The sequence below is a fragment of the Gymnoscopelus microlampas genome (genome assembly GCF_963454915.1).
Source record: "Gymnoscopelus microlampas genome assembly, chromosome: 21".
NCBI classification, from domain to species: Eukaryota; Metazoa; Chordata; class Actinopteri; order Myctophiformes; family Myctophidae; genus Gymnoscopelus; species Gymnoscopelus microlampas.
Genome location: NC_139958.1, coordinates 34,915,122 through 34,983,073, shown reverse-complemented (window position 1 = coordinate 34,983,073; position 67,952 = coordinate 34,915,122). Strand labels below are relative to the sequence as shown.

Here is a 67,952-nt window from a genome sequence, read left to right as displayed (position 1 = left end):
AGAAATAAACCTTCCCACTGCTTCTCTTTGGAAGGAACCGCACACTCCACTTTTTATATAATATATATATATATTAAATTTTTCAAACATTTCATAAAATGGAGTTTGAAGTTACAATACGTTTATGTAGGAAGGGGGCATGTCTGATCAAATGACTGTCAAATATTTAAATATTGAAAATGAATTTTTGAGAAAAATTACATTTAAAAGAGTGTTAAACCTACTGTCCAAACTACGAGTACAGTATAATTTATAAATCATAGCAAACTCTAACATCTGCTCAATTGAAATTGAAACTGTGCTAACTGTGAGCCTGTCATCTGTCCCAGGGGACTCAAACTAAGATTTGTATCTAGTTTCTGCTCATCTCCTGTGAGCAGAATAGATCCACAAGAGACTTCATGATGATCAAGACACTTTTCGGAACTCCTGAGCAGACAATGGTTCTGGAATAATGGATAGAAATTCTATTCCCCTTTAAAAAGTGATTTCCATCATAAAGGCATATTCATTTCTCCTGTAAAAAGAATAGATAGGCTTGCTGAATCACGTATAAATCACGTATAAATGATGCAGTATTTCCCCTTTAGTCTTTGATTTACATAAAGTCATGGTACAGTGATTTGATTTACATAGTCATCATGGTACAGTGGTTTGAGCTGCTGAGTCTGACCAGAATGGAACATCACTGTTCCCAGATGTTCACCTGTCTCTCAGAGACTCACACTGCATTTGCAAACACAGGAAACATCCTATTAATACTGTATGGCAGTGGTTTTCAACCTTTTTCGTGTCAAGGACCCCCAAATTGACACATATTAGCCCACGGACCCCCATTTAAAAAGATATGCCAGGGTGTCAACCATTTAGATTTCTTGGGGGTCCCAATCTACAATGTGTCATCATCATTAGTGTTCATTTAACTCTGAGACACGGGTCCATTTGGTTCCATTTGTACACTCTCAGAGTTACAGACACATAAGGGTCAATTTGGTTCCTAACTATTAATTTGGCTGGGGACCCCCTGGAACCCCCTCGAGGACCACTGGTGGTCCCCGGACCACTGGTTGAGAACCACTGCTGTATGGGACAGATAATGTTCTGATATGTACATGTCAATGTTTTTTTGGTTTTGTTTTTTAATCACCCTGTGTGGGTTGGGACCCAGAAGTGGGTCACACCATGTTCTGACAGGTTCACAGACAAAGAACTACTTTAATACAGGACTATTGTGTGTATTTAATATATTGTGCCTTGAATGTGTGGTATAGGAAATCTAGTATTCCCATAAGATTATGTTTATCTACCTGGAATGAGATTACTGCTTTGTCAATCCCATTAGAATAAAAGGTAATTTACAACCCACTACATTTGTTATATGACTGAATGTGATTCAAATAATGCACATGATGTATTCCATATAAACCCTGACATTATTTAACCACATTAACCCTGGAATCCCTAATTTATTGTGAAAATTGCAGATCTACGAATATAGCTGATCTACAAGCTCACAACGGCGATGTGAGATGTTCTTCTGAGCTTGTAGCTAGATCGGCTATTTTCGTCATCCCACTGTGAGTGCATTAATGACAAACATGCTCGCTTAACATGTTTATCATTTTATTTTTCTTCTATAAACCCATGGCATACATCTTTAGGTCAGATGAAGTATCTCTATACATACCAGAGTAAATATGACTTACAAAAAGCTGATTTCATCAACATTTCTTTTTATTTGATTTTTATCTATAAAGGCCATTCATTTTCATAAGCATTGAGCAAAGCCAGTAGTCAGAGCATCTCTCTACAGCCCACACTGTAAGTGTACGTTAATGACAAACAATTACTTCGTTTTTATTCATTTCTAAACAATGGAGACAGTCTATTGAGTGTCGTTGGTTTCCTAAAGCTGACCGTACATCTACAATCTTTGCTTCTGACACTGTGAAAGTACTAATGACAAACAAACAATGACATTACTTAACATCATATGATTTGATTCGATTTTTCTTTCTTTCTATAAAGCTATACATTTTCAGAAACACCGTATGAACGTCTATCTACTTCCCACACTGTGTCCTGGTGATTTCAGTGGGCTGTGTGTTTCCTTCATGGGTCACCTTGCAGGTGAACACCTCCCCCTGCTCCCAGAGTGCCTTGCTCAGGGTCAGGGTGCTGCTGCGGCCGTAACGGCCGTTCTTCTCCACCTCCTCTGAGGTCAGGATCCCGGCCGTCACCTCCTTCCCGTCCACCTCCCAGCTCACCTGGGTACCTTGGGGGTTGTAGCCACTAAGCAGGCATGCCAGGGTGGCTGAGTCCCCAGCAGAGAGCTGCTCAGATGACGGAGGATGCAGAGAGACGGAAGGCCTGACCAAGGCACCAGCTGTGCAGACAAAAACTCCATCCATTTTTATCAACTTCAATTGACTTTGTGCGTCAAACTAGCATAGAATCACATACATTAATACAGTACACAAAGTGAGAAGAGACAAATGAAGTTGTCTCTTTTCTATCTGTACTATATATTATAGAGTACAGATAGAAAGAGACAATGAATTCAAGTTTGTTTCTTTGTATGCACAAATCGTTTAGAATAATAACTAGTATAGAACCATACAACACACAGACACTGTGACTGAAGTTCGTTATTAGTACCCAGAACTAAGACTTTGAGAGCATAATGTTGAACATGAACAGATACAGTTTAATTCAACATGGTATCTATCTACTGTAACACATGCATCTACTGAACATGACTGTACTCTGCTATATAATGACAGACCAGTAAATAGTAAAAAGAAAGAGAGACAGACAATTGTATGAACAGTACAACTAGTAGATTAGAGCCAGAGAAAGACTGTTAACTATACAGTAACTAGTTAACTTTCTTGGCTTTGTAATACTTTACTACTTACTGAGCATGTTATTACTGATTAATTACTTAACTCATAGTATTTTAAATTCAAACTATTTTAGTTTTGTAGGCTATAGATTATGGATTTTATATTAAATTAAGTAATGTAAGAAATTCAATATAACTATTTCCTTAACTATGATACTACCATTATAATAGAACATGCAATACAGAAATAATATACTATTTCAAATCATATATATATATATATACAAAAAAATCTTCACAAACAATATATTAATAGAATAACTTTTGGAGCAAATTCCTTCAGTCACACTTTTGGAACAAAGCCTAACACAGGTCACATCAAGAAACTATGAAGTTAAATGGAACAAAATAAATCCGTTCTTACTTTTGATGATGAGTCTGGTGCCTCCACCGAAAGTCCACCACAGTGATCCATTCTGGTTAAACCATCGTACAAAAACCTCCTTTCCACATGAATGACTTCACTCACTCTCAATGTAGTGAACGGCCCACAGTACTAGTAAGAAATGACTTACTAACACAGGAACCATACCTGTTATTTATATTACTTATGATCTATTACTTTGTAAATACATATGACTGTTCACATAGTCAGTGAAATACTTCATAATGTAAAAGGTCATGACTTGAGCACCAGGATTTCCTTGTGATGTTCATTGAGAATATTGTTCTAATGAATGTGTGTAAAAACGTTGATGATAAATTCAAGGAGCTCAGGCCTCAGAAACACAAAACTGCTTTAGGGTTCCTCAACTGTTTTATCCAGACATCCAAATTCAGTCTCATCCAGGAACACAGACTGGTTAGAACACCTCAGCACTCTCAACATCAGCAACCAAATGGCAAACATCTGGGTTCCTGGTCCATTCTCCATCTTGAATAAACGTTCTTATGGACAGGCAGCTCTAAAGAAGCTGGCTCCATGGCTATTATGAACAAACTCCATCCATATTGGCTCCTATAGTCAGGTTCAATACCATCCCAAACCCTCTGCTGATCCATGCCTGGTGCGTTAGCAAAGAGAACTGAGTCCTGGTTCCTTGTACAGTAAGTAGCTTTGGTAAATCCAGTGTAGAATCCAATCCAAGGTTCAGATAAACACCTTTCCTTCAGCTCTCCATCAAAATGAAATCTGTAAAACCACATCATCCTTATTTTACCTGTTGCGGTTGGTCTTAAAAAGGTTGGTTGTGATGTTGACTGTCAAACATGCTGTTACGTTCCCCGTTGTTGAGCTGTTCCTCTTTTAATGAGAGAGGTTTTTGTACGACTCTGTATCACTGTGTGAACACTACTGATGGGCTAGTGTGATGACTCATACAGTAGTAAACACCTTTGTCTTCAGCCTGGACTCCACTGATGGTCAGGGTGTAGTCAGTCCCAGATCCACTACCACTAAACCTGGATGGAGTTCCTGACTGACGATTCATATATCGATCAATGATGAATTTAGGAGCTTCTCCAGGTTTCTGTTGGTACCAGGACAAACAAGGTGGGCTGCAGGCAGGAGTTGTACTCGTTCTGCATGCTAGACTCACTGAGTCTCCTACATTAACAGATTTCACTGAAGGAGTCTGAGTCACAGTAACCTGGCCCCATATGTCTGCAAGCAAGCAAAAAAACAAACAAACAAACAAATATATATATAAGCACGAAGTATGGAAATGTCTTCTGGCTAAAGCCAAAACATTTAGATCAGGGTAAGAGATGTATAAATGTGTCAGCGTTACCTGGAATGCAGACAGCACATGTGAAGATGAAGATGATAGTCAAAGACATGATTTTGATAGGTATTGTCACGAGGAACAAGCTTCAGTCATGAAGGACTCAACTTACATGCAGAACTATAAACCCTCCCTGAGCACTGAAGTGTGTCCTTCAAACATAAAGTCTCCTCTCTATGCAAATCGTCTTCCAGAAGAACCTCATCTGCTATTACCTCCATTACTACTAGCTGTCTTTAATGGTCTTTGAGAAAACAGTTTATTACATGAGGTATATGTTCAACTATACTTACATTACTCATAGTAAGCTTTTCTGTTTCTTCTACATACATTTAGCAGCAGTAAGTGTTCATAACACGGAAAATTCAACAGCTTTAAAATAAAACAAACAAGATAAACCATCGTCTTTCAAGGCTCTGGATAACTTATCTTTTCTACCTCTCCCACCTCCCCCACTTCCCCCAGCAGCCTCCCTCATCTTCATCTGTTGAGATTAATTTAAGTAATTAATTTGTACTCATCATATAGTCACCCATGTAAAGCAAATGTGAAAAAGCGCTGCATAACTTTCCTGTGTTTCCATATGTCCCGTATGATTTGTTACAACACCTACGGTATTATAGCACTTCAGTGATACCCTCTCTCTATCTGTCCACCCATCTTGTATCAGTCTAATAATGTGGGATTACATTTTGGTCATTGTGTTTTTCCAATATATTATCAATGTTATGAGAAGACATGTAAATAAAACTGAAAACCTCAAGGTTTTGAAATGTATTGCATTAGGTCAATTTGTTTCTAAAATTAACATAACTTCCATTTCAATCTAATTAGACAACATATTTTATTCTCCTTTCAGTCAAAGACATAGGTGTAAGGTCGCAGGCAGCTGACCACGTACACATTGTAAAATAGCAGTTGAGTTTCTTCAGGAAGATGTTTTGCATAAAGGAGACCTAATGTTTGAAGGACATACTTCAGTGCTCAGGGATAGTTTATAGTCCTGCAAGTTGAATTCCTCTAGCCTGGTTCCAGACCCTAGACCCTGGCTAGGTCATTGTTTGATTTTAGATTTAGATTAACTAGTCACTATTATTCACTCAGTGCAGTGACCGGAAGGAATAAAGAATTTGGGTTTTCCTTTTCCTCGAAGAACAGCATCATCACCACACCTTACTGTGGCCCTGGAACCAAGACTGTTAGCTCTCATCATGGACCAGTCCAGAGCTACACTGTCTGTCTGACTGACTGATATTTCTTTGATGGATTCTGACATTTGTGTCAGAGATACACAAATGTCACACTCGATAAAAGACATTTCTGACAGTCTTGGCGCAAGGCTATACCTTACTAACACCCTAAATGCATAATCACACACACCATGAATGAGATGATTTAGTAGGGCTGTTGCACCTACTATGACACAAGGCTTTCTTGTATGTTCACCAGTTTATAATAAACTGAATATTGCATGTACCCAAACTGTAATACAAACTATTATGGCATACTACTACTCCTGAGCTTAAAATGTTAGAATTGATTGTTAATACCCACATTGATATACAAGTGTGTGTGTGTGTGTGTGTGTGTGTGTGTGTGCGCGCGCGCGCGAGCGCGACTGCGTACATGCATGTTTGTGTGTGTGTGTGTGTGTGTGTGTGTGTGTGTGTGTGTGTGTGTGCGTGTGTGTAATGAAAATAGATAGTTGCGACCGTAGGTCGCATTTACTATAGAAACCTGCTCCAGGTGTCCGTGCGTCCCTCCGTCACACACGTGCGTCCCTCCGTCACACACGTCCCGTCACACTTTTGCCCTGCTCATATCTCCGCACCCGTTGCCCCGATCCATGCCAGATTTTGCACACACACTCCTTACCTGCCAAACTACACCCTGCAAGGACCCCCGGAGCTCCAGGGACCCCCAGCTGCCTCGGGGACCCCCAAGTGTAAAAAATGAGCACATGTGGACAAATTACCAAATGACCACCCCAACGGGGCTGCTCACGGGGCATTCCCGGGGACCACCCACTCCTGGTGCTCCAGAACGGATGCAAAAGTGGTGGCGCCCCCAGTGGAGGACCCCCTGCCACTGCAGCTCACATAAAATGCCGTAACTCGGGCTAGGAGCGTCCGGGAGAGCCGCGGCCGGTACCTATTCGTCCGCCAAGGCAACGCGGACACCCCACCCCTAATTTCTCACATGGCCCTCTTCTAGCGCCACCTTCAGGCCGCTTTTCACAACACATTTTTGCCCACTACTCCTACAGTTTTGCCCCTAAAAACACGCAAATTGCTACACACTACACAGTATGTGTACACTCATGTCATCAACATGCCTGCCACCACATTTCTTAGACCACCAAACAAAACTATACATTGCCCACACAACTAGGAACCAATCGCCGTTACAGCCCTCTTCTGTATACATGTGACCTACGGTCGCTTATCTCCCGATTAGGGAGTCTTACTGGTTATAAACCTTAGCAGGTTTGGTGTAGGCCTAAGTGGAACTTTTCTTGTCTCTATTGCAGATGACACGAGGAGTGTTCAGGTTTGCTGCATCATAGCTCTGGCCCTCTGAGGCAGGAGGAAACAGGCTGAAGCAAAAGTGTCATGATGTATGTGAAGTAGGCAAGTAGCCTAACTAACTCTATGGAAGTAGCCCAGTGGTCCAGAGCCTTAGTGAGATCCACCAGATGGAAATTATTGTATTTACTCCACTGCGCCCTCTACAGATCTGGACAATATAAATTACCATTGGCCATGATCTGTAGAGGGTGCAGTGGAGTAATACAATAATTTCCATCTGGCGGACATATTTTATTTTCTGCCCAAAACGTGTATTATACAGAGAAGTTGGGGTGCTGAAAGGCTTCCCACCGCACCCTGGAGAATAGACTTTCAACAACACAAAACAGCCTTTGTTTCGGTGAGTAGCGAAGTAGAACTACAGCCCATAACAGCCCGCTTTGCGGCTAGATGCAGCAAGGCGGCATGTAGTTCCAAACATTGGAACTTCCTCATTGAGATATAATGAAAACTCCGCATTCCATTCTTACAACTTCCGCATTCCATTCTTACAATGGGAGTCTATTCTAGTGACGTAACTCTCTATATATATCGCTGCCCACCCTCACAGACACAGTCCCGCCCTCCTCACGTTCTCCAGTCCAATCAGGAAAGCTGCCTGTTTCTGAGGGAGAGCCATAGAGGTATAATGGGGAGAGCCCGCCCTCCAGAACGGTCAACAGTCTCTCTCCAGCCAATCACAAAACTCGCATTTGCAACTGAACTGATCTTTTCCGGAAGTGCCCTAGTTCATTGTTGCAAGCGGAACACACATCTCTAGTTCAACAACAACATTAACCGAGTCAACAACTTAACAGCAACAATGTCCTCGTTTTGAACGTATTTCTGTCATTCCCACCGATAGCAAACACAACGCTAAAATATATTTGAGTATCTTGTATGATTTACTAACATTTAATGTTACGTTAAAATCTGAAACAAAACATGTTTAGCCACGAGACTTTCCAGAGGCAGATGTGTGCTGTTATGGAGGCGCTGGTAGAAGCAGCTGTGATGGAGATGAGGAGACTCCTGATCCTGGATAAGTGTTCAAAATGCTCTTCATGTTCAGCTCTCCTCAACACGCGTGGGAAGAGCAGAGAAGAGGAGAAGGACATGACTCTGCTAGAGGGAACTCAAGAGATGACTGTAGAGGTAACACACACACACACACACACACACACACACACACACACACACACACACACACACACACACACACACACACACACACAAACGTGGTGAGATTTGCAAATAGACTTTATTTTTGATATTGTATGATTACATGTTTACCTTAGTTTAATAGTATATTAAAACTTAATGAAACGTCACTTTAATAGCAGGAACATGTAAAGTTTGTTAAGAATGCGGGCGGCCATGACACTTTTCTACGGACCAATCAGAGTCCACTAGCTAAACTAAACTAAACATTGGAACTTCTTCATTGAGAAAGAGAATTTCCGCATTCCATTCTTACAATGGGAGTCTATGCTAGTGACGCAACTCTCCCTCTCTACGGGTCTGGTTCAGACCAGACATTAATTAAGATTTCTTCTGAATACATCATTACATATTATGTCATGGCAGGATGGAGGGTGTCATGGAGCGTGCTAATTATGAAATATAAGCAAGTTATATCTCTAGAGTAGACTTATATAGACTTAATAATACAATACAATCATTGCCCCTTTCTGGAGTTATACTTTGGAAATATGTTTAAAGCCTCTCTGTCATTTGGCCCAGATGTAACCCCCTTTCCCCATATCAGTAACTAACCACCCATGAGCACAATCTGTTGTACAGTACGAAAAGTCACAATTCATGTAAAAATGAATATTCTACCTGGAAATGTAAATTCTGTCATATCTATTCACCATCATGGCAGTCAAAACACTGATGAAGTGTCTTTGTCCACTCCACACACAAGGAGTTTGCCAGCAAAGATAAGCTTCATATCGGCTTGAAACAACTGAAATCAATGTGGTGACCAGGTTTTAGAGCACAAATAATGACCAATGACTCCATGCAGCTTTTGCTGCATAATCTAAGTCGAGGCCAAAGGATCACACTATGGCTGCACGTATTAATTAACTAGTCGTTATTTTCAAAAACATTCATTCATGTTTGCAATCACCCAGGAGTGACATACTGGTAGACTTCTGTGTTGAAGTGTAAACCTGTGGGGGAGAGTTTTTAGGCAAACTCCTTGTGTGTGGTGTGGACTTTAAAACATTATCTGTGTTTTCATTGTTTGGGTGAACTATTACTTTAAATAAGTAAAATGTAAAATGTAAAACGTAGGCTGCTTATGGAATTGTGACCTTTAGAGTGAACAAACACAGACACCGCATTGGCCAATACAAACGCAGCAGTACACAGAGATGAGCTTTTGGAGTTTGAGTGGCTCTTAAAGTATTTTTAATGTATTTTTTATTATCAACATGCTTTTAACCCATTAAGACCTGGAACGCATCTGTGTCACTTTAGATTTCTTTGTCTATTCAAAAATAGCAGATATACAAGCTCATAGCACAGCACCGAGTGCCTTGTAGAGCTTGTAGATCTGCTATTTTTTCCAAAAAACTGTTAGGATTTAAAAAACATTTTTAAGAATCGCCTCAGGTATTAATGGGTGAATATGTAGCAGGTTTGTTCACTTAATTTCCAGGATTATCTATTTACCTTTTGAAATGTTTGATTGGACACATTGAGATGTGAACTGACCACAGACCTCGACACCACGGCTCATTTATCATTCCTTGTTGACTTTTCTTGCCACATGAATGCATGTTCAGCCATGAGACTGAAGAGCAGAGCAGATATTATTGCTTGTGTATCGATTTGGGGCAAATGCACCCTAGGCCTCTTTTCTCTTTTTGGTGATATTAGCAACATTTATTTCCACAAAAATGTATTCACTGCCTTGGATTATTTGTTTATTACTTATTTCATGATGCCCATTGATTGTACTAATTTGGTGCACAAAGACTTCTCATTCTATCTGGTTGTATAATATGTTTTTTCTAACAATAACTTTTCAGAGACAATTTGCATCCCTCATGGAAACATTGACCAAAGGTGCGGTGGAGAAAATGACACGGCTGTTGAAAGTATCTATGTCTGGAGATGAGGGAACAATGGATGGAGACGGCAACAACCGTAAGTGCTGTTGTCTAACACCGTTTCCCAAACACTGGGTCAGCACCCATGTTTTTTGGGTCGCGACTAATATCTCCCTTTTTTTGTTTCCTACATAAAATTGAGAGGTGGATTGAGAAACTCCAGTGGTTCTGGCAACATATTTTAGCTAAATATGCTTCAGTTTACAAATGTGTACAGAAACTCTTCCACTCTTCATTTCATTTCATTGATAAGATAGGCCTACAAATCAGCACGACTCACTGTTGTAATTTCATTTTTCATATTCATATATAAGGCCAGCAATGTATGCTTTTATTTTAAGATATTCTTTATTTCAACTTTGAAAATAAAGTGTGGGGTCGCCAAAAAAAATTGTGGTATGAAAAATTAGTTAACGTGGTTAAACGCTTTTTTGTTTGTTTGTTTCTTTACAGGTGAGGGTCCTGATGTCACGCGAGAAGAAGAAGAAGATGATGATTCTCCGCCTCGTCATTTTGTGTTTGTAATACCTGTGTGGCCTGAAGGAGAAAAACAAGAAGATGCTGCTGCTTCCGTGACTCCAACTGAAAAAGAGGAACTTCGGGCCACACAACCCGTCTCAGAATTGAACGACAAGGATGTCGCTGACTTGGACACTGACTTGACTTGCACAACCCAAGAATTAACTGCAAACGCAGACAAGAGCAAGAAGAAGAAGAAAAAAAAGAAGAAAGAAAAAAAGAAGAAAGAGCTTATCAAGTGTCACTATCAAGGTTGTGAACGAACCTTTGCCCTAAAGGGTTTATTTGACAGACACTTTTTGTATCACTCTAAACCCCACTCGTGTTCCCAGTGTGACAAGAGTTTCGCCAGGCCAGAGGGGCTGGTCGCACATGCACGGAAACACACCGGAGAAAAACTGTTCAGATGCTCTGAATGTGGGACGGGGTTTGCCTATAAAAGTACATTTAACAGACACATGCATCAGCACCAATGCAAGAAAACTCAATTGTGCACTCAGACATGCACATTTTGTGAGGCTGAGTTTTCGGGGAAATTTGAATTTCAGCGGCATAAGTGTTCAGCGTTGGAGAAGACGTTCCGCTGTTCTCTTTGCGCCAAGACCTTTGAGTGTAGACAGAGCCTGGCTGATCACGAGAATCTCCATACAGGAGAAAGAGATTATGTTTGTGAAATGTGTGGTGAAAGTTTCTTCTCCTCCTCATCGTTGTCCACACACAGGGTAACTCATCTTCAGCAGGATCACCTGAGCAAGCTCACAGAAAAGAAGCTGTTTACTTGTGATGTATGCGGCAAGGGCTGTAGTCATCAAAGTGCTCTCAATCAACACATGCTCACCCACACCGGGGAGAGGCCTTATGTTTGTGGGACTTGTGGCAAAAGGTGTGCTCACGCGAGTGCACTTCAGAACCATATGAGAATCCACACCGGACAGAAGCCAGGGCAACGCCCGGTTTGTGACGTGTGCGGCAAAACCCTCAAAAGCATGACGACGCTTAAATATCACATGAGCGTACACACGGGGGACAAACCCTACAGTTGCGACGTGTGTGGCAAAAAGTTCAGGAACCCGAGCAATCTCAAAACACACCGCAGGACGCACACGGGTGAGAAATTGTTCGGCTGCAACATTTGCGGTCGAAGGTTCACCGCGGCTAACGGCCTGAAGGGTCACAGTTTTCTCCATACAGGAGAATGGCCGTATCACTGTCTCATTTGTGGTAAGAAATATCACCAGCCTGGTGAATTCAAGAAACACCAAAAGGTTCACCTCCCTCCACAGTCAGACAAAGTATAGATGCATAGGATATAAATGTTACATTTCACCCTCATTAGGCTGTACAACAGCGTCATGAAAATGAGATCTGGCATAGATTTAATAGTACACATGATGGATGACATAAAGAATACATATTTTACCACTGCTTGTTGGCACTCCACCTACACTGGAGAGGTTATTTGTGTACATTTTCAAAAATGTACATTTGGTACAATGGTAAATGGTCTACCTGCTTTAAGGGATCTGTTAATTCACCCCAAAAGAAAACACATTTTTACTACCAATAAAGTCAACCTGTCTGAATGAGGCATCAACTATAATAGGCAAAATATTAAATTATTTATTTTTACTTTATTTTACTCATGTATGTGTCACGCTCCTGGTGTTACAACCTTTACTCTCTCTGATCTGTACAGAGTTTAAAGCATTTGGTGGTGATTCCATTTAAATTCATCCACCAGAGATATTTCCCATTTTGTGCCCACACCGGCTCAAACACAGGGAGATACAAGTATAAAGTCACAATCACAGAAGTGCCCTTATAAGTAATGTGATGGATGATGGCAATTCTGAACATGCTTTTGTCACTAGCATAAAAAATCGAATAACTTTACCAAAACAGATTGTTTCATGATGTCTATTTTGCTGATTAGCTTTAATTGTATATGATTGTTTCAGTTAATGGACCCTTACTGGTCCATTTGGTTACATTTGTACACTTGCATAGTTACAAATGGATAAAATAACACTGGATTTGACTGTGTTGCGTCTGATTGCATAGTCCTCTGTTTGAAAACAAAGATGTACTGTAACTAGATTGCTATAATAATTAGAATGTTATAAATAAATGTCCATTGATGATATTGACTAATAAAGGTCTGACATATCACAGCACGGTAAGATTCTTTTACCCAGATTTTGGACCTGTACATTGGTTGTACAGTATATAATCAGGTCCTACTACATGTTCATGTTTAATACGATTCATATATAACATCTGAGAAGAGTTGTTTCTGTTTCTGCATTTTGTCCCTAGTAGATACAGAAAAGTGGAATGCACTCTCTGAACAAATCAGAGACGCCCCCTTACTCCCTTCCTTCAAAACCGCCCTGAAAACCCACCTGTTCAGAATTGCTTTTCCGAGTTTACGTTGATCTCAACTCTTGTTTTTGGTGTTTTATTGCTTTTATTACTTATCTCATTTGCTTGTCGAGCAGGGGGGTTTTCCCTAATAAAATTGTTCACTTTTTTCTCTCCCCCTGGCCCCCACACACATATGTAAAGCAACTTGAATACCCAGAAAAGTGCTATATAAATTCCAGGTATTATTATTACGTGCGTGTGCACACACACCCTCACACAAGCTGTTGGCGATGAAAGAGGTCAAGTGGTTATTTAATTGTGTTCCACATAAACAACGTATTTCTGAAAGGCTTGTCTAGTCACCAGGACATTACTTTTGGAACAGTTTTCTGCCCACAGAAGATTGTTTCCTAAAAGCAGTAGCTTCTGCTTCACCACCTAGAGTGCACTTTCCACAATATGAAGTCTGATTACCCTGTAGATTGAGTTATACCATGCCATTCCTGTGGAGGGCATCAATGCGCCTGATACACATCTGGTCTTCCTTAATTGTGATGTGAAGAAGAATATGGACCCACAACAACATTAACCCGCCAACCCTTGAGAAGAAGAGCATGGTTGCCACGTCCGCTTATTATAAGCGACTTTGGGCTTGGACTTTGCGCTTGTAAATATTAGTTAGTTGCGAGTTGCGGTTTTTGGGCTTGTTTCTAAAGTTTAGAACTATTTGGCCTTGTTTCCAAATGACCCCCAAATGAATATGTATTTGTCCACGGACCCCCATCTGAAAATATTATAATGCCAGGGAAAAGTTTCAAAGAAATATTCAAAATGTGTCCCTTTTCCTCCTTATTTTAAAAATAGCAGTTCTAAGCTCGTAGCTTGCAGATCTTCTATTTTCAAATAGCCAGCAACGCATAATAGCTTTAAAAGTACTCATGTGTGGCTTTAAGTCGCTTCTTTTGGGCTCGTTTTCATAGACCTGGTCACCTGGTTGCTTATTTCTCTCACACAAGGTGGCAACACCAAAGAGGAGTAACAACATTAACATTATTATTAGTCACAACTTAACAGCAACAGTGTCCTCGTTTTGGACGTGTTTCTGTCATTCACACCGATTACGAACACAACGCTAATATATATTTGAGGATCTTGTATGATTTACTAACATTTAATGTTACGTTTAAACAAAACATGTTTAGCCACGAGACTTTCCAGAGGCAGATGTGTGCTGTTATGGAGGCGCTGGTAGAAGCAGCTGTGATGGAAATGAGGAGACTCCTGGATCAATGTTCAACCATGACCATCATGACCACATGTTTAGAGGAAGAGGAGAAGGACCTGTCTCTGCAAGAGGGAACTCAACAGCTTAAAGACATGACGGTAGAGTTCATACACGTAAAGATGCCATTCAGAACACTTTTGTTATGGTAACTGTATTTTATTGAAAAGCCAATTTGTCTCTAAAGCAGTCATTCTCAAATTGTATTAAGCTGCAGACCTGTATTAAGCTGCAAAACTTTAATGGTTATTCCAACCCCCTGGAACCCCCTCAAGGCCCCTGGGGCTGGGCTGGGGGTCCCCACCCGGACCCCACTTTGAGAACCACTACTGACTGCTATGAAGCATGTCATCTGGCCCATGTCAGTGCTGATGATCAGGTCTCTGCTCTATATGTAAAGTGTCTTGTCTTGAGAGACAACTTGTTGTGATTCTGCACAGTAATTGAATTTAAGTACAATTCAATTGTATTCCAAGCATTGTTGGTCATTTACTCTTATGTTGAGCAGTAAACAGAGATTTTGGAGTTTGTGTGGCTTTTAAAAAAAAAACTCTTTTATAAACATTTTCTTTCTAAAAATGCAATTCATTAAATGTTCAGGTTACAGTATACATTCATTGACATAATCTCTGTTCAGACAGAACCTCATTTTGTGATATCAAGCCAAACACTCAATATTACACTTAACAATGCTAGAAATTACTTCTACTACACCAACCAACTATTTCAAGACATGGTTTTAATATTAGTTGTTCACAAGATGTCTTTTGAGTATCTGTACTTTACTTGAGTATTTGTATTATTTTAGATACTTTCACTCCACTACATTTCAATGACAAATATTGAACTTTTGACTCCATTAGATTTCTAGGAAGGCCTATTTCAAATATAGTGCAAATAGCATACACAAAATAGCGTTGTAGATCTGTATTCTCACTATTATTGATATTTTTGAATTTTTTTACAAAATATTTAAATTTAGTTGGACATTTGAATATACATTGATATTAAAAAGAAGATGCACTGGACTTAACTCAAGTATGAGGTTGACTGAGCTGCTATCACTTGTAATTGAGTAATATTTGACAAGGAGTATCTATACTTTGACACAAGTACTGAGGTTGAATCCATCCATGCTGCTTGTTGACTTGTGCATGTTCAGCCACAGGACTGAAGAGCAGATATAATTGCTTGTAGGTATCGATATGGGACAAATGCACACTACACCTATTTCATCTTCAGCAATATTAGCAACAATATGTATTTCCATAGAGAAACTGATCTTGGTCATTTGTTTTATTACTTATTGTATTATGATGATGATTTGATTGTACATTTGGCATAAGGAGACTTGTCTTATGTGACATAACATGTATTTTTTTCTAACAATAACTTTACAGAGTCAATTTGCATCGCTGATGGAAACATGGACCAAAGGCGCGGTGGAGAAAATGGCACTGCTGTTGAAAGTATCCATGTCCGAAGATGTGTCTCGTCCTGCTCCAAAGAAAAGAGGTGGCGTCAAATACAAGAAGACCTCAAGAAAGATGGTCAAGCAAAGAGCGGGAGCAACGGATGGAGACAAAAAACGTAAGTACTGTAGGTAACCGGAAGGCTCGCCCCAAAACAAAAACACACTCGCCCCCATTTCTTTCGCGGACCGCTCGCTCCCAGCGGTTCTTGTATTCTTGTATTTGTTTTACTGAGGTTAAGGTTGGGACTGTAGGCTAACAACCCAATTTAGGTATTTAGCAGATACTCAGAGCGACTTACAAAGGGAAAGATCAGAGTAAAAGGCATGAACCAACAACAGGGTAAATTGTCAAGAAGATAGTGCAACATAACTAGCGAATAAACATCAAACAATGCTGTAAGGTAACAGGTCTATTATGTTAGGAATGGAGTTGTGTCATTGTGTTCACTTTAAGAGAGAGAATAAAGTCACATTTTGTTGTGGTTTCTTTACAGAACTTGTCAAGGGCTCTTGTCGGAAGGGAAAGAAAAAGGAAGTAAAAAGAACCAAAAAAGACGGCAACCAAGGTGAGTTAAGGCTGCACCATACTACAAATGACGCAACACTGTTTTCCACTTCGGCTTCCAGAACCTAAGAAAGTGTTTTGCTGAGGCTCCAGCGCTCCACTCTGGGTTCTGAACATTAGACCCACCCCACTGTACATCGTGCTGAAATGATGATTTTACCATACATCTTTGCTGTTACTATACATTAACCTCAGCTTCTGGTGACATACACTGTCTACTAAGTGTGTGCTATCTCTCCATTCATTTATTGCCATCTGGTTGTGTATAGAGGGTTGTACCTCCTAACCTCCTCAGACAACCTTCCTTAGAAAACTGCATCAAATCTTATTCACATTTAAAACTAAAGTTTATTTCAGATGTACAGGCAACCATGCACAAATAAAATCTAGAAAAGTGCGCTCTCATTTAAACATTTTGAACAGACAGACTATTTGTATTTTTTACAGGTGAGGTACCTGATGTCACACAAGAAGATGATGATGGTCCCCAGCCTTCAACGGATAAACAGGAACTTCAGGTCACACAGCCACAGGTAGAAGAAACACAAGAAGAAGTTGATAGTGGTTCACAGCCTTCAACTGAAAAACATAAACTTCAGGCCACGCAGATAGAACCCGCCTCAGAATTGAGTGACGAGGAGGACGTCATGGACTCCGACTTCACTGGCCAAGAATTGACTGCAAGCACAGAAAAGAGCAAGAAGAAAATAGAGCTAATTAAGTGTCCTTGTTGTGAGAAAACCTTTGCTCTAAAGTGTTTCTTTGACAGACACTTTTTGAGTCACTCTAAACCCCACTTGTGTTCTCACTGTGGCAAACGTTTCGCCAGGCCAGAGGGGCTGGTCGCACATTCGCGGAAACACACGGGAGAAAAACTGTTCAGATGCTCTGAATGTGGGACGGGGTTTGCCTATAAAAGTACATTTAACAGACACATGCATCAGCACAAATGCAAGAAAACCCAATTGTGCACTCAGACGTGCACATTTTGTGAGGCTGAGTTTTCAGGGAAGTTAGAATTTCAGCGGCATAAGTGTTCAGCGTTGGAGAAGACGTTCCGCTGTTCTCTTTGCCCCATGACCTTTGAGTGTCGACAAAGCCTGGCTGATCACGAGAATCTCCATACAGGAGAAAGAGACTATGTTTGTGAAATGTGTGGTGAACGTTTTCTCTCCTCCTCGTCGCTGTCCACACACAGGGTAACTCACATTCAGCAGGACCACTGCTGCGATGAGCTAGGACTGGGCTGCAGCGATTCAAGTGTCTTGCAAAGCCACCTGAGCAAGCACACGGGACAGAAGCTGTTTACTTGTGACGTATGTGGCAAAGGCTGTAGTCATCAAAGTGCTCTCAATCACCACATGCTTACCCACACCGGGGAGAGGCCTTATGTTTGTGAGACTTGTGGCAAAAGGTGTGCTCACGCGAGTGCACTTCAGAACCATCTGAGAATCCACACCGGGCAGAAGCCAGGGCAACGCCCGGTTTGTAACGTGTGTGGAAAAACTCTCAGCAGCATGACCAAACTTAAATTTCACATGAGCGTACACACGGGGGACAAACCCTACAGCTGCGATCAGTGTGCCAAACAGTTCCGGAACCCGAGCAATCTCAATAAACACCGCATGACGCACACGGGTGAGAAATTGTACGGTTGCAACATTTGCGGTCGAAGGTTCACTGCGGCTAGCAGCCTGAGGGGTCACAGGCTTCTCCATACAGGAGAGAGGCCGTATCGGTGTCCCATTTGTGGTAAGAAATATCACCAGCTTGGTGAATTCAAGAAACACCAAAAGGTTCACGTTCCTCCACAGTCAGACGAAGTATAGCGTATAAATGTCACTCTCAACAGAGTCATGAAAATGAAATCTTGCATTGATATAATGGTACACCTAATGGCTCACATAAAGAATACCGATTTTACCATTGCTTGTTATGCACTCCACCTACACTGGAGAGATCAGGTTATTGTGAAAAGTACATTTTCTGACAAAGACAGAATGTCAGATGGTCACTGCTTTACTCTTTCAGATCTGTACAGAGTTTACAGTATTTACTGGTGATTCCATTAAAGTGAATTCATCAGAGATATTTTGTATCCATACTGGCCCAAACATTGATGATAAAATACCCAGGAAGTGTGTACAGTAGCTCCTTCCAATTCAGCACAAGTGCTTGATTAGATCATACAAATACAGGCAGCCAAATGAATACATAACCTGCTCCTTTGACTTATAATATATCTGTTTGTGAGCTCCTTAACATGAAATGGATGTCTATACATTATAACGTCACTGTTGGCAACCTTGTATGTCCAAAACAGTTGTTTTTCTACTAAATGAAACCTGTGTTCCAATAAAACCAATGTAGTTATTAATTCATAAGTTCAATATTTATAAAATCCACAGAGAGACTGAACCATTTTCAACCTGGTGTCCCTATTTTGGGCCTGTACTTTTTCGTGTCACTGTGATACGAAGTATAGAATAGAGCATTCATTTACACCAACAAAAAAAAACTAAAAAGATCAAATTTGGAGATACAATATTTCCGCCCAACAGCGTTGGTATACAACATGTGCAGCCATAGAAATGAATATTATTTTATACCTGTGTAGATGCAAGTAAAGTCACGATCACTGAAGTGCCCTTATAAGTCATTATGTGATGGAGATGGAGGATGGCAATTATGAATGTGCTTTTGTCACTGGCTTAAATATTGAAAAACAAAATATATTCTTTCATGATGTCTATTTTGCTGATTAGCTTTAATTTAATGTGATTGTTAACAAAGTAATAAAAAAGAAAGAAGGAAAGAAACTCTATTTTTGTCATCTGTATGCAAAAAGTCTTAAAAAGTAGTGCTTCTCCTTGCTTACACAACTTTTTTACTCTAGTTTTTTGGTTGTTTTTGTTTTGTTTTCCCTGCTCCAGTTGCCTTGTTGTGTTATGGGCAGTGGAAATCCTTTTGGAAAATTCACAAAATAATCATGCCCTGAACCCTATAAAAACACAACTGGGAAAGTGCATCATTATCTGTATGCAGGGGATTGGCTCTGCTCTAGCAGCTTTAAGCTGTTGTTATAAATTATTTTTAATAATGTGGGTATTTAAAAATCAACAGTTTCATTAGCTGAATGTAAATGTCCACTTAAAGTGGTGGAAAAAGCATGGAACTATTCCAGCTGTATTAGCTTTTGTCTAGTCTTAAGGAAGAGCATTTTGTTCTATGAAAATTGTGATAAACCATAACTTTTATTTGTGGTATTGGGCTTCAGTGATTTGACATATTACAGGAGTACTGGGCATTTTATGAAGTGGGCCCTGTGAAAATCTGTATCTATCTTAGTTTTAAGTTAGTTTTTGTATTATTCACTAATTTATAAGTGAATAAAAAAATAGTTCTTGCGTGTGAGTGATTAGAAATGGTTGGATTATAAAATGTAAAACGCATAATGGGCTCAGTTCTCCCCCAAACCCCAAAAGTGAGTTAACACTGTCCTCTAGTGCTGAAAAGTATAACAACTGCTCAGTCTTACACAGCCTGGGCAGGGACATTACTAAAGAAAAAACGTTTTTAACGTTTTTAAACATTATTATGCAGAATGTCCCGTTTCACAAGGTATCATGTGCATAAAATCTCTTGAAAATAGCAGACCTACAAGCTCACAACGCGTTGCATAACTCTCTCTTCTACACATGTGATTAAAAGGAACACACCCAGGTGGGCGGGGCCACCACCAGCTCAGCTGTCACAAAGTGGTCATCCATATCAGCCAATGGGGGGGCGAGGTTTTCGTGTGACGCCACCCTACGGAGCCTTGCGATTGGCTGGATGTGATTTATAGAGAGTTGAACGTGTGCGGCGGTTAGTTTGTTTGAGAGCAAAAGACAGACGGACGGACGTAGAACATACATTTAATCATCAACTGCAAGGTTTCCCATTCAGGTAACGTCATGTTTTATTCACCTTTACGCTAAACGTTGTAAACCGTTGTGGTTGTGGTGGCTGTGATCTTGTAGATCTGCTAAAACTCCCCCTAAGCATGGGGTTTTAGCCCTGAAACAAGTCGTATCATGACGCAACTTGTACCTGGTTTTGCCACTTTCTCCATTTATACAACCCGTACATCTACATGAACGTTCAGGTTTCAAATATAAAGTGCTGACCCCACGGCTATGGATGTAACGAGTTTAGACACTTGAGTCTATAAGTACCCCTATCTTCCGTATTGTTCAATAAAAAGCATTTTAATCCGATCGGCGGCCATTTTCTCATATGCTTTAAACTACGCGACACTATCGGTTGGTAGGTGTATTGCACTCTGATGCATTATAACTCTATGAGAAAATGGCCACCGATCGGATTAACATGCTTTTTATTGAACAATACGGAGCATACGGGTACTGAGACCCCAGCGTTTCAACTTATTACATCCATAGCCGTGGTGTCAGCACTTTATATTTGAATGGAGACCGATTCAAAACCAGGTACAAGTTGCGCCATGGCGCGCTCGTGACAGACGAGCGTCATGTGAACCATGGCTAGAGTGGTAACTGTCGATGGAGAAACGTTTGTAGGTAAATAAAACTAAGTGATAAATGTTAAAATGTGTTTTATACTTAGTGTTTGGCTGGTTGCAACGGTTGAAGTTAGTGGAAAAAACTAAATACTTTATAGTTCCGTCACATTATTAAATGGATTTGTTGGCTTTAAAATATACATTGATAATGATGTGTTATATTCAAATTCTACACTAATGGGTGTGTTGGCTTTAGATATGATGACGGTATTGTCAAAGCACATGGACATGCCTAAATGATCACATTCAGGTCTGATTATGATGTACCGTGATGTTTATATCATGTATAGTGGTATTTTGCATTAAGACCATTTTCCAAATTCTTTTATTATTTTAAAAATGGCCAATATAACATGATGTGCCCACACTATATATCCAGAGTGCTTGTACTGTAATATTATGACATTACCTGCTGTTTCTACACTGCTGTAGTTTCATAAAACGAAGGGTTTCATCCCCTTTAAGCCCTATATTCAAAAGTGTTCAGTAGCAGATCTTCAAGCCCACAATGCTTTGCATCAAGTCTTTTTTTAACACGGTGCATGTTGTGTGCAGGCACTCCCAGCTCTGAGCCCAGTTAGGTTAATTATGTTGCTATATCAGTGGTGCTCAAATGTCAAGGACCCCAAAATTACATGAATTTGGACTCCGAACCCACATCTCAAAACATTTTGTTCCAGGGACCTCCAGAAGGAAATATTTTAGTTATAACAATTCACTTAAAAAAAAAATCCCATGAGCTTGTATATCTGCTATTTTTGAATATAGCCAAAGTATAAAATTTGGTTAAAAGGACACCGATGCTTTCCCAGTTTTAATGTGTTAATGTTCCTTGTTTTTAGGCTGCGCTGCATCCATCATGGCCTTCCTGGAAGCCACCCAGACCATCTCCAAGATGATGATCCAGAGACTGGACGACTTTGTAGCCGAGATCGATAACGTCCACATGGTCTGGCTGAGGGAGATCGAGCAGGAGGCCTACCGCATGTTCTCTGGGTAGGTTTTTAAACCCTTTTGGGGTTATTTTATTACAATAAATAAAGTTGATTCTTTTTTTTAAGGGTGCTGTTATAACTGATGTGATTTTGGTCAAATAAATGGCTTCATGAGTCTGATGGTAGTTATTCAATTCAAAGTGGCTTTATTGGCAACGATGAGAAAACATGCGTTTGCCAGCTACGCATTGCTATAGTGTTTGTTCAATAACAGGGGTCTCTCTACCTGTTCAATAACGGGGGTCTCTCTCTCCCTGTTCACTAACAGGCGTCTCTTTAGTGAACTGAAAATTAACAGTGTCACACTAAAGTAGCAGATCCACAAGTACGAAACGCGGTGCGACTTGACACGTTTTGAGCTTGTAGATCTGCTACTTTTGAATCCTGAAAAGGACATGAGGTTTCCACCCGAGAGAGACAATATGATAGATATGTGTGTATATATATATATATATATGTATACATGTGTGCACGCACGTATAGCAACATTATTTTGTTTTACGCTTAGTTTAGAATTTGGAAGGTGTTTTTCTAAATCTGCCTCAGGTCTAAATGGGTCAATAATGCAGTGAGTGAATCCAACACCGAGCTACAGTTGATGATACTTGTCTTTATTCCAGTGAATCCAGTACCGAGCCAGAGCTGATGCCAAAAACACCATCCCAGAAAAGACGCCCTCGTAAGAAGCGGATTTCTCTGGCGCTTCAAGATGAGGCTCGAACCAGGAGGAGGTTAGTTTCTTACATTGGACTGGATTAAAGTTGTCGGTCTCCATTCATTTGGATTCCATAGAAGTCAGACTTATTTGAAAACATGTTGCACAATGAAAATGGCCGATCTACAAGCTCTCAATTGGTGGCGAGAGCTTGTAGATGGGCTATTTTCGGTTATTTCAATATTGGAGCATTTGAAGTGGTCAAACTGGCAATATGTTATTAAGAAGTGTCTTCCATAAAATCTTAAGGCTCTCGGGTATTTCATATAAAAGCAAAGGTTTACATATTGTGGTGTTTGGAATCAGCGCTAGTGTGGAGCACTCCTTTCTTTCTTCGTTTCACAAATCACACATTAGGACTTGGACATACAAAAATATTCAGTCGTGACATTTTGTGGGCTAACCCTTGTATAAATACATTGTGTGTGTGAGCTCACTCTGAAATGTGCTGGAAAATCCTCCACATTCTAAAGTCTTAAAAAAAAACCCTCTTTACCTCTTTGTAGGTTTTCGACGGGGAGGCGCAGCAACCTGGCTGCCTCTGTGAAGAAGCTGGACCTGGTCTTTGAGGAGGTGACGGAGCCCCATCCGTCTACCTCCTCTGTGGAGGTAGCGGTCGGCGAGGATCAGCCGCCTCAGGGCAGCGTGGTCAAAACAGAGCCTGTAGAGCAGGACACTGATGATATGAACGGTAGGCCTTGTCACAATGAATACATTAATCCCCTGATTGATTGAATACTTTATTAGTCAGAAATGAGAACGGCTCGTGTTGCAGTCGGACATTAATCCGTTAAGGCCTGAGGCCGATTCTACAAATGCCTTCTAAATCAGTAGTTAAAAAATGGCAGCTTTACAAGCTCTCAGTGCGGCACGAAAGTGACACGCTGTGAGCTTGTAGATCTGCTCATTTTGGATACCCAACGCTAAATCAAAAATGACATGGATGGTTTCCCAGTTTTAATGTGTTAAGGCTAAAAGGATAACATAGTGGTCCTATGTATTCAATTCATCAACGGCAAAAAAATGACTCTAATACTCATCAACAAATGCAAGACACTATGTACAAAGGAGAAAATGGAAAAACGGCGGCAATTACTGCATTTATCTCCCTTGTGGTCTCCTGACTTTTTTTTCCAGATCTGTTTTGAAAGAAACCAGTGATTCGCCTCTTTTAATGGATGGTGTCAGGGCATTCCACATTTTGTAGTAGTAGAATGAGAATTTTTCCCCTTTTCTAAATGTGGGGTGTACCAGATCATGGCTACTCCATCTAGTGGGTGTCACTCACGTTGGAGAAGTAGTTAGGTATGAAGGTATTTAGGGCACTGTCCCTTGACTAAAGGGACCGTGCCCCTCTGTCTTAAATGCCAATCCTGTCTAGTCAAATGTCATGATGGTGGTGACAGCCTTAGTGAACGCTTCCTCTCATGTCACGATAGTGGTGACAGCCCTAGTGAACGCTTCGCTTCCCCTCCGCGTTCTCCCCACAGAGCATCGTCCATGTCGGGTGCCCACCGCGCTGCCCAAAGCCATGGTGAGGATCTCTGCTGGCGACCGGCGCTCTGCCGAGGCAGCCAGGCTTCCACAGCTGGTGGCTGTAGAGCCACAGCCCTCCCCCGACCGTACGGCCACCAACGTGGCCATAGCGGGAACGCCCACCAGGCCGCGGGTCTCCCTGACGCTGCGTCACTCGGCAGCTGGCCTGCGTCACAGCCTGACCCGGCAGTCTGTCCGCAGAGCCTCCCGGAGGTCGCTGCTGAAGAAGGTCAAGGCTCACGCCTCCAACTCTGTCTGCGATGGTAAGTGTTCAGTAACTCAAATGTTGTGGTATGTGTAGCTTTATTGTCATATCACAGTGGTAAGTGTAGCTTTATTGTCATATCACAGGTTTACAGAAGTACAAATTTAAAAATCGTTTTTGTGGGTTAAGAGATCAAACGAAACAAACAAATCTACATATTTACGCATAGTACCTAAGATAAGCAAAAAGAAAAATGCCGATGGTCCTTTTCAGCCACAGATGCTTTCCAACACCGCCATCGGTTTGGCGTGTTGGACCTCTTAGGTTGTATGGTGAATTCAATTGTTTTCTTTCCATTGTAGAAGACACTTGTGCAGAAATGGAAGAAGAGGATGAACACCAACCAGAGTGAGTTTTTTTCTGAACGTGTGGTCTTGTACAGCAAGAGGGAGCTGTCTCAAATTATCTCGGCTATATATTACTAATCGTCTATGGCATTGGTTCTCAAAGTAGGGTCCAGGGGTCCCCCCGTTCTAATTGTGATGCTATTTTAACTAATTTAGCATCACAGTCATTTTAACCATTGTTATACTTGTATATCTATTGTTTTTAATAGCCAAAGACAAGCTCGTAGAATGTCACTTTGAAATTTGTAATATACATTTCTAAACCGAATTTGTGCCACAACTCTTTTGGGGTACAAGTATTTTCGGAAGTGGGTCCGCGGACAAATGCATATCGTTTTGGGGATTCTTGCGTGAAAACGCTCGAGAACCACTGGACTCTCGGTCTTTGTGTTCTAAGATAAAAATCTGTTTTGACTTTTTTAAATGTTCCTAAAGCTTTGCAAACATTTGTCTTTCAGGAAGCAGTCGGAAGCTGAGGCCTTCGCTGACACTGAGCAACTAGAGGTCTGTTTATGACCAGAACATTAAATGATCATAATAATGTCTATTGGCATTACATTATATCGTCTATAGACATTGCATAATTACATTTTGTTTGTCTGGGAGAGTGGTGTAGCGTAACGACAAGATGTTTGCTAACTGAGTTTGTTTGTTTCTTTCTTGTGCCAGCAGCTGTCTGCTAGTGGCAGCAGTAACAGAGTGACTCGGGCCACAAGTCGCTCTGCTGCTGGGAGCTCAAAATCCAACACAGGTAAGACTTGAGGTGGGGGTGTTGGCATCTACATTACCCAAAAGGGAAAAATGCATGCATTTAATTTAGTGTGACCAGAAGCAGGGATAAATCATATTCCCACCTGACATAAAAAACTATTGACCAGAGGGGGGCAGCAGATCTCCACAAATCCAACTCTAGGAGTCTCATGTCTGTCTTGAGTGTCTGATAAAGCACTCGTGATGTATTGTACACAATGGTTCATTTATATTTCTGTTAGCAGATAAACCAGTTGTACAGTCACCTGTGAGGTAAGCTCTGCTTTTGATTTATGTCTTCAAACTGATGGCTTTTGTTTAGGCAATTTGTGATGTTTGATAACACCAGAGTCAAACTGTATTATTTAATATTGTATTTTAATTGTCAGTCAAACAGGTTAACATGGTGTCTAAAACGTATGTCAATCAGAATCTACATGTCAAATAACATATGATTTATGCCCAATATGAGCAGATGACTCTTGGATTGTATTTTAATTTAGACTTGCTCTTCTCCAGATCTACGACTACGAGGGGTTCCAAACGAAAGGCCGAAACTGCGGTAAGATAAGCATTTTATTATAGTTAAATGACTGTTCTTGACATATCTGTGGATTTTAAAATAATAAATTCGGGGTCCTTGGCTCAAAAGTTTGAACTACTGAATTAGAAGGCATTTGTAGAATTGGCCTCATGTGTTAATGGGTTTATATAATCCATCTATGATGTATGCACCCTCAAGCACGTCTATGACGTCGTGATCTAAGATTTGTAAACTTGTAATTATATGCCACCAATAGTGCCACCAACAAATGCTTGCATATTAATAGGCTGCCGAGGCCCAACTGTTCATTACAGACACGCAATGGCACGCAGTAGACTACTAGAGAATAAAGCCAAGTTATGTGATCCAACATGAGGGGTGATAAATGCAAACAAAATAACGTTGGTGTCATGTTTTTCTTTTTCCAGTTGAGGTCCAACGTGAAGACGTTCCTCCAGAGGAACCAGATGTTGACTTCAAACTCTCTGGGTCGCACAGCTGTCAAGTCCTTCATTAAACACACCACTCCTCTGAAGGTGGACACAGTGGTACGTCAACACACCTTACTGTCGCACACTACTGTGTGTAGTTATTATGGCTACTGTTAGGATTCTGCGTATCATGTCCAGTTCTTCGCACACGGTTACTGTCAGTGGCCTCGGCTCAGCCACTAGAGTGAATGCAGCTGTGTTATAGTTTTTATTTATTTAGACAGGACTGTATAAGATGCCTGGGTTCCTTAAATCTGATCTTTAGGACTGACCGTCCTAAAGATCATATTTAATAACAGTACTGTGGACAATCACACTGTTAAGTCTGCTCTCTAAGACCGACCATTGGTAGAACTCTGAATGTTGGTGAGGTAGTGTTTTGTAGTCCCGATGTATAACTATGAATGCTGGCTAATGTAGTGTTGTAGAACTATGAATGCTGGGTAATGTAGTATGCGTTGTCTCCTCTCCAGCAGACGGGGGGTGTTGTGGTAAGTGTGATGTCACAACGTTGTTTCCATAACGACTCATTAGACAACTGCTCTCATTGGTTCACTACTTCCTAGTGGTGTGTGTGTGGTGTTGCAACAACTCTTTGCACCAGGGCTGTCAAACTCTTTTTATTGTGAATCTGTGGTGTTACGACGACTGACAGTCCAGGCTGTCAAGCTCTTTTTAGGACACAGTTGTGCACGCTATTTAACTAATAACCTTGTTTTACACTATTTAATGGGATATTTCACTTGGTCATTTTAACATCCATTCAGACTTTTGTGTCCCGTACAGTTTTACGTTGCTTGATTCAGTATTTAGATATTTGCATTTCATTTTATCAGACACACCACCTTCCTGTACAAACCCGTTATAACTTCAAACTCTGTTAGATTCATTTAATGTCATTGGTTCTGGTGACTGAGATTGTCCTTCTTAATGTCCATCTACCTGGGAAGCTGGGAGTTGCTACACTGTTACTAAAACTCGTTCCACACCAATGATGCACAATGCAACCACAAACCATTGCAATTCAGCAATTTATCTCTGAAACACATTGCAACAGTTTGGTTTCAATGTGAACCGTTGGTGAAGGACTGGGCTTAATGGCTTCAGGATGGATTGAACTGCAGTACATTTGTTTCTCTTTTTAGGCAAAACAACGTCAGAAACTGGAAGCGCTCAAGAAGAAGCAGGAGCTGGAAGAAGAGAGGATAAAGAAAATAGAGGACGAGAAGAAGAAGAAACAGGAAGAACTGAAAAGGTACAAAATGTGTCAATAATGGTTTTAATCTGGTTTCACCCTTTAGACCTGTTACACCTTATACGTTAGACCTTTTAAATCCGGAAACACCTGTCATTTTAGTTACTATATATAGCAACATGACTTATTTTGATTTTATGAATTGTGTTTTTCAGAACTTGGGTTAAGATTTAGAAGATGTTTAGAATCTGCCTCAGGTCTAAATGGGTTCACTTTATAACTCAGTGTTCAGGTGGGTTTGGTACACTATGACTGTTATTACACAGCTCAGTATGTGGGTTGTGCCCCTGACACATAACTGTGTAATCCTTACTGTTGATGATCAAATAAGTTGTTTGGCAGAAGATTTGTCCTTTTTTCTTTATGGGCTCAAGTCAACCCACATACTCAGCCGTGCTGCTCATTCCACAAATACATGTTTCTTACAAATGGAAAGCCTGTTTATTTCCCTTTAAATGGTGCCCCAACTGTATAACAGTTATTGCCAGGAAGTGTTGATTCACCAAACACATAACTGACACCGATTTCTTTGTTTTACTCATGTTCTACCTTGATGTCTGTAGGAAGAGGGAGGAGAGGCTGAGGAAAGCAGTGGAAGCCAGAGCCAAAGAAGAGCAGAAGGAGGAAGAGAAGAAGAAAACGACGGCACAGAAACGTGCTCGGGTGGAGGAGAAGAACGATAAGGTGACTAACTCCTTATTTCCTCCCTGGCAATGTTTTCCTTTGTTTTTAAAAGTGAAAATCCACCTCAATTACTCATTTCATTGCCTCATATTTGTTTGCGTTTCCAGCTTCGTGTTGAGCGCTTGGCAGAGGAGAAGCTGAAGAAACAGCTGGCGTTGAAACATCAGGAGGAGATTGACAGCAGGAGGAAACTAGAAGAGGAGACGAGACTGAAGAGGCTTCAACAGGCTGTAAGTTCACTGCAGCTCACCTGACATTTAGAAATGCCATTTTGTTCATTTTAGTGACCAAATCAGTTCCATTAACGGTACACACTTTAATTTGTAATATTTGCAGATCATCGCTTATTGTTTACTGTTACCGACATTAAGTCTCCCCGAGTCCCTGACCTACTTGCTTACTGTAACTTATTCATTAAAATGAATCGGCTGGCAAGTCTTCAGTCACATAGAAATACTCTCGTCAGCAAAATAATTGATAGTTTACTGCAGTGTCTCTCTCGCCATAGAAGCCAGCATGTCTTCTATATGGAAGGATGTTGCACAGTGAAAATAGCCGATCTACAAGCTCTCAATGCTGTAGACCGGCTATTTTCGGTTAAGATTGGAGCATTTGAAATGGTCAAACTAGCAATATGTTCAGAAGCGTCTTCCCTAATGGTATAAAACCCTAATGGTTTTATATTTCATAAATAAAAAGTCTCAGTCTGTGATTTCTTTTTTTGTTCACCTGGTTGGCAGTATGTAGAACAGCAGGAACAATATTACTGTATTTGGCCGCCGACCTCCATCTCCAGGGACCCCCAGAAGCAAAAATTGAGTTAAAAATGTTCGCTTTAAACAATATATATTCAAAGGTTTGCACACATTTTCACGATTTTTCAAAAATAGCAGATATACATATACAAGCTCGTAGTGCGGCACTCTGTGCTATGAGCTTGTATATCTGCTATTTTTGAATAGCCAAAGTGTAAAATAATGCTTTTTAGCTCAAATCAAAAAGTGCGTTCTAGGTCTTAATGGGTTAATCCATGACTATGTAAAGCACTTTGGATAAGGGTGTTATATAAATGTGCCATTACGGTTTTGTATATAAATGTGCCATTTAGCTTAAGGTTTTTTACGTTCTCTCCCAATTTCTCCTCAGGAGGAGGAGAAACGTCAGCAGGCCCTGCAGGCCAAGAGGAGAGCGGAGGAGGAGGCGCTCAGAGCTCAGGAGGTGAAGAAGGAACAGGAGAGAGCTGAACGGTACAAACTGCACCTTCACACACTTAAACTGAACGGTACAAATTGCACCCTGAACACACTTTATGCTCCTGGCTAAGTATATATTTATTTTTGATTCAATACTTAGTCAAAAATGTAAACGGCCCGTAGTACACGGTACAATCAGACATTAAGGCTAAATTGTGGATCTACTACACTCGTTTGACGCTGTAGTATGATCAAGTAGGGTGTTCATTTACAAAAACTGTAAACTATTGAGAAAGAGGTTCCTGCCTGACACAAACGATATGTTTGTGTCAGGCATTATACTATAATAATGCAGTGTTACATTACTTAATCACTATGATGTGTAGTAGTGTTGCTACTAGTTGGTTAAAGTGGTATCGTTTGTCCTCAGGGAGAGGGCAGAAGCTCTTCAGAGGGAAGTGGAGAAAGCTGCCAGAGAGCAGGAGAGGAAGGAGGCTGAGAAAAGAAAGGAGCTGGAAGACCAGAGAAAGAAGGTAAACGGACACTTAAACATCAGTGAGGAAAAAACAAACCAGATCTGTGTTTGTTCTGGAGCTCAACTAAAACTGAACACCAGAAACAAACTATTGACCACATGTACCCTAATGCCCCTGTTCTGGGCACGTCATTCTGTGAAAATGGCTGATTTAAAAGCTCACGTGCCGTGACCGTGTGAGCTTATAGATCTGAGACTTTTAACTACTTTCAACGTGCTGTCCCTGTTTTGGGCATGTCTTGTTTAAATTGATCTGCAACGCACTGTGGTGCGCTGAGCTTTTAGATCAGCTATTTTTGTGCGACACTGTCAAAGTATAAAATGGGACATTCATTTATGGGAAAAGATGAAATCTGGAGCTGCAATGTTTCTGGCAGACAGTGATGATGTGACTGTTATTAACGTTCATCTACTGCTGTAGGAAGAGCAGCAGAGGTTGGCTGAAGAGCGGGCGGCTCAAGAAGAGAGGGCTGCTAAACAGAGACTGGCTGAAGCAGCAGCCAAGATGCAGGTTAGTTTGCAGAGAATCTCATCTGTCATCCATCATATTATCTAGATTTTAGTTGTACATGTGGACCAAGTTGAAATGACCGAAGCCACTTTCTGGTTTTAACTCGCATGTCATTAATCTGATGAGGCCTGAGGTTCCGATTAGGGATGTCCGATATTATCGGCCTCCCGATATTATTGGCCGATATTAGCATAAAAATTGATAGCGGGAAAATATCGGTATTGGTTTTTGAAAAAAAAAAAAAAATTGTTTTTTGAAAAAAAAAATATATATATATATTTTTTTGCTTTATGAATAAGTTACAGGAGTTCTTACTGTATATGGTGTGTGTGATATGACATTTGAGCTTACCCTAATCACAATAATCCCCGCATATATCGGTATCGGTTGATATCGGTAATTAAGAGTTGGACAATATCGGTTATCGGTAAAAAAGCCAATATCGGACAACCCTAGTTCCGATTCTACGAATGTCTTCTAAATCCTAACAGTTTAAAAAAAAACGTATGTTGCTATGTCAGTGGTTTTCAAACTTTTTAATGTCAACCCCAAAATGTATATGTATTTGACTGCAGACCCACATCTCAAAGTATGTTGTTCCAGGGACCCCCAGAAGCAAAGATTTGAGTTACAAATTTAAAACTATATATTCAAAGATTTGCACATTTTCTCAAAAATAGCCAAAGTGTAAAATGATGCTTTTAGCTCAAATCTAAAAATGACACAGATGCGTCCCATGTCTTAATGGGTTAATCTGATGAGGTGATCAGACATGTTACTGTACTTCAGACGATGAGTGTGAAGGACATTTATCTGTAAGACCACGGTCTTTGCCTGCATTAAATGTTGTTGGACGTGACCTGAGCAATGACTGGACTTGTCTAGTTGTGACTTGGCTCTTCTTGGATTGCTTGATTCTTAACACTGTAACCTGAAGGTTTAGACTCACAATGTGTGAATGTTTTTCACCTTTTTAAGGATTCACTATAAAATGTGGCCTTTGGCTCAATGGTCACAACTTATCACAGTTGCAATTTTCTTTGTAAATGCAGCGTTACTTTTGCTATAAGATGATAAAGTAGTATTAATATTTCATCATTTTTAATATATTTACCATGTAATATTGAGGTTGATATTTGTGTTTCCTCCAGCAGCCTTTAGGACAGTCTGCAAGCCTCAACGTGACAATGGATGTGGAGGTAAAAACAAAACGGATTTAATTTATAAAGTTATTTTTTACAGTTTATGTGGACTTAAATATCCACAGAACCTCCACTTTATAACATTTATTTTTGGGGCATTTTCAAGGCTTTATTTGATGGCTATTGGATGAATAGTTTATTTTTTATTTTTTTATGTAATGCATCCTTGGGTTCATGAAAGGCACTATATAAATTCAAGCTATTGTGTGTTCAGAGTTCCATCATGAAGAGTCCCACAGGGAAGGACAGACCTGCTGGACTCGACGTTACCATGGATCTTGAGGTAACACACACGCGTTCTTTGGCATATACAGTACAACAGAACATCTTAACTAATTGGTGTAATTTTAACTAGTAACAGCTGCAGAGGCAGAGGCGTAGGAAGCTCGATGGGAGCGGTGTGCTTCTGACCCTCTTAGTGGTTGTATAAATTCAGGGTAAACCAGTTTTTAATAATAAATTCAATAGAAGAATAACTTCTACAAGAAAGCAATCATCGTCGGCACAAACCAGGAAGCTGTTGTGCAAATGAATGGAAGGTTAACGATTGGAGTCAAATCAAGTGCCTCACAGTATCTGTCTTGTACTAAAGTTTTTTTGTAAAAGCTTCGCACACACAGGAGGACAAGTGCTCCTCCCGCTCTCTCAGATCAGCTAACACAGGGAAGCTGTCTGAACCTTCCCTAAAACACCCTGGACAACGCTCCACACATCCTAGACTCTTCTCCCTTCTGGCTCCCAAACTGGAACAAACTCCCCATTGTATTTAGAACTGCAGATTCACTCTCAATTTGCCACCGTAATCTGAAAACATACCTTCAAGACTTCAACTTAACCGCTAGCACTTGACCTAGTTACAGTATGATGGTCATCATGTTTTTGTTACTTAGGCTTGTTTTTCATTTAGACAGATGCTACCTGGTATTCTATAGTTTCAATGTACAGGTTATTATTTTGATAGTATATTGTTTAGACTGATGCTAGGTTCTTGGTTTACCTGTGATCCTAGATTACTGAGGCACTACACTGTCGCTCTACAGTCTGTTTATTGCAAGTCACTCTAGAGAAGAGTGTCTGCTATATGCCTACATTGTCCCCAATGAAAAACTATATCCTGAATGGTAACGTGAATATTGTAAACCAGATGTAGGCACAGTGATGCTGATGTATTGTAAACAAGACGTAGGCACAGTGATACTGATACAAGCGTACCAGTGTGCTGATGGCGATCATGTTGTGTTTCTACAGAAGTCTCCACAGACCTACATCATCACTCCCAAAGGTGCAAACAAGACAGTCAAGTTGACGGGCAACCCTGACGACTATGGGATGGACCAGAACAGTGACGACTCGACGGATGATGAGTCGGCACCACGTAAACCCATTCCATCCTGGGCGGAAGGTGAGTCGAAGATCCTCACTCCAACTAGCTTGTAATGCGAGCGTGCCCTTTCAAAGGACGTTTTAAATGATTAGATTGGTTTGGAGTGCCGCACTACGAGCTCGTAGATCTGCTATTTTTGAAAAAATCCTTTGAATATATATTGTGTTAAAGCGAACATTTTGAACTAAAATCTTTGCTTCTGGGGGTCCCTGGAACAAAATATTTTGAGATGGGGGGGGTCGGCGGCCAAATATAATTTTGGGGGTCCTTGACATGAAAAAGTTTGAGCACCACTGATATAGAAACATACGTTTCAGATTACTGTTGGGATTTAGAAGACATTCGTAGAATTGGCCTCCGGTCTTAATGGGTTAAGCTCCAATGCTCTCACACTGGCGGATACAAAAGATGTAGAGCAAGCTACAAGAGATTCAAAGCTACGCAGCATATCTGTAGCTTTGTATCAGAAGTTGAAGCCAGCTCAACTTATTTGTAGCTTTTGTAGCAGCTACAAACGTCTGCTGTATCTTTGCATGTTGTGGCTTGCTTCCATTGAAAATGAATGGTAGCCTGTATCTTTTGTAGCTGCCAGTGTGAACACAGCATGAAAGCAGTCTAGTAGATATGTGAATTTGGGTCTGTGTGGTTTAATGTAAAATGTGTTTGTTTTTCTCCAAAAGGTCCAAAGCTGCAGCAGGCTCTCCTCAGAGAGTACTTCAACCCTCCTGACCTCCATGCTCTGTTTGGAACCATCGCACCTCCCAACCTGGAGGAGATCTTCTACACTAAGAAACCTCGGTTCAATAAGAGGACCAGCTCCGCTGTCTGGCACTCTCCTCCAATGGGAAAATAGTTATGGTGGTCCTTTAAAATTAAAGGTTTGAGAACGTGTGTGTGTGTATATAAGTATAGTAATTGTATTTCAGAAGTCCACATACTGTACCAGCTCTGACAAAAACTCTGTGATGGATCCGGTTCCTTGATGTTGGATCTGATTCCTCCGGATCTCAACCTCATGGGAAACTTTTTTAAAAAGGTGTCTTTTGTTTACATTGTTTTCTTGATTGTGTTTTTTTTTTTAATGTTCAGATTAAAGATACTGTATGTATAATGTTGAAATAAAAATGTTTTTTGAATTTTCAGTCACGTGTTGTACTGGTTCAACATGAAATGGACCTATTATACTAATTTAACATTATTTAAATTCGTAAATTAAAGCCCTACTTCATCACACGAGTGTCACACAAAGTTGTTAAAATAGCCAATCTAAAAGCACACAAAGGTGTTTTGAGTTAGTAGATCGGCTTATTTTTACTACTTTAAAATGATAAACTGTTTGACATGCAATATTTTATTGGGAAATCCTCAGTGTTGGAAGTTACTTTATAAATGTTACTTAGTTGCATTACTGCTTTCTGTGCATACTTATTAATGTAAAGAATAGGCTCAGTTGCAATGGTGGAAAGTAACTAAGTACATTTACTAAAGTACTGTAGTACACATGTAGGAGCCAATATGGGTGTTTTTGATTTATTTGATTTATATTCCTTATTTGGTGGTGTAATTGCACTGCCAAGCCACAAGGGAGCATATGGCGCATTGGTGGTGGTTCACGTCACCTACTCAATGATATAATGAACACACGTGTGCAACTCCGGTGTGTTTGGACTCGGAGAGCAGCAACAGTTCTTACCGCACGTTATAGCACACACTTAGGAATTTAGGAGACAAACATAGAAACAAAAGGAATTAGGAAACACAAGGGTGACTTTGGGGTATTATTATTATTGCCAATACAAGTGCTGCTGGAAGGAGCCAGGCTGGAGTGAGCGAGGCGAGCGCGTCAAGAACAAACTTTTGGTGAGTCCAAACGCCACCGTGACCGAACTGAAGGCGGTATTGGGCCAAATTTAGTTCAATCACTACAACACATTTTAGGTGTATTTACTGGAGATTTTCAATACTTTAACTTAACTACATCTCGGAGGCAAATATTGTACTTTTACTCTACTATAATTATTTGAAACCTATAGTTTTTGATTATACATTAACCACTTCAGTCTTATGTTACAGTATGATTGAAAAAGGAGTGTGTGTGTGTGGTGTGCACCTCCAGCTCGCTTGCCTCAAGTCACCTTCAGACGGCACACCTCCGTCTGTGAAACTGCACCTTTTTCAATCTGACTGGTTTTCCAATGGTACTGTGACATATTACTTAATTACATCTTCGTTCCCTGTGGAACCTAAGGCTGTGACTATCTGGTCCTATCCTGTGCAGCATGTTGTGCCTCGCCCCATGTTAGGTTTGCCTATATATTAAAATAACAGATGTACAAGCTCACAACGCGACTCATTGCGAAGCAGTGTGAGCTTGTAGATCTGGCAGGGAGTCCAGTTGGCCTCGGTTGTCCACTGGTCGGCAAACTGGCCTTGGCACTCCCCTGTTAACTGGCTGCTGGACTTCCTAACGAACAGACCTCAATCTGTGCCGGTCGGAAAGAAATAAGTCCAGCGTCATCTCCCTCACCCTGAGCCCAGGGCTGTGTTCTGAGTCCACTGCTGTTCACCCTGATGACCCATGACTGCTGTGCTAGGTTCAGTGCCAACCACATGGTGAAATACGCGGACAACATGACAGTCGTGGGCCTCATCAGGGACGAGAACACCTACACGGAGGAAGTGAGACAGTTGGTGGGCTGGTGCAACACACAATCTGGTCCTGAATGTCAACAAGACAAAAGACTAGAGATCAGATGTTGACTTCAGACGGAACCAGCACAGCCACACATCACTCATAAAGGACACTGCAGTGGAGGTAACGAGTAGCACCAAGTTCATGGTCCTCAAATACGGCCTCTCTTGTAAAAAGAGCACAGAAACGTCTGTTCTTTCTATGCCGGATGAGAAGAGCCCAACTCTCCCCTCTCCCATCCTCACTACATTCTACAGGGGCACTATAGAGAGAATCCTGACCAACTGCATATCTGTCTGGTCTGGAAGCGGCAATGCACCAGACTAGAAATCTGTGCAGAGAGAGTGGTGAGGACAGCGGAGAAGATCATCAGGACTTCATTGCCCTCCATCAAGGACATTGCTCACAACCGCTGTCCGACTAGGGCCAACAACATCAGGACAGACCCGACCCACCCACATCATGGACTGTTCACTCTGTTGCCCTCTGGCTAAAAGGTACCGCAGCCTCGGAAGCAGAACGGACAGATTTTGCAAGAGTTTCTTTCCCCAAGCCATCAGACGTGAACTCTAAAAAAGTGAAATAGTCCCCTACAAGTGCAATATCCCCAAACCTTTCTCCTATATGCTGCTGAGGACTCCTGTTGTGCAATACTTCTGTCTCATCATGAACGGACTGTGATTTTATTTTATGTATTTGTTCATTGATTTGATTTTGATTTGAATATTCATCTGTGGATCCGAGTAAAAGGAAATGTAAGGCTTTAGACCAGGGTTTTCAGCTTGTCTTCCCAGGACCCAAACTTACAAAAATGACTTGCATTAACCACTTCAGCCTATTTAAAAACAGTGAAAATGGCAGATCTAGAAGCTGCTTTTTCAACCTTCTGGGTTTCTTAGGGCAAGGTTTTTTTTTCTTCTTGAAATTCTTTAGAAAATTATAGATTTCTTTATATTTAAAAAAATGTGGAAACCTAAAATGGATTTTTACTTTACTAACCCTTTGGGAAATACTGCTTTAGAGCATAGCCCTGTCTCTGAAAAAGAGCTAAATTAGTCAGTCTTAATACGGTAAAGGCGACACAAATGTCCATAACTTGAGAATGCTCACTCTTAGTGATTTGTTCAGTTATGAACCACCAGGTATCTGACTTGTTGCATCACCAAAGAGTCAGAATGTAATACTATATTTCAATGAAATATAGTTCTTTAAACATACAGTTTTGTGTGTGTGTGTGCGTGTGTGCGTGCTGTCATTATGTTGTTTGATTTAAAGGAGCACACCAGGTGGGCGGGGCTACCACCAGCTCAGCTGTCAGACTGAGTGGGGCTGGGCGGGATCAGTGAAGTCCAACACAGGTGGGGACAATTTATGTTGTAAGGGACAAATGTTCCAGGGGACTCGCACTCATGCTCGCACTGGCATCACCACACTTTGTGAGCTTTCCTTGTAGATCGGCTATTTTCACATATATACGTATATATAGGGCTATATGAAGTGCTTAATGTATGTTTTGTAATAATAACCAAAATCTACAAACTAACCAGTAACTAAATGTTATATGGTGGGTTTACTAGGCCTGTTATGGACTGTCATTACGGGGCCTGGACAGGAGGGGGCACAAGTACACCAGACTAGGAGTAAGCTGCAGTCAGAGGCTTCTCTCTGTTGCTCCAAGCATGAACCTGACTGCAATCTTGCTCCTGTTGGTCACAGAGTAACAGCACCATCTAGTGGCTAAGAGGCACTTCACGCCTGCCTGCCTATCCTGTGGTAAGTGTTTTAAATAGCTCTATATTCTGATAGTAATCAACTAATCATTGCTATAGACGTTTGTTCAGTAACAGGGGACAGGGGTCCCCCTGTCTCTCCAGCTCTTTACCAAACAGAAAGTACAAATGGTCGGAATATCAATTTAATCCAATTCTAATACAGGACACAGGACAAACAAGTGGAATCGGAAGTGATGAAACAAATAAATGAGCAGACAAAATTGAAGCTGATAAATGGGATCTCTCTCCTGATTGGATGAAATTGGCGACCCACCTGAAAATGTATTTTCTGTTCATTAAAGAGCTGGAGGAGACCCCTGCTGAACACTATCAGAGTTAAATATGTTTTGTTTTATCCAACAAATATCACATACAACACCTTTAATTATGGCATCGGCCTAGTTTTCCACAATTGAGAGCAGAATTCTCATCTTTTATTGGAAATGACAAAACAATATATATAAATATTTTTTTTACAGGTTTCACATTCTCATAAAACGTACTATACACTACAGTAATAAATGGTTGTGTAAACTTCGAATTTGAGTTAGTAAAAGAAAAATGGCATAATCAGAGTAACTTACCTTTAACATAATGTTATCTGTCCAGGTCATGAGGAATCTGCTGTGGAATTTATTATTAGAGATTAATTGGAGAATAGATGGATCGATTGATGGGTGTACAGATGGACAGAGAGATGGCCTAGAGAGATAGATGGACAAATGGATATGGGCATGCCCCCTTTGTGCCCATATATGGAGCTGACTGATTTGTTTGCGGCTGATGCCATGACAGGACAATGAGGTTAGACAACACACTCCATATTTGATGGTAGCTGCATTGAGAACTCCTTAAATGGTTATGGCTGAGTCAGAGTGACGTCAGAGGTCCACCTGCTGGCCAGCCAGCCGCCCCATTAGCCAATTTTAATATAGGATTAAATAATTGTAAGAAATAATTATGAATTCATTTTTGAGCAGGCAGGCAAGTAGTGACTTGCAGTTGCAACAGATGTGGTTTTCCTGTGCACAGCAAGGCTATGATAGAGGACTGTGTAGGGTCAGTCCAGGGGCCAGGCAGGTGTCATTGATGTGTATGGGAGGCAAAACTGGATCCAGAAGTTCTATGAAATACATTCAATACAATCAATAAGAGCCGGCTGGACCAGCTTGCGAATTAACACTATGTCTGAACAATTGCATACTTTGTCATACATTCTGTTCAGCAATATATAAAAGAAGACATCACAGGTTTTTTATAATCACTTGTTTTTTTTATGTGCACACTGTATAGTTTTATTGCGGCATCTAAACAGCGCTGTGTATGCTTTCTGGCTCGGCAGTATCACAATATTTTGTTGTCAGGCGGTCAATGATGGACAATCTCGTGATACTTTGGCTTATACAGTGTACACATCGAAAAGACACTGCAGAAAACAATGTGTGATGTCTTCTTTTATTTTCCTGGACCAAGTATTTTACAAAGGTCTCAATCATTCAGAAATAGTTTGTTTCATAAGCTGGTCCACCTGTCTCTCATTAACTATGACTACAATGTATTCCACCGCAGTTTTCCTCCCCTGGAATTGCTGGGTAGTGAAATGACGTAGATGACCGTACCTTCTTTTTAATTACCTTGGTACACAACATGACAGCAAGGACGGTAGTTCCTTGGTACACACAGACACAGCTGTTAGAAGTGGTGTGTTTAGAGCTAGCAATTCATATGAACACCCGTCGATTTCTAATACGTCCAAATACAAGTAAAGCTTCAGCATCAGTCTCTACACAACAAAAAAACAGCTAAAACAATCACCTAAGAATATATAATATAGCCAGTAGTGGACACATGCCGTCTGCAAAAGCATAACAAGGCGTTGACTTCTCTAGGTATGGATAAACACTGTTCTATGTTTATATTTTTTTACAAGCCTGCAACTGATGACAGAACATTTGCTGAGCATTTTGTGTGCGTAGGAGGCCCATACGTGTGCGTGCGCGTGCCATATAGTTAAAAATAAGGTGCGCACATTACAACTTGGATGAGTAGACTAGCCTCCATATTTCGGTTTTCGGCCATACATGTCAGCAGTGGTGGAAAAAGTACTGAAATCAATACTGCAATATAGAAACACCCTGTTGTAAGTAAAGTCTGGTAATCAAAATGTACTTGAGTAAAAGTACAAAAGTATTGGCATGTTATCAACAACAAGTTATCATTATGTCTAAATTGTATAGCGATTTTTTTTTTAAATAGCAGATCTACAAGCTCAACATTGTGAGCTTCTACAATAAATAGCCGAAGTTTAAATAGGGCTGAAGTGGGTATTGTATGTTTTGTAATAATCTAAATCCACAAAGTAACTAGTAACTAAACGTTTCAAATAATTGTAGTGGAGTAAAAAGTACAATATTTGCCTCTGAGATGTAGTGGAGTAGAAGTACAAACTACAAAGTATTGAAAATTGTAATTACTGAAGAAAGTAAAAATACCTCAAAATTTGACTTGAGTAAATGTACTTGTTACTTTACACTGGCCCTTCGGCTCATGTATCAAAACCAAATAGCTTACGCAATTAAACCTAAGTTGTGGTGTGAATACCGTGGAGTGGACTTCTTTACTTTGCAATTAAAACATATTGTATTGCCTATAACTTTGACAATACTACATTTAAGGGGAAAATGTCAAGATGAATATCAGAATCTGAATGCAGGTGTGGTGTCTCTGTCTGCCTAATCACATTGATTGATTGATTGAATACTGTATTTGTCAAACATGTAAACAGCACGGAGGTACAGTAAAACACTGTAGGCTAAAAGGATAACACAAAGTCCTGGGGACTTTGTGGACCTAAGACAACAGTCTATGTGGGATAGATATTTGATGCAATGGAGAGCTCTCAGTGAAGCCTTGTGTCCCATAGGGCAGTGGTTCTCAAACTTTTTCATGCCAAGGACCCCCAACTTGATATGTATCTGGCCGCGGACCCCCATCTGAAAATATGTTGTGCCAGGGACCTCCAGAAGAGAAGATTTATGTTAAGAAAATTCAAAATAATTCAAATATTTGGATTACGGGGTTAAAATGATTGTGATGCTATATTAACACATTTTGCTGGGGACCCCCTGGAACCTCCCCAAGGACCCCTGGGGGTCCCTGGACCCCACTTTGAGAACCAATGCCATAGGGGATGAAGAGGAGTAAATAAGTAACTCATTTGATGTTTGCTTTTCTGGCAATCTGCAAAACGCCAAATTAATACGTGTGTGTGTGTGTGTGTGTGTGTGTGTGTGTGTGTGTGTGAGTGTGAGTGTGTGAGTGTGTGTGTGTGATTTGTATTGTTTGGTTTGCCACCCCCCCAGCGCAAATGTGAAACTCCTCCTATGTAGGAAAGCTATTTAAAAAGATGTTTCGAGATTTATTTCTAGCAAAACTATGCTTGCTTGCTTATCAACTAAGACAGCAGCAATTGTCAGTAATGTCGATGCAGTATTTGTTGTTTTTTTGTTTAGCCTTTGAATATGCAGATGTCATATTTGATTCTAAACGTTGTGAAATGTGAATCATGCACCTTTGCAACTGTATGGTAGACACATGTTTTCTAATACTAGATTTACCTGTGCATTGCCGACCTGTGTATATGGGACTACATATCACAGAGAATTTCTGTTTATTTGATTGTAAGGTGCATGTCCAGCTGGGATCAAGCCACGGCAGGGCTGACCAAGGAACAAATGGGGGGATTATCTCTCCACACTGGCCTTGATTGGAACACCTTGGGATCTTAATGTAGCCACTGGCAAGAGGGAAAGGGAAGTTCTCTGGGATTGTTTGCTGGAACTGTTACCTCCCGACCCGACTCCTGATTAGTGGATGGAGTTGGATGGATGGTATGTGCATTTTATGTCTTTATTGACATTTATATTGTTTTTGTTTGCTGATGTTGTAATGGTTGTGTCTTCATTACACACAAACATGCTAACACTTCCCACCATAGCAGAGGTACACTAGTAGACTGGGACCAACTCATTTAGCAGTTTTCTGATCCGGTCTAGTGAGAATTCCTAGCCAGGCTGTTAATGGTAGGGCCTATTCAAAGAGAAGATTCTGTGCACATCCCACGCCTGTATTTAGGCCAGGTGCTGGACATCAAGGGAACAATCAAGGAAAAGAAGAAGGAAGTCCGCACACTGTTCTCAAGCTCCAAGAAACTCACTTTTTATTTTTGCAACGCTTCAACCTTCTAGGTATTCATCAGGCAAATGGTAGGGCCTACCCAGAAAACTCTGATATCGTATGAATCGGGGAAGTTTCTTCAAATACATGGTAAAATAAATGGTAAATGGTGCATTTATATAGCGCTTCTATCCGAAGCGCTTTACATTGATTGTGCCATTAACCCATTCACACACACATTCATACACCGATGGCGGAGGAAACCATGCAAGGCACCAACCTGCTCATCGGGAGCAATTAGGGGTTCAGCGTCTTGCTCAAGGACACTTCGACACTAACTCTAGGGGAGCCCCCCAGCCCGGGATCGAACTGGGAACCTTGCGGTTTTCCAGTTCACACTACCCGGCCACTCTACCCCTGAGCCACTGCCGCCCCATCTTGGTATACTTCGTTTGGTATGTCCATGTTTTATTCTAGGCCAGTGGTTGTCAACCAGTGGTCCGGGGACCACCAGTGGTCCTTGAGGGGGGCACCAGGGGGTCCCCAGCGAAATGTGTTAACATGTCACAATCATTTTATCCACTTAGCTTTGGCTATTCAAAAATAGCAGATATACAAGCTCATAGCACGGCACCGAGTGCCGCACTATGAGCTTGTAGATCTGCTATTTTTGAAAAATCTTGAAAATTTGTGATCTTTGAATTTATATATATTTTTTAAGCGAAAACTTTTAACTAAAATCTTTGCTTCTGGCACAAAACATTTTCAGATGGGGGGTCCGCGGCCAAATGTATATCAATTTAGGGGTCCTTGGCATGAAAAAGGTTGAAAACCACTGTTCTAGGCTACTGGATTTGGCATTCATGTGAGGGTACAGTAACATTGCGGTGCTCAGGTGTATTCTGATATGATATTAGTTCCAAAATACCTCAGCCAATATCCGTATCTGGCCTATATACCGGATAACACTACTCAGTGCGGAACGAAAACCAGGCTTTCCGCTGTGTGGAAAGCCTGGTGATGCAAGGTTAAGCAGGGGGCAGAAAGAGTGGTCTTCTCAAGACCAGCCGACAAGCTGAGTGTTTACTGAGTCAATATGGGAAATGTGTGTGGTCAGAGGACTGCACAGGAGACCGAGTGAGAGTCACCCACGCTACCTTTTTTGAAAGATTTGCAGTGTCTGAGCAGCCTAAAGTTACACGCCGACAACCGAACAGTTAAAACGTTGCACATAGGATCATGCAAAACATCCACTTAGAATCATGTAGGCCACAGACCATTACACTGCACACAGTGAGGCGATTGAGAGTTTAACCACACATCCCTATACCCAGGGGTCTCCTTCCTTCCATCCATCCATCCATGGATGAATGGATGGCTGGATGGATATTTGCAGAACATAGTAGATCTATAAGCTCACACGGCGTCGCCCTGTAGATCGTCTATTTTCCCAGAATGTTTGCCCCCAGAATAGGGATGCTAGAGTTCATGTGGTTAAGAATAGCCTGAATACCATGGCCCTCCGCTAGTTAAAAAGACACGTTTTCCTCAACTTGAGAGAAACACCATTTAAAGTGTTTAACACTGTTGAAACACGTATTTATTTTATTTTGTTGTTAGAGGAGAGCGTAACATCCTCAGTGTTAATTTAACACTTGCGAGAGTACAAATGTAACCAAAATGGGACATACATACTCTCAAGAGTTAAATGAACATAGCTTTTGAGTGATTGATTGATTGATTGATTGAATACTTTATTAACAAGTTACAAACAGTACAGCAAGTACAATTATGCAAGCAATGCTAAAAGGATAACACGAAAAAAAGCCTTTATGGCTCGTTTCCATTGTATTTCACTGTGTAGGCCTACGGTACTTCACCAGCCTATCTCAACATTTGACTCTCAACACTGGAACAATTAATGTGTGCTCAGTCAGACATAAATAAAAGCATGTTACATCAGGGCACGTGTCATCATGGTCATGCATGCCTATGTTTCTAGGGGTCCGGGGATGGGGTTGGCGGGAGGGAGGGGGGGGGGGCGGTTCACATGGCTGTGAGTTCCGGTGTTTTGTCACTCGTCTTACGACATTGAGAGTTGATTTATGTGCACTGTTTATAGAGTGCACCGCTGATCGCAATGCATTGGAAGTTGATTTATATGTACTCCTATACAGAGTGCTGGCCGTAATGCATGTTGAACTGTCTTATTTGAATTGTATGAGAGAGTCTATTTCAGTTGTGCTGCGTGTGTTGGCATGCATGCCGCTTCGTGAAACCACACAATGAAATACTCGGTGTTAATTGAACCCGGAGGGTGTACAACCTCTACGCATCCATTTGGGTCCATTTTTATACCATCTAAGACCTTCATTCTTTGACTTTCTTTTGTCTGCTCCTTGTGTCTCAGTCATTTGGTTCCATATGCAGACTCTCAGAGTTAAATGAACACTGAGGATTTTACAGTGTAGATTGGGGTCCAAGAGATTAAAAAAAATGTATCAAACAGGGGTCTGTGGCCTATTGCATATCATACCTTTTTAATATCCTTGAAATTAAAAGGTTGAGAATCACTGCTCTACCATGCACTGGTTAAAATAACGTTTTATTCACAGAAAAAAATAAGTTATGGATTGCAGCTTCAATAATTCCACACCGCAAATTGGATTCCTAGCTGCGCTGGACTGACTCTGGAGTATCTCTGTGTTGCACATGACACAAACGCAGTCTCAGTGCACTGCTTATCGACTCAAAGGCCTCGATAGCCGTGGCCCCCGAGAGGAAGTGTCATTTTCAGCACATCCATGTTTGCGACAACACACACATTTATGCCATTAGACCAGTGGTTCCCAAACCTTTTCTGGATCAGGGCCCACCTGAAAATCTCGAAGGCATTCGCGGTCGGTCGGCTGCCATGTTAAGTGGTCCGATGGGTGGGCTGCGTGCTTTTTTCAGAGCATATGTTTGTTTGAATGATGAGCCAATCGATTGAGTTTTACCGCTTGGAACAATGGGACCAACATAGGATTCCTATTTATCGGTATCGCAACGAAAACAACATTTTCAAGGTTTTAAAGAAAGAAATGCCATGACGTTCATCGTACTTTTCAGCACACAACGTGTTAAAAACAACATAATCTGTGTCAGTGTGCACATTACACTGGTGTGTGTCTTTTGGCATGATTTATGATAGATCCTCATGTGGTGTAGCCACTGACCGTTACGTTGCAGTCATTTACTCTTGAAGTTTACATTGTGGATACTTTGTTTAGCTTAGTTTGATGATAATGACATGGTCAGTTTTAGATGAGTGTGTGTGTGTGTGTGTGTGTGTGTGTGTGTGTGTGTGTGTGTGTCTTTCCTTACTGGGCTATAAATGTACTCTGATGTGTGTGTGTGTGTGTGTGTGTGTGTGTGTGTGTGTGTGTGCGTGCGTGCGTGCAAGTGTACAACGTGCACTCATCTGCATGTGTGTGTGTGTGTGTGTGTGTTGGTACACAGATGTGTACATGGGCACCGCGGATGTACATGCACGTATGGGTGCATAATTGGGGACTTGTGCATGCGTGCATAGAGGTGTACGGGCGTGCATGAATGTGTGTGTGTGTGTGTGTGCGCGCGCGTATGTGTGTGTGTGTGTGTGCGCGTGCGTGCGTGCGTGCGTGCGTGCGTGCGTGCGTGCGTGTGTGTGTGTGTGTGTGTGTGCCATAGAGTGTGTGCATGGGAGCAGCCAGGCTTCTGGATAAACAGACACAAGCACATAATGAACACATCATTGCACTTCAGTAACATTTCTTAAACAATTTCCCAGCGCCTCATTGTTTCTAACCTGTCAGGCCACAGTCATCATTTAGCTCTATAATTCCCTAAATTCATGCATAATCAAACAAATTAACCTTTATGCTAATTCTTTACGACTCAATTATGTTAAAAAGCCTGGTTTGAACGATAGTCATAATTACAGTCATAATGCTGGCAGGGATATTACTAGTGAATAATGTGTTAATGGATACGTGCAGGGCTTCATTATCTCCGCCAGGATGGGGCAGGGGCGTACTATGATCATTGTTCCGGTACCAAAGTTGGGTGACCTCATCAAGTCTGACAACTACCAGGGGGCATCAGCTTGAGGTCACTGAGACGGCTAACCCGTCTTAGACCCGCCACAGAATGGCTTTCGCCCCCGAGTGCACAACAGTTGGGCAGATAGTGGCTCCGAGGAGGATACTGGAAGTCGCCAGGGAGAGGAACCTGTCGGCGGTGATCACTTTCATTGACTTCAAAAAAGCCTTTGTCGCCATACACCGGGGGGAAATGAACAATCTCTGAGATGGGAGATGACCTCAAGAAAAGGCTGTTCGGGGCTACAGTAGTGTCAGTACTGCTGTACGGGGCTGAGAGACATGGATGCTCACTCTGTACAGCAGGAAAATGCCCTGGATGGCATTTACACAAGAATGTTACAAATGGCACTTGATGTCGCATGGGAGGGCCGCATCAGAAACGTGGACCTCTATGAGGGCATCCCACAGGTCACGGATAAGTAGGGACGGGACGATAATCGTTTTAATTATCGTTTATCGTGATAACGCTCACAATAATCGTATCGCAGAGATTTTAATTTATTGTGAAATTGTCCTCCGTCATACACTGGGATCAATTCACCTTTGCTTAGCTGCACGTCCGCTACCACCTAAACCCACCCTGAATTGGTAAAACACACCTGTAAAGAACGTAGAACGTACTTGATACAGTCTTTTTTCACTTTCCTAAATCTCTTTGCCAAAAATAGCCGATCTACAAGCTCACAACGCGTCGCGACGCGTTGTGAGCTTGTAGATATGCTATTTTTGGCCAACGTTCCACCCCAGAGTATTGATGCTGGGGTTCAAGTGGTTAACAAAAGTGCCATTTTGTTAACAGTTTTAAGCATATTTTCGTTTATCGCGATAATATCTTGAATCGCAATTATTTTGGTAAAAATAATCGTGACATGAAATGTTCATATCGTCCCATCCGTACTGCAGAGCTCCGGGACCTGATGCTGGATAGGAGGTGGAGGTGGTGGGTGGTGATCCAGGAGTCCCGAGCTGGTGGCAGCTGGTCCTCACATTCGCGTCGCAGTCCCCACTTCTTTCTTTGAGGTATTTTGTGTCACTGTACATTTGCTCATACGCATGTGAAATGTGTCCTTTACAATAGGCTCTATTCACAGCAGCTATATTATGAAGACATTCACAGGTGTTACCAATGATACTAATGAAGGCTCTGTTCCATTTAGTCTAGCACAGTGGTTTCCACGACCCCCATAACTCTGAGAGTGTACAAATGGAACCAAATGGACCCTTACGGGTCCATTTGGTTCCATTTGTACACTCTCAGAGTTACACACCTGTAAGGGGCCATTTGGAAGCCCATGAGGGTCCCTGGACCCCAACTGTAGACCCACTGGTGTTTCCAGTGGGCCAACATGCACAATATCAGCACCCTGACTCTGTTTGACCAGAATGGAACAGAGCCTTCATTAGTATCATTGGTAACACCTGTGAATGTCTTCATAGTATGGCTGCTGTGAATAGAGCCTATTGACACATGATAATTCTGTTGATCGGTTGTCTGTACCCTGTCTGTGACATTACAGGGGTCAGAGTTTTGGAACAGCCTGGAACAGCCTGAAACAGTGGCAGTTATTGGAGGACTAAATGGACCTTGGATTTGGGGAGAAATTCAGCAAAGGTAAAGATTTGCCACAGAAAACACCTGGACAGATAACACTTACGAGCTGTCTGCTTGGATCTCTCTCTCTCTCTCTCTCTCTCTTCCCCCCCAATGTATTATTACATTTGTTTCATTCCCAAATGAGTCTTCCATGATTTTAAAAGCATACTATTACAAGGAGATTAGTACCGTTTATGGGGATTTGTGAGTCATTTGTGATTACCGGGTATCTACAAGTAAAATAAATAATACCTTCAAATAGTGAAGATGATATACTGTAATGTATACTGGTTGACTTCAGATTATTATCAAAATTACCTAAATTGAATATATTGTGCCTGGAAAATTTGGTTCCCATCTGCTGTGAGCCAAAACAGATCAGTCCTATTGTGTATTGTATTATATCAAATCATCATTGTACTGCTTAATTTATACTCGTAGGATGCATCGCAAGCCAAAAATATTTTTATACACACGCAACGTGTAAGTTTAAGTATCATCGGTTCACAAAGCGCTGCTTTGTTAGCTTGTAGATCTTCTGTTTATGTTGCGCGGCACGTCGTACGGCAAAGTATAAATGAGACTGTGCGGGCCCTTGAGAAACTGTCGCAGAAAAACAAAGCAAAGAACAAACTGTCCATAACTTCACACGGACCATTGTCACGTTGATGTGGTGTTATTCTGGGCAAAAGAATGAAAACCTGTGACAAATGTATTTCCAGGCAACTGCAAAGTCATTGCATATTTTATGCCCCTCGGATGAATTATGTCCGAAGCTCTGTCATTACAACGCTGAGACACGGCCCGTCATTATGCTGTGAGGAATGTTGTTCAACACTGGTATTTGCACAGCTGCAGGGTGTCATAAATTATTCCAGAAGACACATGCACATTAGTTAAACTCTTTCATCACAATCTCTCAAAAGAGGTATAGTCTCCTCTTTTACGTTATGAGGCAGTGTAAAATACAGTGTTTCTCTCTCTCTCTCTCTCTCTCTCTCTCTCTCTCTCTCTAAACCATGGGTTGCTGTCTATGGTCTGCCATAGACTCTGATTGTGGTCCCCCTATTGTGAAATAAGAAAATAGTGAAAATAGTCAAACTAGCAAACTCTACAAACTCAAAACCCGTTGTACGGTGACATACAATAGTGTGAGCTTGTACATCAGCTATTTTAGCTACTTTTGAAATTCTTTAAACATTTTGGACAATAATGGCACTTGGAATTGTTTTTGTGTATATATATGTTTTTATAATTTTTTTGTAGGGATGGAAGATTGATCGGTCATCATTTTGGTATCGGCAATATCGGCCTTAAAAATGCAATATTGGTATCAAATCCATATCAAAATAATATATCGGTTAAGCCGATATTTTATTATTATTTAATAGTTAGTTTTGTCTTTCTTCCTTTCTTTTTTCCCCCCTTTATTTACCCTGGGGAGGTTGGCTGAGCACTAGTGTTCTTTTTTCAGCAATGCCCTGCTTCACGTTCACACAGACGCACACACTGTTTGTTTCAATGTGAAGCTGAAAAAGCCTTTTGTGATGATGAAGGCTGTAAATCCAATCAGTGTTTTCTGGGGAAGCTTTGAAAAGGGCCAACAAGTTAGAAAATTGTAATGTAAGAATACTGCATTTAAGTTATTTGAACTAATAGGAGCATCAGTAGACTTCATACGGTAGTAAGAATGCACTGGTTTTTCTTTCACTCTGCATCTGAAACCCAGAATCAGGTGTAAGTTAAACCCTAGTGGAAACTTGGATTGCAATATTGGTATTGGTATCGATCGATTTGACCATGCAATTAATAGGTAATTGGATATCGGACAAAATACCAATATCGTGCATTCCATTCGATTTTTTTTGTTGTTTGTTTATTGATAATGTATTTACTCATTTATTTCATTGTCCTCACCTTCCCACTTAGCCCGCCCGGTACTTTATAGTCACTCGGCCCCCACTTTGAAAACCACTACTCTAAACCATTTGTACTGTGTATGTACGTGTATGTATGCATATACAATACGTACACGAGTAGTAATTAATTGTGTGAGCAGGTCTAAAATACAGCATAGAGCATTAGGATGAAAATGAGCTTGCAGACATGCAGGCATCCATAATTCCTACAGGAGCTGTACAGCAATTAACCACCATGCTTAGTCATCAATCCAAGCAAGTATATTGACAGTGAAGTAAACATCATACTGTGTGTGTGCGCGCGACTGTGTGTGTGCGCGGGTGTGTGTGTCTGTGTGCGTGTGTGAGGGAGGGACTTCATTCAAGAGTATGTTAATGAATACATAATGTGTTTTATGTCTTTTCATTCATGCATTTTCATTCATGCATGTGTGTATGTGTGAGAGCTGATGCATGCCTAGGCAAATTGCTTAATGGCTATCTGTGCGTGTGTGTGCGTGCGTGCGTGCGTGTGTGTGTGTCTGCCTGCGCGAGTGCTGTGCACATTATATTTATGGGACACACTAATGTCTGTAACAACTCCTCATTCGCGTTCATTAGGTGAATGAATACACAATGAAATACTCGGTGTTCATTTATCCACTTGTAAGTCTGAGAGCGTACAAATGCAATCAAATGTTGGTTGCATTTGCACGCTCTCAAAGTTAACCCATTTAGACCAAAGGCTGATTCTACAAATGTCTTCTAAATCCTAGCAGTTTTCTGAAAAACTTATGTTGCTTTATCAGTAGTTCTCAAACTTTTTCCTGTCATTTACTCCCAAAAGTACATGTATTTGGCCGCCGACCCTCCATCTCAAAATGTTTTGTTCCAGGGACCCCCAGAAGCAAGGATTTGAGTTTAAAATAGATATTCAAAGATTTGCACAAATTGTCACGATTTTTCAGATCTACAGTTTGTGCTGTTTATAGATCTAGAGACAAAGTATAAAATAATGCTTTTTAGTTCAAATCTAAAACGACACCGATGCTTTCCCGGTTCTAATGGGTTAAATCAACACTGAGGATTTTACAGTGCATGAAAAAGCACTCGCTGCTCGCTGCCTGATAACTCTGTCCAATTAGATCACAGAAGCTGCTCCCAGGCTCGGCTCGTTTCTGTGGGTGACAAATATGACAATTACCCAAAGTACCAGTGAACTGCTGCTCATTCCTTAGTAGAGCATCAATCAGGACTGGGGAATGCCAGGCCCAAACCACGCTGCTATAGACATGCTTTCACTACTTCATTTACTACATTATTGTGTTTGACACTGTAAAATCCTGAGTGTTAAGCGTACAAATGTAACCAATGAGTCCATAAAAAATGATCTATATATATACATATAATCTTTGTTAATGTGCTAAAAGAGACCTATTTTACGATAGAATGAGAGTGACTGGAGTTAGTTTCCAATTCCCCGAGCACAGAAGCAACAGATGATGGACAATATTTCAACTACTATCATGCCCAGGTAGTAGTGATGCGCGGGTTGACCCGTAACCCGCGGGACCCGCGGGTCAACCCGCGGCGCGGGTGGGTCAAGTCAGAATTTCGGAGAAAATGATGCGGGCTGAGGGTGAGCGGGTCACGCGCTCTCACACGCAAAAAAAATAAAAATAATAACATGCTCTTGTTTTGTCTTTATTCCTAATAAGAATACGAATAATAACAATAAAACAGTTTGAATACACTTGGGGATTATTTTCTAACCATAATTTTACAGAATAAAAAAAAAATTGCGGGTCGCGGGGCGGGTTGAGCCATAGATTTATATATGGGTTCGCGGGGAGGGTTGAGGCGGGTTGCGTTCCGTGGCGGGGCGGGTCATGAAAAAACCCGACCCGCGCATCACTACCAGGTAGAGATATAGCCCAAGGTTCTACCAAAGTTCAGCATTGCATTAAATTCATGTTTAACTTGCATGATACCAAAGCAGTGTATGTGCTTAAGCACTTAACCACTTAAACCCCTTAATTGACCGGAGTCCCCCAGGGGTCTATACTCGGCGGCGCCTTCCTTTTTTCCCTCTACACTAAATCTCTCTGCCAAAAATCTTCAAGCTCACAACGCGTTGCATTGCGAATGTTCCCCCCCCCCCCAGAATAGGGACGCTAGGGTTCATGTGGTTAAACAATCATTGAAGATGACCGCGGCGCTCAGTGTTTTCATAGGAAATATGTACGTACATTTGGTAGCAATTCAGTGTGTTTGACTAAAGCAGTGGTTCTCAACCTGGGGGTCGCGACCCCCAGGGGGGTCGCCAAATAATTTGGGGGGGTCGCCAGATTTTTTTGGTGAATTTGAAAAAACAAAAAAAAACAAAATATTTTTTTATGTTATCATTAATTCATGTTTTATCAGTTAATTTACTCAATTTACCCACTTTTTGCAATAATAAACAATTATCAAATTATTTGATAATAAACAATTATCAAATAACCTATTGTAATTAAATAACCTTCGCGCGCGCGAACGGGACCGCGCGCGTGCACGCCGGGGGTCGCGGGAAATAATATCATTATTTTGGGGGTCGCGGCCTGAAAAGGTTGAGAACCCCTGGACTAAAGCATAACTATAAATTCAAATGAACGGTTGTAAAACACAACTCCCAGTATATATGGAAAGGCATAAATGAGGCTGACTGGGAGATTCAAGTTGGATTACCAGATAGATGATTGGATGGAAGGATGGATAGATGGACAGCCAGCCAATTAGATAGATAGATAGATAGATAGATAGATAGATAGATGCTTCTTGAGCAGACAATATCATCTTCTGGAGATGAGAGATGTTCATGATACCAGTGAATTCAACATCCATTAAAGCCCTCAATCCATCAACACATTTTAAACATGAGCAAATACTGTCATGCGCACGCACGCACGCACGCACGCACGCACGCACGCACGCACGCACGCACACGCACACGCACACACACACACACACACACACTGTCACACCCCCGACTGGGTGAGGGTAGTGTGTACCCTTTTGTACTCACGTACAACTAGACATGTTCATTTAAGGATGGCAAAGCACGCAGATGGGCAAGTTTAAACAAGTTTTATTTTCCCCCAAAGTGAACAAAGTGAAGTGGCAAAAACAAGAGAGACCAATAGTCTGCAAATAGAAAATAAAGAAAATATTCAAAACATATCATTTCAAATAATCCAAAGATAAACCAATATAAATCCAATTCAAGTATTATTATAATAAAAATAAAATACAATAAATGATCTAATTCATTCTATAATAATTCTATATAATAATAATAAACAAGGAATGCAAACCAAATAAAACACAATAAATTATCTAATGAATTATATAATAATTATATATAATTACAAATAAACAATGAATAAATACATTCACAAAACACACCTCCTTAGAGACTCGAGACCTTAGAGACCTCTTCAAGCTGAACACCTTCTCCCAGCAGACACAGACAGCAGACTGACAGGGAGTGAGGTGCTCACCCCTATGTAGTACCATAGCTCCTCCCACTAGAGTGAACCAAACATTCAGGGTGATTTTCGCCTTCATTGCAAAGTTTAGTGTCCTGCTTTGACACAGACAATTCCCTCCTGGCCAAATGGTTTGGTCCAATTTGGTCCCAGTGAGTGGTTGCAGGTGTGTCTCCTGACACACCTATAAATTACCTTGAACCCCACCCTGACTCTTTTAGGATCCTGTGAAGAGCCATGGTGAGAGAGAGAAAATGATCTCTGTTTTTACACATAACCCACCAATTGTGCACCATTGGTAGGCCATGTGCAAAAACAGTGACAGTGTGTGGTCACACTGTCACATTACCTCCCTCCTCTCCAGCCACTGCAAGCTCCGGAAGACAGGTAATCAGCTAGCAGGTTCGACTTTCAAGGGACAGACTGAGGCCCGGTGCCCTGGCTGTTGACAGTGGTAGCAGATGAGATCCTTCGCTGGACCTGTTCTGGAGAACCCTCGCGTCTCCCCCGAAGTGCCTTGACCACCCACTGGACCACCTGCTTTGTGATCCCCTCTGTGTGGAAGGTCAGCTGCATCTTGGGATACCACTCTGTTCTGTTGCCTTGGCATTCTCAGATCTTTCCGAGCATTGAGGTATTGGCCAGCAAGTTTAGCTGCAGTAGGTCCATCTTCTGGCTCGTGTTCCTTGACCCAGGTCTTCATGTCATAGGGAAACATGCGAAGCATTTGCTCAAGAATGATAAGCTCAGTGATTTCGTCTTTGGAACGCTGCTCTGGCTTCATCCATCTTCTGTAGAGTCCTTTGAGTCGGTTGTAAGTCTCCTTGGGAGCTTCACCAGGGGGAATGTGTGTTGACCGGAACTGAAGTCTGTAAGTCTCAGGAGAGATATCAAACTTAGCTAGGAGGGCTTCTTTAAGATTAGCGTAAATGTTGGAAGCATCTTCTTCCATTGCGGAATAGGCATCAAGGGCTTTCCCAGTTAGGAGTGGAACGAGTCTACAGGCCCATTCAGACTGCGGCCAGCCCCAGGTGCGAGCGATGCGCTCAAAGCGCAGAAGAAAATTCTCTAGGTCCTCCCCATTTAGGAAAGGGAGCATCTTTGGGCCTTTTCGCAGATGCATGTCGGCATTGGCTACAGGCTGCAAGGAGCTGCTTGACTGAGCAGATGGAGGATTCGGGATAAGGGGAGGGACAGTATGTTGGCTATCACCTAGATTGGGTTGTGGGGGGGCTGGGTGAGCACCAGGCACTGTAATGGCAGCTTTTAACTGCTGGAGTTCACGGCACAAAATGTCTTCCCTTTGTTGCTGACTAATCAAAAAGTCTTTGAACATGGATGCCAGTGAAGGCACCAGAACTGGTGCTTTTCCGTGCCCCTTTCTGTGGAGTTTTGGTCTAGCCCCCAAGCCCTCATAACCCTTTTCATCTTCCCACCCATCGGTGTACCACCCGCCTCCTTCAGGCTCCTCTGCCACGGCCGCCTCATCGAACTCCATGGTAACGGCCCCACCAATGGCTCCCTCTTCAGTCTCCCCTGTAATTGCCACCTCCGACACTTGGGAACGTAAACCCAACCTTGTTTTAACTTTGCCAGATTTAGTTGTTTTTCCTCTGCGGCTTGCCATCCCACCACTGCCACCAAATGTCACACCCCCGACTGGGTGAGGGTAGTGTGTACCCTTTTGTACTCACGTACAACTAGACATGTTCATTTAAGGATGGCAAAGCACGCAGATGGGCAAGTTTAAACAAGTTTTATTTTCCCCCAAAGTGAACAAAGTGAAGTGGCAAAAACAAGAGAGACCAATAGTCTGCAAATAGAAAATAAAGAAAATATTCAAAACATATCATTTCAAATAATCCAAAGATAAACCAATATAAATCCAATTCAAGTATTATTATAATAAAAATAAAATACAATAAATGATCTAATTCATTCTATAATAATTCTATATAATAATAATAAACAAGGAATGCAAACCAAATAAAACACAATAAATTATCTAATGAATTATATAATAATTATATATAATTACAAATAAACAATGAATAAATACATTCACAAAACACACCTCCTTAGAGACTCGAGACCTTAGAGACCTCTTCAAGCTGAACACCTTCTCCCAGCAGACACAGACAGCAGACTGACAGGGAGTGAGGTGCTCACCCCTATGTAGTACCATAGCTCCTCCCACTAGAGTGAACCAAACATTCAGGGTGATTTTCGCCTTCATTGCAAAGTTTAGTGTCCTGCTTTGACACAGACAATTCCCTCCTGGCCAAATGGTTTGGTCCAATTTGGTCCCAGTGAGTGGTTGCAGGTGTGTCTCCTGACACACCTATAAATTACCTTGAACCCCACCCTGACTCTTTTAGGATCCTGTGAAGAGCCATGGTGAGAGAGAGAAAATGATCTCTGTTTTTACACATAACCCACCAATTGTGCACCATTGGTAGGCCATGTGCAAAAACAGTGACAGTGTGTGGTCACACTGACACACACACACACACACACACACACACACACACACACACACACACACACACACAGGAAAGCCAGTGTCACAGTCACGGCCTCAGTAGCAGCGTTGAGCAGTATGCATTCATCAGTGAGCCATGAGTAGGAATAACAGCACCACATGTGCTCTTTTTCACTTGGCCATGCTTCAGGTCTTTAACCCATGAAGACCGGGAACACATCTGTGTGTCATTTTTTAGATTTCTTTGGCTATTCAAAAAATAGCAGATCTACAAGCTCATAGCGTGGCACCGAGTGCCACGCTATGAGCTTGTAGATCTGCTATTTTTTGGTAAAAATCGTGGAAAATGTGTGCAAATCTTTGAATATATCATTTTTTAAAGCGAACATTTGTAACTCAAATCTTTGCTTCTGGGAATTCTACAAATGTCTTCTAAATCCTAACAGTTTTTAGGAAAAAAAAACGTGTGTTGCTATAATATCAGTGGTTATCAAAAATGATATGTATTTGGCCTTTGGCCCCCATAACAAAATGTTTTGCAGGGACCCCCAGAAGTTGTGACGAGAGTTAGAAATGTTCGCTTTAAAAATGTATATATTCAAAGATTTGCACAGATTTTCAAGATTTTTTCAAAAATAGCAGATCTACAAGCTCATAGCGCGGCACTCGGTGCCGCGGTATGAGCTTGTATATCTGCTATTTTTGAATAGCCTCAAGAAATCTAAAAATGACCGAGATGCGTTCCCGGTTTGAAGGGGTTAAAAGGTTGTGTGGAAACTGACTCCCCTCATCGCTCTTTTAACAAGTATCCAACATCCAAACCAAACACAGACTAGAAATGCACGAGCAGCACACAATAGAAGCTCGGCCGTGCCTGTTCAGTTCCCTCATCTGTGGAATGGACTGGTCCTGTGAGCGCTCTTGTCCATAATTAAATTGGACTTTGCAGCCTTGCCTTCATTTGATGTTGATCTTATTTGCGGTTTGTGTGTCGTGTCGTTTTTTTGCCCTGTGAGACTCGTGTTAGACATCACGATGCGTGCTTTCTGGGTCATGTCTCTCGAATGCTACCTGGTTGGGTAAACAACAACGAGAGCTTGGGTGGTCATTTTTATGAGTTAGTTAACCAGCTAACACAGAGAAGTAGAACAGCTAAGTGTGTGTGTGTGTGTGCGCGCGCGTGTGCGAATAACCCCAACATCAGCACAAATTGGCACATCATATGCCCATATATGGAGATACCTAATGATACCTTGTGACGTGTTGTGAGCTTTTCGATCTGCTATTTTCAAATGGCTGATTCAAATGATTGATTCATTTTACTGGGGACCACCTGGAACCCCCTGAAGGACCCCAGGGGATCCCCGGACACCACTTTGATAACCACTGGACGACAGTGTTTTCACCCACACAATAACCCAGCCAGCCCTACGTACCGAACAGATGAAGCCGATGAAAACTAAGCATTCTTCAAAAAAACAGCCAGTCAATATCACTCTTAATTTTAAGTAGCCTATTATCAGGGTCACACCCTTGTTATCTGATATTCTAATTAGGGGTGTCACGATTCACTTACCTCACGATTCGATTCAAAATCGATTCCTAGGGTGGCGATTCGATTAAAATTGCGATTCTGCGATTAATTGATATTCGATTCGATTCTGCGATTTATTGCGATTTTCTAGGGTGCCGATTCGATTAAAATTGCGATTCTGCGATTAATTGATATTCGATTCTGCGATTTATTGCGATTTTCTAGGGTGCCGATTCGATTAAAATTGCGATTCTGCGATTAATTGATATTCGATTCTGCGATTTATTGCGATTTTCTACCCCAAATCACTTTGCTTTAATTATACTAGAACATTTTAATATAATATAAACCATGAAAAGTTGAATCATACACTTCAATGCAGCCAGATCATGTCAGGCAGTCTTTCTGACATTGATTTCAGACAAATTGCCAGTGAAAAAGGTACTAACTTATATATATATATATATTTTTTTCTTCCAAAAAATCGATTTTAATATTTTGAATCGATTTTTAAAATCGTGGCATTAAGAATCGCGATTTATTCATGAATCGATTTTTTTTGACAGGCCTAATTCTAATGTAGCAAGTTAGCAACAGTGAAAATATCTATCATGGTGAAATGTTTTCTAAAATAAGCAAGAAATATAGATAATTATGACTTGTTGATTTGGTATTGGGTTTTTGGATGGCCCGGTTTCTATGGCCCGATTTCTGGCCCGGTTTTGCCAAAATGTCATGCTTGTATCACAAAATGAATGATTGTTCTTATTATCTGCTCTACTATAGTCCATACTTTTACACACAGTCCATACAGCCTATGGTACCGAAACGTATGTTGATCAATGTTTCACAAAGCAACATGTCAGCACAAATAAGTAACCTCAGCAATTGCTTCAGCAACTATTCTATGCTTTTTCTTCCTTATTTGAAAGGATATGAAACACAGACATTATCAGTCAAATAAATACTGCAATGGCAGTTGTCGAAAACATTTGGGAAGCATGATAGTGGGATAGTCTGGGAAAAGTCTGACTCTGACCAGGGACCCGCTGTGGGCTTGTCGATCTGCTATTTTTGCCAAATGTTTCCCCCAGAATAAGGATGCTGGGGTTCAAGTGGTTAAAGGGGTATTTCACTTTCAAAAAAACCTTTGGTCGTTTTATCGTCTACTCAGGCTTTTGTGAGCCCCCCAGACCGTTTTTAAGTTGCTTTATTCAGTATTTAGATATTTGATAATCATTTTATCAGACACGCCCCCTTCCTATACAAACCCATTGTAACTTCAAACTCCATTTTAACCATGTTAGATTCATCAAAAACACCCGTCCTTGGTTCTGGATCTCCTTGGATCCCTCCTAATACGTGAGGGGGCAGTGTTTTTTCGATAACTCTTTTCATTTATTTTTTATATATTGTTTTGAAAATGAAAAAAAATAAAAAAATACATTAAAACGCATTTTAATGCATTAGGAGGGCAGGGTGAGTCACCACGAAGCAAGGACGGGTGTTTTTGATGAATCTAACAGGTTAAAAATGGAGTTTGAAGTTATAATGGGTTTGTATAGGAAGGGGGCGTGTCTGATAAAATGAATATCAAATATCTAAATAGTGAATCAAGCAAGTGAAATATCCCTTTAAGCTCTAATTGTGCCACTGGAGCTGTCCATTGTATGGATACAGTATGCACATTTTGTACAGCAAAGATGGAGCTGTAGTGTGACAGCCACAATATGGCAGGGTTGTGTCAGTGTATGACCTTTTAATTATTTTAATCACATAAACGCTGGCGTCCCTAATTTGGCCATATCATGGGTGAAAGTTGAATTTTTCACATTTTTAAAATGTTCAAAAATAGCAAAAAATATGAGATATACGCGTCTGTAAGTAGTTATGGTAAACCATAAACATGGTAAAATGCAGTATTATATATAGAGAAGGATGGATATAAATATACTCCTTATTTGAGAGTGCAAGCCCCTCATTATTAATTCAATGCCACCGATATGGTATCAAAAATCTTCAGCCCCAGGCATGTCATTCATCAGGGTGTAGTGTATTAGCTTCATCAGGGGACATGCATATAAATCTCAAGTCAGTGCCGAGTCATGTGGCTCCTATTGGAACCCTGTGGTCAGGTTCACATGTTGCTGGTGCCGTTGTTGAGAGGAAGGGGTCCAACTGTTATAATGCAACGATTATAATATATATCATATAATCAAATTTGGGTGGAAAAGTATATGAAAAGAAAACTCCAAACACTTTCTTTTAACCCATTGAGACCTGAGGCGATTCTTAAAAATGTTTTCTAAATCCTAACAGTTTTTTGAAAAAAATCCCAAAAAATCTTTTTCAAGATTTTTCAAAAATAGCAGATCTACAAGTTCATAGCGCGGCACTCGGTGCCGCGCTATGAGCTTGTATATCTGCTATTTTTGAATAGCCAAAGACATCTAAAGTGACACAGATGCGTTCCAGGTATCAATGGGTTAAAAACCTTCAAACTATAGCGAAAATAGCCCGACGCTATTTTTGCACGCCACCGTTTTACAACAAAGTATGAAATAGGGCTCAAGTGGGCTCAAGATTAAGCAATTTAGTTGATGATAAAAAAACGAATAGTTCAAAGTTGTTTGCTTCGATTTGTTGATCAAAAAAGTAATCCTTAGAGTAATTGCTAAGAAAATGATCAATAGTTGCAGCCTTAGTCAAGCGCTATGTACTGTATGATAAGGAACACTCCTAAACCAGCCAAATACAAAGGAGTGGAAGAACCGTGGTCAGAGTGCACCAGAGTTCACAAAAATAATGAACATAGCAAATATCCCTGAATCCCTGACTTGATCATGCGTGACAGAGGAAGGCTAGTTAAGGAAATCAGGGCCGAGGAAAAAGTGTAGGAAAGATTTCTCAGGACTGTTCAACCTGAACTCATGCGTTTCATTTGTCTGGGAAGAGCTTATAAAAAACGACGGAAGCTATTTTTAAACTGTGTATGTCAAATTCTGCTATTGGAGGTCAAGGGTTATTATGCACGCATTAAACGACTATAGTGGAGAGAATAAGCTCTCAAATCTTTTTTAAAACCACATTACGTCTTTATGGAATGCTAGTGCCAGTTGCTTCCTCTGTTCCTTCGACGCATGATGTTGTTATGCTTATGTTAGTCATGATTGCTGTCATTACCACAGTCATCTCCATAGTAACCATAATTGTCAACATTCCCACCATCTTCATAATGACTGCCATGTAAGGTTTCAACACATTGTTAGCAGACTTTCAGCGTCATGCGAGAAAAGCTTGGCTCCAAAATAAGAAAATAAGATAGACCTACTTCAAAATGTAATGCAGGAACATAAAATAAAATGTGGTGCTTTTGTTTTTGTTGCAATTAACATCCTGGTACATTAGAAAATCAGGGGGTCCCAAACAAGCAGGGTTATTACAGTTGCCTAAAACAATACATAATTTAGTTAACTGAAATAAAAATAAAAACAAAAGTGTATTGTGTGTTTACAAAACCAACTAAAACTAACTAAAATCATAGAGAAAATGTCCTTAGTTTGTCAATAGTCCATATTTTTCTTTAAAATGAGTGTGTACATCTGTACATTGAAACTATACACGCTATAGTATGCCACGTCTACAAATGAACCTGACATCTGTCTACATAACATGCTATCTGAATGACATTTTAGCCTTTGCATAAACCTGCAAGGTCGTTAAGGCTAGGGCAAGTGTTACGGCAAGTGCAATAACCACAGGACCATTCCTTTTACAGCTTTGTTAGTGGCATTATTAGTTGAGTGATTTGAATGCAAATTCATAGTAACGAGTGTCTGTCTGTCTGTCTGTCTGTCTGTCTGTCTGTCTGTCTGTCTGTCTGTCTGTCTCTGTAGATTGTGTATGTCTCTCTGTCCTCAAATTGGCCCAGCAGAGGGTGCTGTTCCACAACTATGCATACATCTACAGGTTGCCTTATTTTTTGTCTTGTTTTATGATGGTATAGTTTTAGGTAGCCTATGGCTAGTATAGTATGATGGTTTTCCCATGTCCAGGCCCAGTTATAAAATATAAAGAAAATACAGAAACCTTGTTTGAACAAACACAGTCCATCTTACAAAGTACACCAATTCAGTCTCATATTATGAAAAAAACCTTGGTTACTTGTCATTGTACAGAACCCCAAACAGCCATAAGGCACAATGTTTCATTGTGGGGTCGATTTCATATATATATTTCTGCTGAATGTGGACTCCCCCCCCCCCCCTTCTATATCCCATAATCAGAGTCAGAGAACAGGTCTACCAACTCGGCACCTTCCATCATAGGAGACACAGTGTATATAAAGAGTATAAACGTTCTCATTTCTTCTTAACCATCCTAGCTAGACTCTTTATGGGCCTTTTATCATTGTTTATTATGTCTAGGACTAACTGAAAACATGCTTTCTCATCAACTGACACACTTGACTGGCATTCGCATAGACACATTATTTTCCCCGATGGAATTCTCCCCGTCTGGCAACCTGGAGAGCGTCTTCTCCGCGTTCGTGGAATGACCGGGGCTCGTGTGATACTCGATCCCACTGTAGAACGTCCGCGATCTTCTTCCCAGCCAAAATGAAGCCTCTGTTTAATGAATAAATAGCGGACCGGCCCAGTCCGTGGGATCACAGGAAAACATGTTTTGAGTTAGTTCTCCGCAGGAAGAGGGGACATAGATACCGCCGTGGAAACATGATAAGAGCAGTAATAACATTTATTGGGAAGAGACCCATCATAACAGCATTGGGCAAGCCCCACGCTAATACCAGGACAAAGGAACGGGTGTGTATTTGGAATTAAATCACAATGACGATCACTGAGTTACCGGGAATGCAATTTATGACAATGGCGCTGAGACATGTTGATGACACATTGATCACACAGCCCCGGATACACGTGGGCTTAAAGAATGCAGGACATACCATATGGGGACAATAAGAGACAGAAACGGTGAAATGTGTAATGCACGCCACATTTATGCATTTGATAGAATATTTGAATACAAATGCAGACAAAGAAACGGGAGCACTTCAAGGGGAAGTTTGACTAGGCATGAGCAATAAGCACAAGATACAGTAGTTTATTATTAAAAGCATTTGAACAATTACTAATTGCAAAGTAAACACATCTACTTGAAAGAGAACACTCAAACATGTTTTCTTAATGTCTGGTTTGCAGTGGTGGTAAAATTACAACATTTTGTACTTGCATAAAAGGATCAATACTGCAATGTAGAAATACTCTGTTACAAGTGAAAGTCCGGAATTCAAAATATACTTGAGTAGAAGTGTAAAAGTATTGGTATCAAAATGTACTTAAAGTACCAAAAGTAAAAGTACTCATTATGCAGACTGTCCCATTTTACAACTTTTCAAATGTATAAAATGTTTAAAAATCTTTTGAAAACAGCAGATCTACAAGCTCACAATGCGTCGCATCGCAAGCTTATAGATCAGCTATTTTCAAATGGCCAAAATGTATGTAGGGCTGAAGTGGTTACTGTATGTTTTGTAATAATAATCCACTACTAGTAACTAAATGTTTTCAAATAATTGTAGTCCAGTAAAAGTACAATATTTGCCTCTGAGATGCAGTGGAGTTGAAGTAAAAGTAATTGGAAATACTCCAGTAAAGTAAACATACCTCAAAATTGTACTTAAGCACAGCACTTGAGTAGGCTACATGTACTTAGTTACTTTACACCACTGCTGGTTTGTAAAGACTCTAAAGATACTGAATGGCAAACGTCTAGTGTTCTTTTTTTTTCAAAATAGATAACCGGGTTTCTGGAACACAAACTCGTCAGCAGCGGATCACATGAGTTATTTTGTCTGGCAGAAGTGAACAGAATCCCCCCGAGGGCTTACTTCTCCCAACCTGCCTGGGTGCGCTCGTCAAGACCCCTTCGCCGTGACCCCCAGCCCTTCTTACTTCCTGCTCCACATTTTCCCACCACACATGACCCCTCAGTCAGTCACCCGGCTACCACCCCCGATGGCCTTGGTCGCCGCTCCGATTTGACCGCCTGCACCTCTCCTAAACTAAACCTAACAACAGGTCACGGGGGTCAAAGTCATTTTTAGATTTTTTTTCTAAAAAAATGTGGCGTTTGGAAAATAAATGTGTTTCTTTTACACCGTGCCGATGATGCCAGAGGAAGGAATTCACCAAAAATTAAAGGAACATTTCCAAAGAGTAAATCTCAATACTTTAAAAAAAAAAGCCTTTTCCACCCTATATACTTTATTTTCCTCAATAGTATTTTTTTAAATTTTCTTTTTACATTTTATGACAAAGACAAAACAAAACAAAACAGACACACAGCTCAGCTCAGACACGTTGCAAAAAGAAAAAAGAAAGGACACGGACACAAATATAGACTCCACATACCTACATCGGACCATAAAGTACAGCATTATATACATACATTGTTTGGTGCTTGACAGTCTGTAGATGGGTGAATAACTACACCAAGAACAAAACTATTACAGTGGTAATATCCACAACAACAGAATAAAAAAAGAATACAAAAAAAATGAACAAACAAGGATTGGCGATTATACATCAAGGTTAGCGCTATGCCTTCTGTTAAGGAACCCTATTGTTAAAAGTATAAAGCTAATTGAGGACCAATAAAATGCAAATATGGCTCCCATATTTTATAGAAGGCTTCGGTTGTGGAGCGTAGAAGGCAGGTTAAAAATCGGCTATTTTGGCTGAACGTTCAGCCCAGAACAGGGACGGTAATAGTATAGGGCTCATGTGGTTACAACGTGCGGAATGTGTAAACAGCAGGTTACGTGTGTGTGTGTGTGTGTGTTTACGGGTCTTGACAGAGGTTCCCTCACAGTGACAGCCTTGTCAAATAAAACATCACTCTTTAAGTGTTTGTGCCGTTGTTTCCTTTAGCCCATGCAATGCGGGCAATACGCATCTCTGTCGTTTCAAGATTTCCTTGACTATTTGGGGGGGGGGGGGGGAGTGAAAATGTGTGGAAATCTTTGAATATGTATTTGTAAAATATTTTGTTCCCAGAAGCGAAGATTTGAGTTACAAATGTTTTGAGTTTACAAATTGTCACTATTTAAAACAAAAAATAGCAGATATGCAAGCTCATAGCGCGGCACTCGGTGCCGCGCTATGAGCTTGTATATCCGCTATTTTTGAATAGCCAAAGAAATCTAAAAATGACACAGTCCCGATGCTTTTCCGGTCTAAACGGGTTAACTTCGACAACTAAACCCCCAGCAAGTCATGTTTATTTTGTATATTCTATACCGTCATACGCTTCCCTTGCGAGTTTGCGTTTAAAGTGCATTTTAATGACTTCCATAATATGGAAAACATTTCCTGGAAAGCGAGAGCGAATGAGACCCCCATGTTTTAATTAAGCGTCGTGTCATTTAAATATCTCACGATAGAGGAAGCGGAAGGAGGCTCGAGAGATGTACACAATACGCCCCCCAGCCCTATATTTAGGCCCATTATACATACTGTGAATAATGTGCTTCTCTCAGACACTTTATCACTTAGACTGAGAGGCTGATTTTATTCTCCTCTGTGTTATATACCATCATTATCGTTATGCCATTCATCAGTGCAACATTATGCACTATTCCTGCAATGATGAACAACAAATGTGCCATGAGCACTGGTGTAAAGTAACTAAGTACTGTACTCAAGGAGTTTATTGGAGTATTTCCAGTTTTCAGTACTTTTACTTCTACATCTCAGAGGCAAATATATGTACTTTTGCTCCACTACAATTATTTGAAAACTTTAGTTACTAGTTACTTCGTAGATTTTGATTATTATTATTAAAAAACATGTATTAACCACTTCAGCCCTATATACATTTCAGCCTTTTGAAAATAGCCGATCTACAAGCTCACAATGCGTCGCATCAGCTTGTAGATCTGCTATTTTCAAAAGATTTTTTTTTTAAACGAAACGTGAAATGGGACATTTTGCAAAATGAGTACTTTGACTTTTGGTACTCTAAGTACAATTTGATGCCAACACTTTTGTGCTTTTACTCAAGTAAATTTTGAATTCCGGACTTTTACTTGTAACAGAGTATTTCTACATTGCAGTATTGATACTTTTACTTAAGTGAAACATTTGTTTACTTTTTCCACCACTGGCCATACTGTGTGTGTGTGTGTGTGTGTGTGTGTGTGTGTGTGTGTGTGTGTGTGTGTGTGTGTGTGTGTGTGTGTGTGTGTGTGTGTGTGTGTGTGTGTGTGTGTGTGTGTGTGTGTGTGTGTGTGTGCTATTACACCTGTGCAAGTTCAATCAACATTACAACCAATGACCCACACATGCCTTGTATAAGACATCACATGCACTTCATGTGATGGGGCGGCAGTGGCAGGAGGCAGAGTGCAGTGTTGTAAAGTAACTAGGTACATGTACTCAAGTACTGTACTTAAGTACAATTTTGAGGTATTGCTTACTTTACTGGAGTATTTCCAAATGTCTGTACTTACTTTTACTCCACTACATCTCAGAGGCAAATATTGTACTTTTACTCCAATACAATTATTTGAAAACTTTAGTTACTTTAGTTACAACTTACAATGCATCGCATCGCGACGCATTGTGAGCTTGTAGATCTGCTATTTTCAAAAGATGCTATACGTTTGAAAACTTTGTAAAATGGTACATTCTGCATAATGAGTACTTTCTACTTTTGGTACCTTAAGTACATTTTGATACCAATACTTTTGTACTTTTACTCTTTCAATTCCGGACTATTACTTGTAACAGAGTATTTCTACATTAGCAGTATTGATACTTTTACTTGAGTAAAAAATGTGAGTACTTTTTCCACCACTGGTAGAGCGGCAGCTTGGGAATCAGAACTTTCCCAGTTTGATCCCTGGCTCCCCGGCGAAGTGACCTTGAGCAAGACACTGAACCCTTGCACGGTTTCCTCCACTGTCTGTGTGAATGTAATGCACATTTGATAGAGCTCTGGATAAAGGCGCTATATAATTGCATTAATTACCATTTTGTTCATACATTTCGTCAGAGCGTAATGGCCACGAGCTGTCAGTCCTGGAGTAGGTAGAGACTAGAGTGCATTGCCTAAGGAAAATGTTGACTGCGACTGTCTAATTGGCTGTTCAGGGATTGAACCTGCAACATGGCGTTATGCGATCAGTTTCTCTTACCACAAAGTCACCATGCTTTCCCAATGTAAGCCACGTTGTTTCTTTGAAGGGATTGGTGTTGGGGTTTTGTGTGTTTTGGTTCTGATTGTTGGTACCCCTCAGTCTGTTAAAAAAACGAAGAAAACTGTAGAAAATGAATGAAACCCAGAACTTCCAGGAAATCATTACTGAGTGGAAATAAAGTTGAATGAAAATAGAAGAGCGATCACATGCAGAAAATAGCATTTTTAAGACTCAATGCCAAATTGAATGGGTTGTTAAACGGCTATTTGTGCAGCGTCCACTTCAATTACGTCCGTCAAATCACACGCAAAATTAGAAAGGGAGCGTTGATGTCGTTTGTTTTCAAACATCGGGGTCATTTGAAATGCTATAATCAAGTGACGATGACCAATCGTGTGATTGCTGGTATTGTTGTTGGCTGCGTATCTCTCTCTCACCCCACTTTTCCAGACCTGAGCCTCTATATTTAGAGAACAGGATTGTGGTAATGGAATGATAAATGGACTTAGCGAGGCCTAATTTCATGGGGCAGGAAATCGCTGGAGAAAAGCTAAACCGTAGAGGCTGTAATTATCCTTGGGGAGAGATCACTCACAAACTACAATGCAGGAAATGGACGTTTCGTGATTCATGGAAAAGCAACATGTTGAGTTGTACGGTCAATGTTTCACCTTGTTGCAACTTTTAACGTGCTTGTGCCCTGTCCTGCCGTTTCTCTGAGATGTTAGATTGATACATAGAAAATATGTATGGATTTTTCATATTCCTTTCTGTCGTACTTAACTACTCAAACCTATACAATTCAAATGACCTCGACTTATTTTACTGAGGTTCTGCATAGTTCACTGGAATAATGCAAAATTGGTCATTTTTAAATAATAGCTTATTATACTTTTTTCAAATTTTGAAAAATGTATTCATTTAAAAACATGATTGTATTTCGATATAATAAAAACAATTGATAACAAAAAAAAAACTTTTTAATCTGCACACTATTGTTACTTTTGTTTACTTGTTTTTCAGAAAGAAAAACATACATACAGTACATATCCACATCCCCATAGACACTTACAGTACACTCATTATACATATCGTGGCTGTTGGGCAGAAACCTGCTAACTCCAATTTGACGCTTTTGCATTTATTTTCCATAAATCAGTGCTATTGTACACTCTTTATGTCTGTGTGTTGGTAAAAAAAATATTGAACCAATGAAAAGTATTAAAAAGCGCTTCTGACAAAACCAGCTAACTCCATTGGATCCTCAAACTTTCTGCTAAACCAGCTAACTCCACCAAAGGGGGGTGGAGTTAGCTGGTTTTGCTGACTCCAGGCTCCACCCCCTTTTGACCTCCAACCTCATTGTGAGCTTGGAGGTCCATTCAGTTGTTCTTATCAATGATGAACAAAACCTCCTAA

The 67,952-nt window shown here is 40.8% G+C and overlaps 3 protein-coding genes and 1 gene segment (V, D, J or C); 3 read left to right on the top strand and 1 right to left on the bottom strand.

The window, feature by feature from the left end:
- Window positions 1-1,761: 1,761 nt before the first annotated feature.
- LOC311037627 (Ig kappa chain V region Mem5-like) lies at window positions 1,762-4,740 on the bottom strand. The segment is given in 4 exons: window positions 4,636-4,740; window positions 4,196-4,508; window positions 3,270-3,307; window positions 1,762-2,386 (listed from the first exon to the last, which is right to left on the bottom strand).
- Window positions 4,741-7,977: 3,237 nt separating this feature from the next.
- On the top strand, window positions 7,978-13,048 carry LOC311037486 (uncharacterized protein). 2 transcript variants are annotated; one of them, XR_014599967.1, is made up of 4 exons: window positions 7,978-8,351; window positions 10,238-10,355; window positions 10,772-12,265; window positions 12,407-13,048. XR_014599967.1 is itself a non-coding variant. In XM_084046661.1 (3 exons), the coding sequence occupies exons 1-3, from the start codon at window positions 8,142-8,144 to the stop codon at window positions 12,133-12,135; spliced, it is 1,692 nt and encodes a 563-aa protein (XP_083902787.1). In that variant the 5' UTR covers window positions 7,978-8,141; the 3' UTR covers window positions 12,136-13,048. The 2 variants fall into 2 exon arrangements, 1 of the variants encoding a protein (XP_083902787.1); XM_084046661.1 differs by having other exon boundaries at window positions 10,772-13,048.
- Window positions 13,049-14,262: 1,214 nt separating this feature from the next.
- Window positions 14,263-18,784, top strand: LOC311037458 (uncharacterized protein). Its single transcript, XM_084046634.1, has 4 exons — window positions 14,263-14,584; window positions 15,884-16,073; window positions 16,452-16,523; window positions 16,970-18,784. Exons 1-4 carry the CDS (start codon window positions 14,396-14,398, stop codon window positions 18,349-18,351), a joined length of 1,833 nt encoding a protein of 610 aa, XP_083902760.1. The 5' UTR covers window positions 14,263-14,395; the 3' UTR covers window positions 18,352-18,784.
- Window positions 18,785-20,385: 1,601 nt separating this feature from the next.
- LOC311038441 (inner centromere protein-like) lies at window positions 20,386-34,653 on the top strand. Of its 5 annotated transcripts, none has more exons than XM_084047968.1 (22): window positions 20,386-20,470; window positions 21,947-22,100; window positions 22,720-22,830; window positions 23,321-23,505; window positions 24,305-24,613; window positions 24,918-24,963; window positions 25,421-25,466; window positions 25,635-25,713; window positions 25,958-25,985; window positions 26,232-26,274; window positions 26,685-26,804; window positions 27,221-27,238; window positions 27,893-28,002; window positions 28,566-28,686; window positions 28,794-28,916; window positions 29,833-29,933; window positions 30,310-30,412; window positions 30,836-30,925; window positions 32,077-32,124; window positions 32,342-32,410; window positions 33,376-33,529; window positions 34,192-34,653. In XM_084047968.1, the coding sequence occupies exons 2-22, from the start codon at window positions 21,964-21,966 to the stop codon at window positions 34,362-34,364; spliced, it is 2,214 nt and encodes a 737-aa protein (XP_083904094.1). In that variant the 5' UTR covers window positions 20,386-20,470; window positions 21,947-21,963; the 3' UTR covers window positions 34,365-34,653. The 5 variants fall into 5 exon arrangements, with proteins under 5 accessions (XP_083904094.1, XP_083904095.1, XP_083904096.1 ...); XM_084047969.1 differs by having other exon boundaries at window positions 25,955-25,985; window positions 27,224-27,238; XM_084047970.1 differs by having other exon boundaries at window positions 25,955-25,985; window positions 32,080-32,124.
- Window positions 34,654-67,952: the final 33,299 nt, after the last annotated feature.

Bases quoted from the DNA above. Each gene is read 5' to 3' on its own strand.
- LOC311037486 (XM_084046661.1), top strand. From the start codon at position 8,142: ATGTTTAGCCACGAGACTTTCCAGAGGCAGATGTGTGCTGTTATGGAG. The intron at 8,352-10,237 runs GTAACACACACA...ATAACTTTTCAG, and splicing joins CTCAAGAGATGACTGTAGAG to AGACAATTTGCATCCCTCAT. The intron at 10,356-10,771 runs GTAAGTGCTGTT...GTTTCTTTACAG, and splicing joins GGATGGAGACGGCAACAACC to GTGAGGGTCCTGATGTCACG.
- LOC311037458 (XM_084046634.1), top strand. From the start codon at position 14,396: ATGTTTAGCCACGAGACTTTCCAGAGGCAGATGTGTGCTGTTATGGAG. The intron at 14,585-15,883 runs GTAGAGTTCATA...ATAACTTTACAG, and splicing joins AACAGCTTAAAGACATGACG to AGTCAATTTGCATCGCTGAT. The intron at 16,074-16,451 runs GTAAGTACTGTA...GTTTCTTTACAG, and splicing joins AACGGATGGAGACAAAAAAC to AACTTGTCAAGGGCTCTTGT.
- LOC311038441 (XM_084047967.1), top strand. From the start codon at position 21,964: ATGGCCTTCCTGGAAGCCACCCAGACCATCTCCAAGATGATGATCCAG. The intron at 22,101-22,719 runs GTAGGTTTTTAA...TCTTTATTCCAG, and splicing joins GCCTACCGCATGTTCTCTGG to TGAATCCAGTACCGAGCCAG. The intron at 25,467-25,634 runs GTCTGTTTATGA...TTGTGCCAGCAG, and splicing joins CTGACACTGAGCAACTAGAG to CTGTCTGCTAGTGGCAGCAG.